The sequence below is a fragment of the Passer montanus genome, unplaced genomic scaffold (assembly GCF_014805655.1).
Source record: "Passer montanus isolate IOZ18808 unplaced genomic scaffold, ASM1480565v1 scaffold115, whole genome shotgun sequence".
NCBI classification, from domain to species: domain Eukaryota; kingdom Metazoa; phylum Chordata; class Aves; order Passeriformes; family Passeridae; genus Passer; species Passer montanus.
This window is the reverse complement of record NW_024358167.1, coordinates 1665866-1734393: the sequence shown is the minus strand read 5'-3', so window position 1 is coordinate 1734393 and position 68528 is coordinate 1665866. Positions and strand designations below refer to the sequence as shown.

Genomic DNA, 68528 nt, shown 5'->3' with positions numbered 1-68528 from the left:
CTGATGGCTTATTTGGTGTAAAGCTCTCCCTTGGGAAGCTATTCGCTGCTGTGCTCTGAAAATCTGTGCTGGCATCCCTCATGGTAGACAAGGAAGAACACACAGGTTGGTGGTTCCAACTTCCCCAGAGCCTGCTGTCATTACACAAGGCTGATGACCTTGATTAAAGGCCCGGTCTTTTTTCGGGGATTTCCCACCTCAGAGAATGTGCAAAAGGAACAAAAATATTGTTTGTAATAGGATCTCCACAAAGCTTTTCCTGCTGTTTGTTCATGTTTGTCTCCATGGCATGTTTATGAGGGGGGTGTTGATGTCAGCATGGGGCTGTGGGACTCCTGTGAGAGCCAGGACTTGGTAGAAATGTTTGGTTTGATGGAAAAATCTCACTGCTGCATATAAGAAACTATTGCTCAGGATAAAGTGGGATTTTAAATGGATTGAGGTACGGGATCAAAGCCCTGCAAAGAGTTGGGATCTTATTTCCCATTCCTTGGTCTAACCAGGGGAGAGCTTTGTGTTCTTGCCTGCATGCCAGGATACCACAAGGGCTGATTGCTCCCAAAGGAATGGGGACCCCAGGATGATCCCTGTCCCCTACAGTCTCCACCCAAAGTGATCAGATGGGCCCTGGAGAGCAGCGGGACTCAGCCCAGAGTCCAGATCTCCTGGGATCTGTTGGTGACAAGGAAGGTCTGAGCCTAGGATCAGATCTGGGGACAGTGGCAGGGTTGGAGACATCCTGGGGACCACCAGGTAGGTCCAAGGTCTGGCTGAGGAGTCTGGGCTGGGGTCAGGACCAAGAGGGCAGGGGCAGAGCTGAGGTGGAGCTGGGGATCAGTGCTTCTCCAGCATTGCTCAGGCAGGGAAGGATCAGCTGAGCATGAACAGACTCCTGGAAGATCTTAGTGGAGGTCCCCAGTGAGGCTGGAAAGGAGGGAGGATGGGGTTGTGGGAGCAGGTGATGCCTTTGGAAAGGGCTGTCTCTTGCACAGTGTTTCTCCAAGGCTTGTTCCCTCTCTCTCTGCCCCCAGCATGTGGCCCTGGCCCTCTCTGGCTGTGGTGTCCCTCCAGGTTCCACCTGGCAGAGGTGTGGCAGCACCTGCTGCCTGCAGTGAATGACAGGAGGAGGATGTTGGTGGCCAGAGAGGTGCAGGTGGAAGGGCAGGACCTCTGGTGAAGGGGGGAGCAACAGATCTCAGATCAGGTCCTGCAAGGCTGTGGACACAGCCATGCTGAGACCCTCAGTCCCTGGCAGTGAGCAGGCTCCCCAAAAGGAGTTCATTTTCCTTTCCCACTGCAATTAAAAGGGAATTGCAGTGGAATAAAGTGATTTCTCCCCATACCTTGCCTAGAACATAACTGATCTTTACTGATCAATCTCCATTGTACAACAGCAATGGTCATTGTTGCCCAGAGAGGTTCTGGACCCCCCATCTCTGGAAGTGTCCAAGGCCAGGTTGGATAAGGCTTGGAGCAACCTGGGATACTGGAAGCTCCTGGGGGACTGGAAAATCCCTGTTAATGGCAGGAGGGCTGGATTAGATGAACTTTGAGGTCCCTTCCAACCCCAACCATTCTGGGATTTTGTGATTACACCTACAGAGTGCAGCCACGTCCCTCCACCTTATGCAACTTTTAACAAAACATCTGAAGCAAGAATTTTTCTGGTTCCTTCCTTATTCTTGCAACAGTTTTCAGGAGCTGTTAGAGCTGTCACACTCTAGCTGGGCTTTGCCATCACATTCCCCAGTGCCACAGCACCCACATGAGCAGAGGGTGACATGGACAAGGACCCAGTGGACGATGCTGGGGGCTCTGGGAGGGTGCTGCTGCATCCTGATGTCCACCCCAGCCCAGAGCTCCCTCACTGAGACCAGCCCCAGCTGGTCACAGCCAGACCTGTGTCCTGAAGCCCCCTCATCTCTGCTTATGTTTTCTGCTCCTTTATCCCTGCAGCTGGAAATGCAATGAGGATTAAAATGCCATGGGAGTCTAAAAGCCCTCAGGAGGGGGTTTGAAATCTGCTCAGCTGGGGCTTTTGCTCCCCCCTCTCTTCTCCTTCCAGAGCTCTTAACAGTCCCAAGGCTTTTATTATTTTCCACATTGCAAAACAGTAATTACTGGAAAGGACGAGGTTGTTTGAGAGCCAGGGTCCAGTGGTGCCTCGAGGCTGTGCCAGCCCCGGGTGGCCCGGGGGTGAGGACGGGAGGAGCCATTCCCCTCGGATTTTATCTTGATGAGAACATCTTGACCAGAGAGCAGGAAACAAATTCCTCTGACACTTAGGAGTGAGAGGAGGCACCAGGAGGTCAAGCCTACCCTGAGCAGGGCAGGTGTTTCACTGGTGGAGTGGTGGTCACCAGGGCTGGGCTGGCAGGGAGGAGATGCCCTCCCAGGTCCTGGGGCCAGTATTTGCTCACTGGTGTCAAACTCAGCTCTTGACCTCCAAAGGGTGAGATGTTTGCATGGCTCGTGACAGATCTGTCTTTGAAAATCTCAAGAGCAGGAGGGAAATTAATTTAACTAGAGTTCAAAGGGTCTCCAAAAAAAACTAAGCCTTGCTGTTATTCTAAAGTGTTATTTCCATTAATTCCCTTTTAATGCTGCTTTAAAATTACAGAGTGGAAGGGAATGTTGGCCAACAGATTTTTTGGTGGTTTCAAAACAACCACCATTAATCAGCAGGGAATTATATTGGCTGTAAGACTGTTGAAATGGGAAGGTGGCTTCAACCAGGACACATGTAGCAGCATGCAGCTGTGGTGACAGATTAAAAATTAGCTATTGTGAAGCTTCCCGCATGGACAGGGGCTTGGAATTAATGATTACCATAAATTAACTAACTGGAAAGGGGTTGAACAGCAAGTGGTGGAGTTCAGCTTGACCCACTGGTGAGCTGAGCCTTTCCCGTTCATTTAATGCCCAAATCTCATTTCTGGCCAGAGCAGCCCTTGGGTGCAGCTCTGGGTGGCTGTGCCAGCCCAGCTGGGCTGCCTGGGCACTGTGGAGGATGAGAAGAGGTTCTGTCCCTGCTCCCTGGGTCAGATCTAGCAGAGGGAGCTGCTGCAGCAGATGGACAATGCTCCAGCCCCAGGTCTGGTACTGCTGGCACTGCTCTGGGAAGCTGGTTCCCTAGTTCTGGGTGTCTCCCCTTGCCTTCTCCTTTGTGTCCTTTTGGCTGCCAGCCTCTCCTGCCTGCTCTGCCTGTCACTCCATGCCCACAGCAAAGTCAGTTGCAAATTTGGTCCAGCAAAATTCCAGCATCACTCTGCAACAGGCTCAGAGCTGCTCCCCTGGCTGCATCTGCCAGGACCTGCTTCAATGATGTCCCCCTGCTCCCTTTGGTGGTGGCTCACCCCCAGGGTCACGTTGTGCTCCTCCACCGTTCCTCCCCTCTCACTACAAGGTCTTCTTGACCATCTCTGCCCCCACCCCAGAGTCCTGGGCTCTGCCACTGCAGGAGAACATCCCTGGATGTGTGCATGGTCACACAAGAGCCACAGGTCCCTCCTCCTGGAGATAAGCCACTTTTTCTCCTGTTCTCATCCAGCCACATCTCCGGGATGGTCCAGCATCTCTTTGTGGGGACATGTCCCCGTGGAAACTGTCTGGCAAGTCCCAGGGAGCTGGACACGGCCACTTTGTGGACAGAAGAGTTGTGCAACTGCCTGGTGCCTGCCCTGCCGTGGGACCTGGGGTCCTGCAGGACAGGAGCAGAGGGTGCTGAGGCCACACAGGGCAGCTGGCACTCCTGCCATTTCTTTCCCAGATAGCAGTGTTTACTCGTTTGTTCCCACAGATCTTTGGAAAATATACACGAGGCAAGGCTGAGCGTTATCAGGCTCCAGCCGCTCTCCTTGCAAGAGTGTCTTCAGCAGGAATTCACCACCTTCCCTTCCAAAATCCTTTCAGGAACATCACAGCTCCTGGTGTTGCACAGAGTTGCTGGTAATCCTGTTAACCTTTGGGTTAATTAAGCAAACAGAGACCCTTCATTAGGAGGAATGGCACTAATTGCATGTCTGAGAGGGTGAGTTTTGCACGGACTGCTGGCTGGGGGAGCAGAAGCCACTGCTGACTTCAGCAAGGGGGCTGGGAGTTAATGGGGGCCTGCTTGGGAAAGGAGGTCAGGAAAACCTGTTTCCTCAGCACTGCTGGCCCAGCTGGTGTTTGCTGGAGCGGGGGATGTGCACGGGAGGACATGGGACAGTGGCACCGTCCTGCAGACCTCCCATGCAAGGCACAGAGGGTCGAGCTGCTGGCACCTGGCTGTCGAGCTGCCATTAGTTTCCAATCTAAAAATGCAAATCTGTATTGGTATGACCTGGTAAGCAGCTCTGCACAAGAGGCCTCAGTCTGCAGCTGAGCTTAGCACTCCAAGCTGGGAAGAGCAGCTTAAAATCGACAGAGAGCTCTTTGTTTGCCCTGTGCAGTTTAGAAATTAGGCAATACTTAGAAGCAATACTTAGAAGCAAATATTGGTTCAAACAACACCAGCTCCAACTCTCCAGTGGGCAGTTTGGCTCATCCCAGGCAGAAAACAACATTTTGCAACACAGTCAAAACCTGACACCGAATATTTCTCTTAACCAGCAGGGAAACAGGTTTGTGGCATTTCCTGAAAAATAAACTAAGCACAGTGACTCTGCAGTTGGAGCGTGGCCCCAAAATTGACACATGGGTCCGAACATGGCCAGCAAGCCCATTTCTGGAAAGCCAGCCACAGCTCTCCAGGTATTGGTCAGGCCTTGGGAGCCATGGGGAATGCCAAGCTGGTCCCAGTCCATCATCAGCCAAGGCCATGCTCTCAGAGCTGGCACTCCCACAGTGGCTTACAGCTGCTGCAAACCCCATGCTGACCTGGGCCCCAGGGCAGGAGGGACTTCCTCTCCCAGGAGAGGTTTGGCATCAGGCAAGAGGCTGGGATTTCCCCCAGGTTCTTACACAGGTGAGGTAAACCAGTTCTGCAGAAGCCCCCTGACTTCTTCCTGCCCCTCCTGGGTACCTGAACGCTGAATCCCAGAATGGTTTGGGTTTGAAATGACTGTTAAAGACCATCCTGCCATGGGCAGGCACACCTTTCACTACACCAGTTTGCTCCAAGCCCTGTCCAGCTTGGTCTTGAAGACTTTGGGGATGGAGCAGCCACAGCTTCTCTGGGTACCCTGTGCTAGTGCCTCACCTCCCTCACAGGGAAGGATTCCTTCCCAATATCCCATCTAACCCTGCCCTCTGGCAGTGGGAAGACATTCCTGCTTGCCTTGTCGCTTCATGCCCTTGTCCAAAATTCTTCTCCAGTTTTTTTGGAGTCCCTTAAGGCACTGGCAGGGCTTTAAGGTCTCCCCAGAGCCCTCTCTAGTCCTGCTGCTCACACTGCTTTGGATGTGGCCCTGCAGACACTTGGCTGCCACTGCACAGTGCCACCTCATGTCCTGTTTATCACCCATCAGCTCCCCAAATCCTCCTCCACAGGGATGTTCCCCATCCATTCACAACCCACGGTCACCATCGCCCATCTCTTGAGACAGGCACCTTTGCTGTTTGAGTGCCAGGCTCAGCTTCTGTCCCACCCAGGCTATTGACAGAAGGTGATCTGGGAAAATGTGTTCCTATCACCTGCTCTTCCTGCCTTCACCTGCCTCCCCATGCAGGCCCAGGACAGGACAAGAACTTGAGCCCAGCTTTTGTGGTTGACTGTGCTGACATCCTTGTCAGGGGGCACTCCAGCCTTCTCCAAGCCACAACGTGGAAATTCCTATTTCCTGAGGGAAACAAGTTAACTCTGGAGAAGCCGTGACTCCTGGTGAGTGTAAATTTTGCCCTCTTCCTTCAGCACACCCCACCTTGAGGTTCAGTAAATTCCCCTTTGGTTTTTTCTTCCATTTTCAGGGCATTTTCTCCTTAGTCACTGAAGATGAGCTGGGTTTTCATCACAACTCACAACTGCCAGCCTGGTGACCCCTGGGAACACCAACCTTAGCTCCAAAGGCTTCCACAGCTGCCTGGGAGCACCTCTATGGAAATAAGAATTGGGTGAGATACCTGTGATGGTGTGGTGCAGCTTTCCCTATTTCCCTCTTTGTTTTGGTGTGTTTTCCACAGGCCCACACACAACCAGAGCTCAGCTACAGCGCCGTTCAGCTGTGGGATGAGCTGTGCCATGGGCAGCAGCCAGCTCTGTGGCAAAGCCAAGCCTTCTCCCACACAGCCATGCCAGCTCTAACTTTATCCCAAAGTCCTTTGGATAAAGGACAAACATCCTTTCCTTAGGACACCACCAAAACTCCAGTGCAGCCTCATCTCAACCACAAACCACAGGGCACACACATGACCTTGCAGTAATGAGGGAGATGTGAAAATAAACAATATTACTTTACCTTCTCTTTCACTTGGCATTGTTCTTTCCCCAGGGTTCAGCTGTGTTTATACATCACCAGTGATCCGTGGTTGGGCAGAGGGTGTGTTCATTTGTATTTCTTCATCATTCATGTAATTTTTAGCAGCAGCATCCTCTTTTGGAAAACACAACGGCCGGGATGTGCGGTGTTGCAATGCAACGAACTTGGGACGTGTGACAATAATTCAGGTCATTCCATGAAGATGGGCACTACAGAAGGGTGGCTGTTTCTGGGTGACTGGGACAAAGCCTGAGGGGCTCTGACTTAGCTCTGTCCTTTCTGGTAAAGCTGCTCCTGCTGACATGAGCCAGAGCATGGAGCTCTTGCCTTGAAGGGCAACAAGAGTTTCCAGTGTTACTAAAAATTGGCCTTTGCTGTTCAGTCTCAGCTGAGTCAGCCAGACATGGGCATTGGGAATGGGACCAACCAGGCAGCCAGGTGTGAGTCAGACAGAACTGTAGAGGGAGGTGAGTGTACTTAGCGAGAGACAGGATTCACCATGTGACTAAATGTGCATTTTCTAACACAAAATTTGGCAAAGCAGGTGTCTGATGGATGTTCAGGGGAAAGAATTGATTTTATCATGCAGTTCATCCCTCCTGGACTCCAAAACTAATGACATTTTGCAGCTGAAGGCCACTCAGGTCACTTTCCTTTTCCTTCTAAGGCTTCCCATGGTGGGCTGTACTCCTCAGAAAGAATGACCTCGTTGGGTCCTTTGGAGAGCAAGGCCTGAGCCCTTGGGCCAGGTGCTCTAGAGGACACAGCCCTGGCTGCTGTGCTTCTGCCATGGGGTGCCTCCAAGGAAAGCTGTGTGTTGGAAGAGTTTCCTCTCCACAGGCTTGGCCACAGGGGTCAAAGCTGTCAAAGGAGCATCCACAGGAAGGATGCACACCAGGACGAGAGTGGAATCATCATGGAGAAAGGTAGGGTTTGCTAGCACCAAAAGGAAAAGCACCTCTGCATGTGGCTGGTAATGTTCCAGATGCCTTGTGGCTGGAGATCTGGAAATGCAGGTGGTGGCTGCAGTACAAGAGGTATTGCAATCCAAGCCTCTTCCCTCACCTTTGGATTTGCCCTGATGCCATCTGGGAGAGCAAGAGAAAGAGATGTGAAGTGAACACGCACCCATCCCATCAGCACATCACAGCCATCCCCTTGGCAGGTAGAGAAAGCATTGAGATGCAAGCATAATGTGAGAAGGGAGAGAGGAGCAGTGAGTTGTCCATGGAAAAAGATCTGGGAACCATAGGCAGAAGGCAAAGATAGTTTGGGCTCTTCCAGCAACTGCTCTTCTGTTATTTGAGTGGATCCTTTATGTTTTCCAAGCTCTCTTCCGCATCTTTCCCCTTCATCTGTCCCGTGGTAAAACAATCTTTATCTGGGCAGTGCTGTAACTACTTGTGGAGTCAATATGCCCAAGTGTTTCCCCCAATATTTAGGTGCTCAGGTGTCTTTGTTGTTTCAGCTGCAACTACAGTTTCTCAATTTGTCTGTTAGAAGAGGCATTTTGGAACAAATCAGTAAAAGGCTCTGGGAGAACCATGTGGGACAGTCTCCTGCAAGCCCTTGTGCTTCTTCTTCCCATGGATGGGGATGCTGCTAAGGCTGCATGAGTGAGGCAGGGATCAGTGAGACCTGCAGGAAGCTGGGGATGGACTTCAGAGACATTTACCTGTCTTGGTGGAAAAAAGACCTTGGAAGGTTACAGCTTGCTGGAGTAAATATGGATGAGAGATCTTTTAAAAGGAGAGGCTTGAGGTGGGGGAAAGTCAGTCATCCTACAGCTGCAGTGTGTTTGGAGACACTCTGGACACAAGAAATTCTGCTCTTCTGGGAAAGCAGGGGATGAGAAACAGGAACCAGCCATGCTGAAGGAAGTGCTACAGATGATGCTGAAATAACCAGTGTGGCCAGGAGTGCCTCTCACTCAGCCACAGTGGAGGTGGTCATTGCCTGAGGGCCTCCACCCTCCCTGGGTCACTGTGTAGAGCCAAATCCTTGGCCTGGCACTGGGCTCCCCCCTGTACTGAAGCCACCACCACCTGCAGGTCACTTTGCCCTGGGCCTGCTGGGAGAAGGGACAAGAGCCAACCCAGGTGCTTCCAGTCAACCTCCAGCTGTGTAGAGAGTGAAGGCTGTAGGAGAAGAAGGACCTGTGCAGGGGATCAGGAGATCCTCCCTCCAAGGGAGGCTCGTGCTGTGAAAGCAAGCCTGGGAGCTGGACCTCCTGGCTGGGCTTCCAACAGCAAAGCTGTAGCTTCTGAGGGGTGGACATGGTGAGTGGACCAGCCCCAGCAGTGGTCCAGGGATGCTGTTTGGGCTCAAGGGCTGGCTGAGGTGGTCCAGGGAATTCTCAGTTTGTGTGCATGTGCCAAAGGCTGAGGCTGGTTCTGTACCTAGCAGCAAAGATGGGGACATGACTGAAGGCTGGGACAGCATCACAAGGGCTGCCCTTCATAAACCAAGCCATGCCCTCTGGCCCCAGGGGGACAGGCCAGGGGTGACACAATCAGATGGAGAAGCTTTGCAGAGGAAGTGGGAGGAGACTGACTGCTAACCTCAGTATTTCTTCCCATGTTCATCCCAAACATTTACCAAAAGTGCAGTGTGATGCTTCCTTCTCTCTGCAGGGTGCTTATGGAGCTGTCTGGTCACTGCTGTTGGCTTTTTTTGCCAGATCATGTGCAAGAATCATTTACTACCTTTCAACCCTTCTGCCGTTGCCAGGAGCACTCAAGGGAGCGGGCAGGCACTCGGTGCTGCAAGCCAAGGGACAACAGGCACCTCAGCAGCAGTTACTGGCAAACACACAAAACTCAGCTCTGGATCCAGCAGGGACTTTCTGAGATTAGTTCTGGGCAAGGCAGGGGGTGGGCAGCACAAAGAAAATCGCCTCTCCTGCCGCGTTTCAGCCCGCAGGAGAATTCAAATGTCACAACTTGGGAATTTTCCATCTGAAGCCCCTTGTAAAATGCAGAGCGCTTTGCCCTGTTCTGACTCCTGCCTGCGGAAGGGTTCAGTGCCAAAGTGAAAGGCTTCCTAAAAATGGGCTGATCCAGGGAGGGGGGCGATTTAGGAGCTATTGAGAAACAAGGAAGGACAAACAGTGTTAGGTCATTGCTTCTGCAAACACAGCCAAGGCTGTTGCTCTATAAAAGGGGCAGCAAGCGGTTCCAGAGCCATCACAGACTTGGAGGGGACGGTCTGTGACCAAGGCTGCTGCACCCCTCCCACGGCATCCAAACCCCTGCTCAAGCATGAAACTCGCCCTCTTCACTGTGCTATCCTTCGGGATAGTGGGTAAGTGTCTGCTGAAAGCAGCCTTTGGGGGAAGGAAGTGAAAACCTCCGTGGACCCCAGGCTTCCCCCAGGCAAGGCTGGTTCGGAGCTGTGGCCAGCCCAGGCAGCTGTTAAGGAAAAGCTGGGACACAAAGAGGTGCTTGCTTTGGCAGCCGTGGATCTGTCAAGGAGAACGGTGTTTTGATGTTACTGACAGCAGCTTTGGCCAGGCTGGGATGGAGGGAGGGTTGCAGTGCCCACCCTGCAAGGAGGAGGGATGCTCTGCTCCCACTAGCACGGAGGAGAATGCCTGGGACAGGCTCTGCACTCGGGTGAAGGGAAAAATCATCCTCCAGCCAGTGCTGTGCTGGGAGAGGAGCACGGGCTCAGCTAGGGGGGAGAAATTATTGCAAGACCTGCCTGTCAAGTTTGTACATGTGTTTGGCTGAATCTGAGGGCAGTGACAGTAAAACAGAGCTTGAATAATGAAAGATGCTGTGTGCTTCCCACTCTGCTCCTGTGCTGCTCTGTGCTGCTGCTGCAGCTGCACTTTGCTCTGGCTCCTGCCTGTTTTATGCCAAATTTGTGCTGCTGCAGGGCTGGCTCTGCTTGGAGCGATTCTTTCCTCTTTCTCTGCTCACAGCTGTAGCAGGCAATGAGCAGGCAGCTGTGGCAAGGAGACTGTTGGCTGCACCTGGCCTGGGGACTGATGCCTGGGCAGGGAAAGAGGGATCTCCTTCCTGGAGCAGGCAGCAGGTCTCTTCTGATCCCCCATAAAGTGTGGTGGTGATTTATGTCCTCTGTTAGGAAGTGCTCCCTGTGCCTCTGGCATCTGGAAGTCCTTCAGCACCTCTGCTGAATATTGACATGCAAAGATGTTTTTTTAATGGCTCCTTCTCCTCCCCTGCAGAGAAAGAGACAAGAGGTCACCCAAAAGGTCTGTGACAGTGGCCGGGGCACTCAGGCTGCCGTTACCTTTCCAGGTTGACTCCCTCAGGAGGTCCCCACCCAGCCTCTGCCCCAGGCAGGGTGCTTGCCAGCATTAGGTTAAGGTGACCATGGCTTTGTGCAGCCAAGACTTGAAAAATGTATGAGGAACTTGAAAAACATATGAAAAAAGAGGTGGTGGCCATATGAATTGAGGCTAAGGGTTCTCCCTGTGGCCAAATTCAGCACCTCCACTGGGAGCTCAGGAATCAGGGAAAGAGAGGCTCTTTCTGAGATGAAGGAGTACATGGAAATGACACAGGTTAATCTGGAGGTGCCTGGAGGAAATGTGCCATCGAGGTTTGGAGGGAGAAGGGGGTGCAAGTGGCCTCTTGGTCTGCACAGCCCTGCCCAGGAGGAGCAGAGTGAAGGTGAATTGTCAGTACAGGCTGGCCACATCCTTGAACTGCAAATTTCCAGCATTGCTGGGTTCAGGTTTCTGGAGGAGACATGAACCTGCATCCACTGGAGGCTTTGGCTTTGTTCTGGTTCCTCAGAGCAGCATGGGGTGCAGTGGAGGAGGAGACATAGACAGTTCAATAGGTCAGATCATTGAGCTGCCAAGGAGGTGAGAGTGGCAGTGAGTGCACTCAGCCTGGCCAGGTCAGAGCTGCTCCCCCTCTGGGGTAATTGGAGCACTGCTTCAGTGCTCCAGCTTCTCTCTCCATTTTTGCAAAGGGTTGAGCTTGATTTCTATTGAAGTGTGTGGATTTGTTCTCCTAATCCTGTGGATGCTGCTGTGAGTCCAGACTGCTTGAATCACAATAGTCCAGGGACAGGAATGATCATCCCAGATGTTCCTGATGGGGCACAAGTCAGGCAAGAAAGAAAGGAAGGACCTTTCTGCACAGCTTGGGAGATCCTGCACATGGCCATCACCCAAGGCCATGACCACAGAGAAGCAGTGATCTTGTGCTCACGGGGAGCCATTGACCTTGTGCTCCCAGAGATGCTGTTTCTCTCCAATCAATGACTTTCTACCTCTCTGAGACTATTTATTTCTGCTTCTTTCTACAGCTCTGTGTTTTGCTGCTCCCCAAAAGCCAAGTGTCAGGTGGTGCACAATATCCTCAGCAGAAGAGAAAAAATGCAATAGCCTGAAGGACCACATGCAACAGGAGAACTTTGCTTTCAGTTGCCTGCAGAAAGCATCGTACCTCGACTGCATCAAAGCCATTTCGGTGAGTGGGCAGCAAACTCCTCTGCTGGGGTGTTTCAGCAGCCTGTTACACCTGGAGATGGAGTTTCAGTCACTGGTTGTTACCTGTGGTCCCACTGTTATACACAAGGATCCAGGAGAGACTCTGGGAAGTGCTTTTCCTGCTCTTTGTAAATTGGTGAAATCTCTTTGTTGTTTAGAATAGCGAAGCAGATGCCATTAGCCTGGATGGAGGTCAAATTTTTGAGGCAGGCCTTGCTCCCTACAAGCTGAAGCCCATCGCTGCTGAGGTCTACGAACACAGCGAAGGTACATTTCCATGCAATATTTTTAAGTTGAGTGGTGGTAACAAACTGAGAGTGCAGAGTCCTTTCCATGCAGTGTTCCCAACTATTTTGGTTGGGGGTCCAAGATATTGCCCCTGGTATCCAGGTCCCAGAGGGGAAGGCATGGGGGGCAGGTCAGCAAAATGTGAATCATCACCCATGGTCACAGGATCCAGTGCCCCATTTCTTGTCATCTGCTGCAGTGCAGGTCTCTGATCCCATGAGCAGAAATCATGGTCCTCCTGAATCATGGCATAAAAATGGTGCTGGTCCCAGAAATCTGCTTTCAGTGAACTCTGTGGGTAAAACACGGAGCTGGGAGGCACAGATAAGTTCTGTGATTTCCTGTGCAGTCATCAAGACAGCAAAAAACATGATTGAAGAGGCAACAACATTACTAGTGGTTGGGTGGGACACCCAGTTGAGATCACTGAGGCAAGAAACGCAGGCAATCCCCAGGAAAAAAGGAGAAGCATAAAAAAGGCTCTGCAACAATCCCTTCTGATCAGAGTGAGATCCATGGCTCCATCCCTATTCACACATTATACCATCCTTCATCTCTCCCTCTTTTTCCTGGGAGCCAAACAGATGCCATTTCTCTGCCACATCCACAGCTGCAGTTCCTTTTGACCTCTTCCCTGGGGTTCAGCCTGTTTCAGGTCAAAGCAATGCAGCAGAGTCATTCCCAACGTGGTAGTTAAGAAAAAGGTCTTAAACCTTAAAGGTTGAGGTCTGTACCACCGCCAAAACTCAGTCATTGTATCCATATATAACATGTGACAAACTGGGTAAAATTCTAAAGACTAAATATGGATTTTCAGTCTCACAAGGTGTTCATGGGCAATGGCATTTGAGAAGAGATTTGCCAGTGGAGACTTGCAAAAAGATTTGTTGAAGTTCCTTACAAAACTATGGCTCCTTTGTTCTAGTCCCCCAGAGCAGCCATTCAGCTGCTTTTACTGGTTGGGGCACTCATGGAGGGACTGTGGTGGTGCTGTGGCATCTCTCATGGGGGGATGACATTGACCTTGTGCCTTCAGAGATGCTGTTTCTCTCCAATCAGTGACTTTCTACCTCTCTGAGACTATTTATTTCTGCTTCTTTCTACAGCTCTGTGTTTTGCTGCTCCCCCAAAGCCAAGTGGCAGGTGGTGCACAATATCCTCAGCAGAAGAGAAAATGCTGATAGCATTTACAACTGGAAGTTGTAATGTGCAGCATTAGTTCAATATGGGCAGCATTAGCTCACCCCCAGGAAAATGAGAAAACCACAAGTGTTCAGCCAAATTAGCTGATTGTTTAGAAGCGCAGCACTTTGTTCCCAAAACTGGGGGTTTAGCAGGATTTGAAATGTCCCTAAATCCTCTTCTCCCATTGCTTCATCCCTTTTTCCTGCACTGCAGGCTCCACTACCAGCTACTACGCCGTGGCCGTTGTGAAGAAAGGAACAGGCTTCTCCATAGACGAGCTGCAGGGCAAGACCTCGTGCCACACGGGGCTGGGCAGGTCGGCTGGCTGGGTCATCCCCATCGGGACACTCATCCACCGCAGCGCCATCGAGTGGGACGGCAAAGACTCGGGCTCCATCGAGCAAGGTGGGACTGCTCTGGGCACTGACATTTCCTGTGGGTCCCCTCCCTTCCCAGTCCTCCTAAAAGTGAATTTTTGACCAACTGTCGCTTCCTTCTCATCCGTAGCTGTGGCCAATTTCTTCTCTGCCAGCTGTGTTCCTGGTGTCACCACTGAAGCCAAACTGTACCGTCAGTGCAAGGGGGATGCCAAGACCAAAATGTCCCGCACGGGACCTTATTCTGGATATTCTGGAGCTTTTCAGTGAGTGAGAGTTATTTTTCCTTTGGGGGAACATTCTAGCCCTGACACATGCAAGTTTTTATTATACCAAGGAGGGCTGTGTTGGAATCGTGGGTTGTTACTATAGGACACAAAACAACACCACATGGACTCGCTGTTCTTTTCAAGGTAAAAAGGGGAAGTTTTTTTTTGTCTCTACCATTTATAGATTTCTAAAAGTGACAGTGGATTGGAGGGTGAAAGTGTCACCTCTCCAATGACACTGGACAAACTAACAGTCTATTAAATGTTTTTCTTCCATAAAAGAATGCAAAACAGTAAGTTATTTACATAAAGTGTGTGAGAAAGTTCGTTACATGAATGTAAACATCAGAAGGCTTAGAAAATCTTAAAAAATCAGAGTGACAGTGGGTCCTAAGGAGACTGAATTACTTCTCAGCCATTACAATTTCTTCCCTTCCAGCATAGCTTTTTTGGGGAAGGCCATTGCTCTGTGGTTGCAGTTTATGCCAAAAATAATTTGTTGAAATGGGAGATAGGGAGTAACAATGTCTGTTTTTCTAACTGCTGTTTCTTCCACCCGCAGCTGTCTGAAAGATGGCAAAGGAGACGTGGCTTTTGTGAAACACACAACTGTTCAAGGTACACCTGCAAGATCCCTCATTTCTCCTCTTTCTGGTCCCACCTCTCACTGCCACTCCATCCTGCAATTTGTCTACATTGTGCAGCTTTCATTCCTCTCCAGGCTAAAATGCCTCTTTCATCTCTTGAAAAAAGTTTTGCACATTGTGAACTGAATCATCCTTGTTAAATGAGAAATGGGATTATGGTGGATCCACTTCTTCCTCTCTGAGGTTCTTCTTTGTAGTTGGAAAACTTGCTTGGTGCCGTATCTCAGAGCCAGCTGTAACGTGAGCAATTGAGCAATTGAGCAATTGAGCAGGTCACCCATCCCTCTGGAAGGCATTTTGGAGGGAATTCAGCCCACAGCAAGAGTTCACTAAGTCTGTGGAGACCAAGGGTGGCCTGGCACACCCAGGACCTGCAGTGAGCTCAGTGGAGGGTCACCAAGGTGGTCATGGGGCAGGGATAACTGTCCTGCAAGCAGGGATAACTTATCCCTGCTCTGTGGGATAGGCTTGGTCAGCCTGGGCACCTGATACAAGGGGAATTTTTTTTCTCCTTGAGGACAGTGAGGTACTGGGACAGGTTGTCCAGGACAGCTGTGCACTCTCCATCCTTGAAGGGTTTCAAGATGTACCTGGAACATCCTGCTCTGTCTCTGCCTTGACCAGGGATCTTCAAAAGTCTTGAATTCTCATGTAGCCTTGTGATCTCAGTCCTGGGCTTTGTCTGCAGCCTTGACATTAGTCACCTGCTGGCCTTCACTGACCATGTGCAGCTCCTGACCTGCTCAATCCATTTGTATGGGATTTGTAAACCTATCTGAATCCCTTTGTGCATAAATCCTGATACTGTTGGGTTAGTTATGGCAGAGGCTGAGGTGATCTCTCTTCCAAAGGCATTGCCTTTATATGCCCAAGATGACCCCATTGTAAGGGGGGTGCCTTCAACCTGTCTTCTGCAAAGAATTCCCTCCAGAGCTTCAACAGAAATCAATTAATCACAAAGCTTCCCAAACTGGCCTTTCTGTCTATTTTCATGGTGGTGCAACTCATGGTTTCACTTTCCTTCAGAAAATGCCCCAGCTGAGAAGGACGAGTACGAGCTCCTGTGTCTGGATGGCACCCGCCAGCCCGTGGACAACTACAAGGCCTGTCACTGGGCCAGGGTTCCTGCTCACGCCGTGGTGGCTCGAGATGACAGCAAGGTCAATGACATCTGGAACTTCCTCTCCAAAGCACAGGTACCACCAATCTCTCCTCTCCTTCCTCTAACATCCCCTATCCTCTGGTTTTGATTGCTCTCTCCAGCTTTCCAAGAGTTTTGGTGTGGTTCTTTGCTGATTATTTTTCCCTTCTGGCAGGAGAAATTTGGCGTGGGCACAACCAGCACCTTCCACCTCTTTGGGCCACCTGGCAAGAAGGACCCAAGCCTCAAAGACTTGCTTTTCAAAGACTCTGCAGTACAGCTGAAGCAAATCCCACCACTGATGGATTCTCAGCTCTACCTGGGCTTTGAGTATTACAGTGCTGTCCAGAGCCTCCAGCAAGGTAGGCAGGACATCAAACCCCAGTGTCATGTCAGCATGGGCTGTGTGGAAGAGTTGGCATTGGCAAACACAGCCAGGCCAAAGGAACATGATCTTTTCAGACACAGACTGTATTATCTGCAAAATATTTCACGTGAAATCACAGAACCTTCACAAACTTCACTTACATCAACAAAGGAATTTGTTGTAGCCAAACCCAAATTACCACACTGACAAATATGGAAAAATCTACACAAACTCTACACCAGTTATTCAGCTGGTGGTAGAGATTGGGCATGGTCAAAACTGCTGCTTAGAAAAACCATTTCTGGGTTGTAAAAAGAAGGAACATCCCAGGACACCAGGTTCAGACACTTGAGGGAAACAATGTCCTTGATTTTCATCTAGACTCATCAAGCATTTTGTGATAGCTTTCTGTGAGTCAAACATCCCACAAATGATCTCTGAAACCCACTTAGAATTCATAAAGCACTTTTGTTAAGTGATATTTATGGAAGGGGTGAATGGACTTCACATAGCATTAAACCAGATTATTCAAATTCTGTTCTACAGAAACATAATTAGGTTTCCAGTTCAGTGTGGTTTTAGTCTCATGGGCTGTGAGGGCTGTCTGGGCTGTGAGGAGTGCAGAAATGTGGGACATTATTACAGGCAGTAATTCCATGGGCTTTTAGTGGTTGTGCTGTTTTAGCTAACAGAAATCTGCCTGAATGGCTTGTGTTATGCAGCAATTCACCTTTCTGACCTGTAAGTTGATTTTTCAGCTCAAGAATCACTTTTTCTATTCTTGCCAGCCCAGGGCTCAAGTAACAAGAACTCCTTGCCCTGAGCAGCAGCGGGTTGGTGTGCAGAGGTGGTTTGTGGCTGAGTCCCTCACACCAGGACGTGGCTCTGCAGAGCTCACCCTGTTTTCCCTGTGCTGCCTGCAGACCGCCTGACCCCCAGCCGCAGGGACAACAAGATCCAGTGGTGTGCCATTGGCAGGGATGAGAAGAAGAAGTGTGATGTCTGGAGCGTGATGAGCAACGGGGATGTGGAGTGTGTTGTGGCAGAGGACACCAAGGAATGCATCACAAAGATCATGGTACAGCTTTTTTTCCCCCTTTGCTTCTCACTGTGAACTTCTCAGGTGCTTCTTTTACCATCTGAGCTCTGGAAGGTGCTGGTCTGGGGATGTGCAGCGTTTCATTTCTGTACCTTTCCCTTGCAGAAAGGTGAAGCAGATGCCATCAGCTTGGACGGAGGCTTTGTCTACACTGCTGGCATGTGTGGCTTGGTGCCAGTGATGGCAGAGAGCTATGAGGGTAAGCACAGCTCTCTCTCAGGTCCAGCTGGTGGGAAATGGGCTGGTGCCAAAGTGCTGGTTCTGTTCTGGAATCCTACAAAGCAGCTGCAGTGCTGCATCCTGCACAAATCACAGAATATCCTGGGTTGGAAGGGACCCACCAGGATCATCAATCCAACTCATGGCACTGCACAGCCACCCTGACAATCCCAGCCTGTGTCTGGGAGCGTTGTCCAAAGGCTCCTGGAGCTCTGGCAGCCTTGGGGCTGTGCCCATTCCCTGGGGAGCCTGGGCAGTGCCCCAGCACCCCACTGCTCTGGGGGTGGAACCTTTTCCTGATACCCAACCTAACACACGGTGCTCTGAGGCAACTCTGCTCACCATTGCATGCCTTGTCTTTCCATGAAAGCTGAACAGCCCTGGTGGAGCAGGCATGGATAGTCAGGAGCTCTGTGTTAATTAGGATGCCCTAGTCCTTTAGCACCAGCCTTGCTAAAACTGCTTGTTTTAGCTGAGGGGAGCAGCTGGGGGCAGTGCTTTGTTCTGCTGATGCACAAAGTGTTACTTGAAATGGTCACTTTTACAACAGAGTTTATCCAGAAATTAGTGAGCTTGATTGTTCTTTTGGATTTGAGGTGTATTTAACTTAAAATCTTCTTGTTCTCCCCTCCCACAGACAATCACTGCGAATCACAACAAGAACCAGGTAATTACTGCCAACAGAGGGACAGAAAACAGTCCAGAGGGATATAAGTAGAAAAGTAGATGTGAGTCATGAGTGGAGAACAAATGGGCAGTCTCCACCCAAAGAGTGTCCAGTGTAGATATTAGAATTTTGGGAGATAGGTTTAGTAGTTGGAGAGAAAATGAGGGGCTGCAATAAGATCAAGGTGAAGCATTTGGTAGTGGCAGAGACTGGTGTGGTCACACTGTAACAGTGTCAGGGGTCAGGGCTGTGAACAGTGAAAGAGGGTCTGGGCTGCAGTCTTAGGAAATTGTTCTTTCTAGAAATGGAAAAGAGGGGGAGGTTTTGTGCTTTGCTAAGGAGAGAATAAGAAATCAGGAATGGATATTAAATCCTCACATGTGCTTTGCCTTCTCATAGCCTTCTCCTGTACCCATGTATCAGAGCTTTGGGGGGCAGGGAATTGTCAGGGATAATAATTTCCCAGGAGTGTGGTGGAAGTAGATCCATCACATCTACAAACTCTTCCATTGTTGCTGCCTGGCCAAGTACTTTTAAGCACAAAGTGATTCTGTGCTGTTCATAGGTGCCCTTTCCCAAGTGAAGCCAGTGCTCTCTCCTAAGGAATCCCAGTGGGATCCTTGGGCCAGGCCTCAATTCTTCTCTATTTTATCTTCTAAAAGCAACCTACTTTGCTGTGGCTGTTGTGAAGAAGTCTAACAAGGACATCAGCTGGAACAACCTGCAGGGTAAGAAGTCATGCCACACCGCCGTGGGGAGAACTGCTGGCTGGAACATCCCCATGGGCCTGATCCACAACAGGACAGGCAACTGCAACTTCGGTGAGTCCAGTTCGGAATCCATTTCTTGGAGGTGGGAATCAGCTCACAAAAAATCTTTTACTGTCCTTCATCGGGTTTTGAAATCCTCAAAGATTCCCTCCTGGAGGGAGGAAATGCTGTTATTTAAGGTTTCACTGAGCAAAAGTCTAGGCTTTTGGCATCTGCTTCAGAGTAGGATACAGCACATCAGCTGCTTTGGGGGGTCTTTGCTTTTTTCCCCCACACCTTTCCCCTTCCTTTTGCAGCAGCCCAGGAAGTATTCCCAAAAAGGGAATGTGGGCTGCCCCACATGGGCCTGGTGCTTGTACAGGGTGTGGAGTGGGGATAAAGGATGAAACTCAAAGGGAGGGGAAGGGCTGAGAACAGGGAACAGAGGCTGATCTTCAAGAAACTTAATCTGTCTGGGACTTCATTGAGAGTTATGGTCCAACAAAAATAATTTGGAAACATTATCAATGTTAACAACCAAGACAAAGTAAGCATATAATTATTAAAAGATTGAAGAGATTAGTTAGCAAGTTTTATTCTTGGTTTCTCTATCCTCCTGTCTTTCTACCCCAAGAGCTCTGACACTGCTGCCAAATGCACCTCTGCTGACCCATAAAGGCTGTGGAGGCTCGGGCTGGCTCTGTGGGAGCTGGGAATGGTCGCAGGGAAAACATTCCTCTTTTTATGCCAAGTTAGTGCCTATTGCACTTGAGCCTTAGGTCCTGCTTCATCACAGAATCACAGAATCCTGGAATGGTTTGGGTGGGAAGGGACCTAAAGCTCATCTCCTTCCACCCCTGCCATGGGCAGGGACACCTTCCACTGTCCCAGGTTGCTCCAAGCCCCTGGCTTTGGACACTCCCAGGGATCCAGAGGCAGCCACAGCTTCTCTGGGCAACAATAGCAATAATTAGCAATAATAACAGGACCCGAGTTCCATGGTCAAAGCTGGGTGCATGTGATTTGCTTCCCACTACACCATGCTCCTTCTCCCAGCCCCCTGTGAGCAAGAACGTGTTATCACAATAAAACCCGACTTCTCAGGGCAGGAAAAGTGAATTTCTCCTCTCCCTGCCTCCAGATGAATACTTCAGCCAGGGCTGTGCTCCCGGCTCTCCTCCCAACTCCCGCCTCTGCCAGCTGTGCAAGGGCTCAGGGGGTGTCCCTCCGGAGAAGTGTGTTGCCAGCAGCCACGAGCAGTACTACGGATACACCGGAGCCTTACGGTACGTGCTGGGGACAGCCTTGCTGCCTCCGTGTCCTGGGGCTGCTCACAGAGGGCAGGGCACAGCTGAAGTGCAGCCTCATGTCCACACTAACTCTTTTTCTCCAGCACATCACTGAAAGGGCATATCTCTGTAAGACTATACATGTGTCACGTGCTTTTGCTTTGCTTTCTCAAAATTGATGTGAAATATCCCCATTCTGTAAAACTCATATCCTGGTGCCTCCAGGCAAACCCAGAGAGGCACAAGCCCTGCCACAATGGCAGAAGTGCTCCTCTTTTAGCATAAATAAGGAGTGTAAAGGCTGTGTTTCAGATATATTTAAAATATTTGTGGCAGGACTCCTAAACCTGGATGTCCTTGGAGATTAATTTCAGAATAAGACTCAAGTCCAAATGAAATCTGTGGGAAAGGGACAGGATTCAAGCACTGACATCACTGGCCTCTCTTTCTTCTTCCCAGGTGTCTGGTTGAGCAGGGGGATGTGGCCTTTATCAAGCATTCCATCGTTGAGGAGAACACTGATGGTGCGTGCTCAGGGCTGCCTTCCCCATCTGCATGATTGCCTAGGTGGTGTTGAGGCTGATGTTCTGCTATGCAAGTCCTCTGAATCTCCAAACCCATTCTCTTTAAAGGCAAAAATACAGAAAGCTGGGCCAAAGATCTGAAAATGGACCAATTTGAGTTGCTGTGCACCGATGGGCAGCGGGCAAATGTCATGGATTACAGAAGATGCAACCTGGCCAAAGTCCCTACCCACGCTGTGATGGCACGTCCTGAGAAAGCAACACAAGTCCGTGAGATGCTGGAGAACCAAGAGGTTTGTAGTGCTGAGAGTAGGAAAAATATTCTGGGGTTGCTCTGATTTTCCCCAAGTCAGCATGGGTGGAAGTTTTTACCTCACTGCTGTGGGGTGACAGCCTTGTCCCTTGGCCTCCCCCTTCCTCCATCCCTTCCCAAGTGCTCTTTCTCCTCCTCCACCTTAGCAAACACACCTTTAGGTAGCAGTGGGATTGCAGCTGTTGCTGCTGTCACACTGTACTTTTGTGACAAGAGTTTATCACCTCCTTTCTGGCCTCAGCTTCTGCTGGGGTGTTTCAGAAGCTCCTTTGTGGTGCCTGCTCTGTGCCACAGCTGGGTCAGGCTGAGCCCCAACAGCAGGCTCCCTGCACACACACAGCTGACCAGAGCCAGGCTGAACCATCTCTGTTTCTCCCTGCAAACCTTAATATTGGCTCCACCATCAGGGTCTGGTCAGAGGCAGCTGGGGCCTTTTTCTTCTACTCATGGTTAAGTTACAGGCCTGCTGGCAGCATCTCTGCACACTGGGACATGTTAAAATGGGAAAAAAAATGTGCCTGCCAGTGAGCAATGTCTCCTCTAAGCATACAGACAGAAGGTTCAATCCTAAATTTCTGGAGTCTGGCTTGGGGCTTCCCGGGCTGATGGTGAAGAACCAGGAAGAAGTAGGCCAGCTTTCTACTTCTCTCCTCTTTGTGTTTCAGAGGCTGTTTGGACCAAAAGGAACCAGGAAAGATGATTTCAATATGTTTGCATATGAATCCAAGGATCTTCTGTTTAAAGACCGGACAAAGTGCCTGATCAAGCTCCGTGAAGGACTATCGTACAAGGAATTCCTTGGAGATAAATATTATGCTTCACTTGCCAGCCTCAACACCTGCAATCCATCAGGTAACTGGAACAGCCCCAGAGGAAGTCCTGAATTGCAGTTCTTACCTTTCAGGCATGAGTAGTTTCCTCTGGAACTGTCCATTCAATGACTTTAAAGAAAGAAATTGCCAATATTCTTTCTCAAAGTTCCTTGGGTGAACTGAGAACACACTTAAAATCTGCTGCTCTGGCAGCAACGTGAATGAAAGACTTTTCCTCACCTCTAGAAAATAAGGACTTTGAGAAACAGCACAGAGAGCCCCCCAGGACCCAGCAGTGTGGGATTTGTGGATAAAGCTCTTTTTTTGTGGCACACTGTGGATTTTCCATGGTGTGACATTGGCACGGCTGGGTGTGTGCTGCTGGGACAGGAGTGTTTAAAAGCAGGATCTGAACTTCTCCCTGTCCTTTCCCTTTCCAGATCTTCTCCAGGTGTGCACCTTCCTTGCAGACAAGTCGTGAGGTGGGAAGGATCCTCGAGGTGGGGGAGAAAACCTCAAGCCATGACTCCTCTCGTGCCCTCAGCAGCGAACACTGACCCACGGAGGGCCCTCTGCCTTCCCTGCTTCCTCTGCCCTCCCTCCTCACTCTGAACGTAGCTCTTTGACACTTTACAACTCTCTGCTGCCAGCACAGCAAAAAATAAAATTTAAAATCTAAACGGGTGTCCTGAGATTTTTCCAAATGGTCCTGAAGCCCATTCCTTCCTCAGTGCCTCTCACTGTGGGACAGTGACAGACACCAGCACGGCTCTTGTCACTTACTGCTGCCCCTTAAGGAAATTTCTTGCAGCACTTGCCAAAGCAAAATAGATTAAATACACCCTGGATCTTAATTAACAGATGCTTTGTCCTCTCTGTGCTTTTGCTCTGCCCAGATTATCCCATTGTCTCCCAGGCAGGTGAGGGTTCCCCAGTGAGGCTGGGACACAGGAAGAGGGAGAGTATTTGTGTCAGGGAAGCTGAAGAAGGAATAAAAACCACTCCAAACCAAAATAATACAGTGGGAGTAAGATGGGAGATGTGAACAGAAGCTGCTGTGTCTCAGATCTCAGCTGGCAGGCCCTGAGGCCCTTCCAGCAGGCAGGACTCATTAAGCACATACATGTATTGATGGGGAGAGTCCAGGCTTGGGTTTTCTTTCTGGAAAAATCTAGGATTTGCTCAGAAACATGTTTGTTTTGGCAGCCTGTCTGATTTTGTGCTGCTGACCTGAAAACAAACATGTAGTTTGTTTTGCCTGACTCTGAGCCACTGTGAAAATAAAAAGACAAGATAAAAAGGGCTGATGAAGCTCTGTGCTCCAGAGGAACAGCCTGGGCTCATCCAGGGTGTCCCAATCCTGGAATAACCTGGGCTCATCCAGGGTGTCCAATCCTGGGGTCAAGGCAGGTGTGGAGGAGCTGCTGAGAGCACAGAGCTCCTGGCTTTGAGGGAATGAATATTTTGATGTTTTTTGGGTGCATATGGTAAGTGTGGTGACAAGTGCAGCAGCCTGGCTGAAAATGCCCCTGAATGGCAGAAATGCAGAGTGTGACAGGAAAGGATGAAATGTAGTCCCTCAGTTTATGCAGGATGAATACACTGGACAGGTGTTTTTTTAACCCATTCTTAAAAAGTAGCAAAGAAAGAGAATCAGTGCCTCTAACAGGCTGTTTCTACAAGTCAGTATGGCTACAGATAGAGAACTTTCCCCCCAAAAAGCTGCACCATCTGCATTTCACGTGAGGTGCAAGCCCTTGACCCATTAGTAGAAGGCATTAAAGGATAAAAGGAACCTCACTGGAGGTTCACTCAAGCTGGAGGGACCTCTGGGGGTCTCCAGTTCAATCTCCTGCTCAAGGACAGGGATCAGCCAGCGTGTTCAGGGCTTGACCCCCAATGATGGCAACCAACTTCCACAACTTCCCTGGGCAGGCTGTCCTGCTCCTGGCAGCCCCCAAAGGAGAACATTCCTCTCACATCCACTTGGAACCTGTCTCCTTTCCATCTATTCCTGTTACTCCTCACCCTGCACCACTGTGGGAAGCCTGGCTCAGCTTCCTGACGCCTGGTACAAACAGCTTGGGACAAAACGGCCCCATGAAATGCTCCAGGCTGGAGACAGAGTGGCTGGAAAGCTGGGACAGGCCCTGGAGGTGCTGGTGACAGCAGCTGGACACGAGCCCAGGTGTGCCCAGGTGTGCCAGAGGCCAATGGCCCTGGGCTGGCCCTGCCATGGTGGGTCCAGCAGCCCAGGCAGTGACTGCCCCTCTGCGCTGGCACCTGGGAGGCACCTCCAGCCCTGGGGACAGCTCCGGGCCCAGCCATTCAGGAAGGACATGGAGGGGCTGGAGAGTGTCCAGGGAAGGGAACGGAGCTGGGGAAGGGAATGGGGCACCAGGAGGGGATGAGGGAGCTGGGCAAGGGGCTCAGCCGGGAGCAAAGGAGGCTCAGGGGGAACCTTCTGGCTCTGCACAACTCCTGACAGGAGGGGACAGCCGGGGGTGGTCAGGCTCGGCTCCCATGGAACAGGGACAGGAGGAGAGGGAACAGCCTCAGGCTGGGCTAGGGGAGGTTCAGGCTGGACATCGGAAAATGTCTTTGCAGAATGAGCTGTCCAGCCCTGCACATCTGCCTGGCATTTAAAAGCCCTTTATAGGTGGCACTTGGGGACATGGCCCTGGCAGCGCTGGGGTCAGAGAACTTTTCCATCCTAAACCATTCCACGTTTCTCCAGGCTCCTGAGGGGAGAACTACAGCTCCCATGAGCCCCCGCGCGCCGCCCTTCCCGGCGTGCCGCGCGGCCGGAAGCGGGAGCGCGGCGTGGCCACGTGTGCGGGCCATGGCGGGCGGGCTGGAGCCGCACCTGGCGGCGCTGCGGCGGGAGCTGGGCGGCCCCGCCGCGCTCTCCGTGCTCGTCGCGCTCATCGCCGTCGCCGTCACCTTCTGTGAGCTGCGGGAACCTCCCTTTCCCCCCGCCCCGCGGCTTGCTGCGGGCGGGCTCGGGTGTCCCCTCCTCACCCTCACGCTGTGCTCCTCTCTCCCGCAGTGATCTGGCGGTTCGTGCAGGGCAGGAAGAGCAGCCGCAAGGCCGTGCTGCTGCTGGGCCTCTGCGACGCGGGGAAGACGCTGCTTTTCGCGCGGGTGAGCCTGTACGGGGGTGGAGGAGTTCCCCTCAGTTCGGTTTTTAATCTTTTAATGAAGCTTGAAAGGCGGGGGTTATAGCTGTAAGGAGGGATGGAGGGCGAGCTTTGTCCACCACGGAGCGTCCAAAGAAACTGGTCTTGGTTTGAGTTTGTTGTAGTAAAAGTTTTGGGGATTCTTGACCTCACTGCAGCTCCAGTCTCAGGGAGCGGGGACAGCACCCCAGGGAGCGGCTGGAGCTGAGCTTGGAGAGCAGGGGGAGATTCCTCCCCCAGAGGGTGCTGGGCACTGCCCCGAGGCTGCCAGAGCTGCGGGAGAGTTTGCACAGTGCTCTCAGGGTGGGATTGTTGGGGTGCCTGTGCAGGGCCAGGGGTTGGGCTGATGATTCTGTGGCTCCCTTCCAGCCCTGGCTATTCTGTTACTGCTAAGTCTGAGAAGGAAAGGGGCACAGCCATGCTTGCCCTGCTCCCAGCTGGAAACTGAAGGATTTGCAGGCACGCTCTCTTCCTTCTTGTTCAGTGTCAATTCACAATACAAATAGACACTTCCATCCCTAATGACCATTTATTAATTAACTGGGCAAAGTGTGGTTTCCCACAGGAAACTGCCATCAGCTCCCTGCTGCCATTGCCCCAGTGAGCCCGTTTGTGTTTGTGAGGGGCTGGGGGGGGCTGGGGCTCCTGGGGGCGCTGCTCTGACGCTGTCCTGTCCCCAGCTGCTGTCGGGGCGCTACCGCGACACGCAGACCTCCATCACCGACAGCTCTGCCACCTACAGGCTCAGCCAGGACAAGGTGAGTGCCCTGCCCCGCCTGGGACAGCCTTTCCTGCCTAACCTGGGCATTCTTGTGCTGCTCAGGCCCCAGTTTGAATTCAGGATTTGTCCAGGCAGTGCATACTGAGATAATGTATGTACAGGTTCTTTTTCACTTTGCTTGTGAAATAGTTGTTATGTTTGTTTGTCTTGGGCCAGGTCTCATAAGGCCTGAAAAGAAATACAGTGCACCCAAGGATAGCTCAGCTGTTACTTTGGGGGTATAAAATGAGCAGGATGGCTTTTGTTGCAGTGGTGGAAACAAAAAGAGTTTAATAAAAGGCAAAATAACAAACAGAAAAATTCAGGCCAGGTGCAGAGGTCTGCTCCTGGTATAAACACCTCACAAAAGCCCTTTTTGCTCTTTTCTTTTTCTGCCTGATGGGCCAGGCAGGACTTTTTGCCTTCTATCCAGTTAGATGTCCCCAGGTTTTTGGTGAAGTCCCCATGGTCCTGTGAGGTGGCTTTTCACCTAATCCTTGAGAGAAACTTCTGGGTTTCTTTCATTTTTGGGGGATAAAGGTTAATTTTGCCACTCTGTCATTAGGGGGCACACTCCTACAAAGAGTGAAACATTTCTGGCTGAAAACCACACCTCTGGGTTGGGAGATCTGGGGGTTTCACTGTCCTGTTGCTATTTCCTCGACAATAATTTCTGTTCCTGCCAAGAAAACCTGAAATTAAAAGCTTCATCAGGATTAAGCAGAGGCTCCAGCTGGGCTTTGTATGGTCCCAGAAAGGATTTTGTTATTTTTAGCTCCTGTTATTTTTAGGTCCACAGATCTGGTAGTTCTCAGTTTTTGGCAATTCTTTCACTCTGCAAATCTCCTGTGCTGGATGCACACGTGGCAGGGAGAGCAGAATGCTGGCAGCACCTTAACTGCTGGTGAATTGTGAAAGTAGGGGGAGGTTTTGTGGCTTCACCTTCTCAGTCGTTCTTAACATCAGAGATAATAAGGTTAAAAACTTTGTAAAAGAGCGTGCAGGATTTTTAAAACATTTTTCCAATTTTTGTGTCTCTTTAATTGAGCGGACAAATATTTGCAAGGCAGTTTGCTTTTTGGTTCTTTTTTTTTAATGCTAGCCAAGGTTTCCAGTGAGCTCCAAGGAAGGGGCTCCTGCAGCCTTATCTGGGAGCAGTGACGTGGCCCTGCTCAGCCGTGTGTTCTCTCCCCTGTCCTGCCTTTGGCTGCTTCCTTTCCTGGGAAGGGAAACCTTTGCAGCCCCCAGTTAAAAAAGGCTCTTGCAAAGGCACTTCTGTGTTATTCCCACCAAGGTTTGGTGTGTGTGATAGGCGAGGCTGTTGTGTTCTGTGTCAGGGCAGATGGGGTTTGCCTTCAGGACACAAATCCAGGGTCAGACTGCTTTTCCCCAGTCCCTGATCACAGGAATCCCTGGATCAGGTGTTGTTCATTCCTTCTTGCCTGTGTTCCAGAGCACCAATGTGACCCTGATCGACCTTCCAGGCCATGAGAGCCTGAGGCTGCAGTTCCTGGAGAGGTTCAAGGCTGCAGCCAGGTAACCTGGAGGGGCTCAGCAGGGCAGGAGGGGGCAGGTGATCCTTTGGAAAGGGATAAACCAGGTGATGGTGCTGGGAATGCTGAGAGATGGGCTGGTGGTGCCCCCAGAGTCAGAGCTCTGCTATGGGGTGCTGCTGCTTAATTTTTGCTTTGCCTTCCTAGAATATCCTGATTGGGAAGGGGCCCACAGGGATGATTGAGTCCAGCTCCTGACCCTGCACAGGACAATCCCAAAATCCCACCACAAATTCCTGCTTACCTGTGCTTGTGGTGCACCAGGAGGCAAAGCCTCTGCAGGAGGGAGGTCTGGGGGGTGTGGGATGTCCTGGGGCAGACAGGGGAAGAATTCCTGCTAGAGCTGGCCATGGGCTGCATTCCATGGGCTGCATTTCATGGGATGTATTCCATCCATGCTTTCAGCCTGTGCTTGGGCTGGGCGAGACCAGATGTGAAAATCTCAGCCTGGGCTGGAATACTTGCAGGGTTAGGTGAGTGCAGAGCTTCATCCCCATCCCCTGTGGTTCCCTCTTGCCCCAGAGCCATCGTGTTTGTGGTGGACAGCGTGGCCTTCCAGCGGGAGGTGAAGGATGTGGCAGAGTTCCTGTACCAGGTGCTGGTGGACAGCACCGTGCTCCGCAACGCGCCCGCGCTGCTCATCGCCTGCAACAAGCAAGGTACCCTGGCCTGGGCCTGGCCCCTGCTGCAGGGCTCTCTGCCACACCTCTGAGCTTGGGGTTGCAGCAAAAGGAAGGCTGGCGTTTAGGTTTGAGCTCTGACTGCTCAGCTAGAGTGTTTGGAGGATTGCTTGGGAGAGGTGCAGCTCTTTGGGTGGGTGTAGGTGATGCAGGTGGGTTTTGTGTGGATTTTTGTTTCTGCTGGCTTCGTGCAGAGCTGTTCCTCAGTCTCCTTCCAGGCAGCAGGAAATAGCATCAGCTGGAGCATAATTAACTATCCCTACACACTCAGCAGTTCAAAGTTGTTCAACTGCCAGGGTTCCATGTTTTCTCTGGAGTAACCACAATACCCAGCTACTGGAAAAGACTCAATTTTCAGATCCCTACAAGTTCTACAGTGAAAGTGTGGGTCCCTGTGCAACAGTTGGGTGTTTTGGGGCAGTATCAGATCTGGGTTTTGTAGTTATTTCCTGCCCTAGGTCAGGAATTGCCTGAGGCCTTCATGGCTCTGTGTGCCACGGGTGGAAAGCACAGGACAGGAGGGAGTGCTGGTGCATCAAACCCCTTCTCTGCAGTATCTCCTTGCCCAGCAAGAATTTAATTCCCTGCATTGTACCAGACTGTTGGGTTGTTCCCATTCATGCCCGTGATCCCAAAGCTGCAGCATCCCTCATCCCACTGCAGGCACAGCTGTCCTTGTCCTGGTAGTTCCAGTGAATGCACAGTATGAACTGCCCTTACTTTAGGGGGAGGAACCAGGTTCTGAATTTTGACAACCAAAGAGCTGATTTCCTTATTTTCTCTCCAGATGTCACAATGGCAAAATCGGCAAAACTCATCCAGCAACAGCTGGAGAAAGAGCTGTAAGTATGGAATGGGATCTCAACCCCTCTGAGCTTTTCCTCTTGTCCTTTTTCTCTAACCTCAGTGCTCAGTGAGCTCCCTTGAGCCGTGTCTGAGTTCCCTGTGGAGCTGGGAGCAGTGTGAGGCTTGGCAGTGCTGGGTTTGCAGTTGGACTCCATGGTCTTGGAGGGCTTTTCCAAGCTAAATGATTCCCTGGATCTATGAGCCCTTTGGCCAGCAGATGGCAGCAGGGGCGTTTGTGCTGTGCCTCCTCCAGGCTGAATACCCAGCCTGCTGGTTTTTAGCAGAGGAGTTAGTTGCCACACATTCACATTCTCCTGGAAAATAAGGGCTGCTTGTTCTGATGCAGAGCATTTGCCAACTGCCTGTGTGTAGGTGTTGGATTTCCATGTAGTTGTTGTGCCCTGTTAGGCACTGTTATTCCAGTGTTTACCATGGACAAATTGGGATAAGAACATCATCATCATCATCATCTGACTTCTGCTGTCCTTTATTACAAAACTAAACCTGTTTGAACACCTCTCCTTATACTCCCTTGAGCCTTTGCCCTTGTGCCTTCCAGCAGTGGCCAAAGGCCCTGGCTGAGCCTCACAGGGCAGAGCTGGCCTTTGTGTCCTTGGTGTAGCTGGCATGCTGCTGACACCCCAGAGCCCTGGTGCTGCAGTTCCTGACCCTTTCCCTTCTCTCCCTGCAGCAATACCCTGCGGGTGACACGCTCTGCAGCCCCCACCAGCCTGGATGGCTCAGCCACAGGGGGCCCTGCCCAGCTGGGGAAGAAGGGCAAGGACTTCGACTTCTCCCAGCTGCCCATGAAGGTGGAGTTTGTGGAGTGCAGTGCTCGGGGCAGCAAGGGAGAGGAGGGAGAGGCTGACTTGGAGGGCCTCGAGAAGTGGCTGGTGAAGGTGGCCTGAAGAGAGATGCACAGGGCTGGGGGGCTGAAGGGAAAAAGATGGCTTGGAGCACTCAAATCTCATCTTGGTGTGAAAAGAAGGAACTTCAGCTGGAAGTCAGCACTGTGGTGTGTTCTTCTGCTGCTCATGAGCTTGGGAGAGATGACAATTGCTGGTGTGATGCCCTCTGGCTGTCCCTTCATGCTGCAATGTTTTTATCCTCTCCCCTCTTCCCTTGCCCTCCTCTGGGCTGCTGAACCTCTGGGCTTTCCTTTTTCTTTAATCTTTAGGCTTTTCATCTGCTAGTTGCCAAGCAAATTAGGAAGGAGTGCACTGGCAGGTGAGTTTTAGAGGCTGGAGTGAGCCTGTCCTTTCCTGCCATGGTTTACACCCCTGTTTCCTCTCAGAGACACTGACCATCTTATGGTTGGGGCTGCTGGGGAGCACTGCACAGGCTCCCTAAGTTGGGCAGGCATTGAGAGAGTCTAAAAAGCTGGTTTCCTCTTTGTGTCTGCCTTCCCATTGTTCCAAACTGGTGCAGCCCCATTTCTGTGGGGCAGGAGGAGTGTGAAATGCCCAAACCTGACTGCCTGCCCTGCTTTACTCCCTGGGGTCAGCTCTGTGCCCATGTCTGGTGATTTCCTCTCTTGATCAGCTCCTGGGAGTTTTTCTTCAGCTGAGGGCTGTGTCCTGGAAGCTTCACTCTGCTTCTCCTTCCAAGCTCTCCTCCCACAGCCAGCAACAAACACTCTGAGAGTGGCAGAGCTACAGGGGGTCATGGCATGAAGCTGTGAGATGGGCACACTTCCAGATCTGGACCTGCCAGGCGTTTGCTGTGCAGACTCCTGCTGCCTCCTGCTGCACTGGCTGCAGGAAGGTCTTGCTCTGTGTGTAATTAATTAGTCAGCACTTATGGCAGAGTGGGAGGGAAAGTCAAGGAGCTGCCAGCACGTGAGTGCTTCCTCCTTGTGGCAGGGCTGCTCAAGGAACAGGGGAAAGAAAGGGGAGATTTTCCCACTGTGTCTCACTGCACATTGCAGAGTTCCAGTGCAGTGGCATTTTCCCTTTGTTTGTGGCTTCCCCTGCTGTTTTAGGGTTGGGGGGTGGCTGGCTCCTGGCAGACCCTTTTTGTAGTTTGTAGCCCACTCTCCCCTGTGGTTTGAGTCCTCCTTCATCACTCAACTCATCCGTTGTGTTCTTTTCCTTCTCTGGGGCTTTTCCTGCCTCCCTGCAGCATTGCCAAGTGTTGGGAAGAGCAGGAACAGCCTGCAGCAAAGCCCTGTGCCTGTAATGAAGCTGGTCCTTGCATTTCCAGCCTCAGGAGCTATCCGTGCAGGAGGTGGGGAGGGTTTTATTTACCAAACATGTTACATTCTTCTGTTTCCTGCAGGCAGAGTCGTGTTGGAACGTGTTTGTCATGCTTTGAACTCCTTTAGCTGGAGGTCTTGGGCTGCCTGCTTCAAATCCATAATGCTGAAATGATTTTGGGCAAAAAAATTGCTGTTTCTTTATGTGATTGTTCTTGCAAAGACACAGAAGCCAAGCACCAGCCTCAGCTTAAGGGGGGGAGGTACCATGAGGCCATGGTGGGTTTTAAGTTATTATTTTTAAAAGTATTCCTTAAGTAAATTCTTTTATGCTTAAATGTTTGTTCTCAAGTTGTGCTTCAGTCTGTGTGTTTGCCTTGGCTCTTCCCAGGGTGTCAGATCCACATGGATGGAGCTCTGCTCCTGCTCAGCACAGTGCTGGGGATCAACCTTCCTGCTCTGTGGCCATGTCTGTGTTGTCAAAAAACTTTGTTTTCTGCACACAGAGGGCTTTGGGGTTGAGGTTTTTTTTTTTTTGTTTTGTATTTCTTGGTGTGACTAATTGAGAAATTGATAATCACATAGCAAAAAACACCCACAAATCATAACTGAGAGGCACTTTGGTGATGTGCACAGGAGAGCTGCAGCCAGCTGTGGTGGCAGAGCAGCCCTGCTCTGCCCTGGAGGTGGCTGTGGCACCCTGTGGCTGTGCTGGATGGAGATGAGATGCCTCAGCTTTCCTGGGCTGGGGAGTGGCTGCACGGCCTCGGCCGAGCTGGGGCTGTGCCTGGAGCCACTCGTGCTGAAGCACACAGCAGAACTCCAGGAGCTTTTTGGGTTTCACTCCATGATTTTTTTAATATTTAAATACTCAGGGCTGGTTTTCCCCAGTGGCTGAGGGAAGAGAGCAGAACTGGAAACTCTGAGTGTTGTTTTCTTGTTTTTCTTGATTCCCCAGTCAGCTCTGTGCTTTGTTCTTTGCTCTCCTGACCTTGTTCCCAGCCCGTGGCTCTGCTGGCTGGGAGTGCTGCTCCTGAGGCTGCAGCTCGGCAGGGCTGTGCTGGGATGGCTTTGGCAGGACAGTGGGATGTGATAAACTCAGGCCCTTGCTGCAGCTGCCTGACCCTGAGTCAGGAACCCTCTGTTCACACATCCCCAGGGGCTGAGGCACTCACTGTGCTAAAGCTCTTTTGGTCAATGTTTTTTGCTATGGATTGTACTCCAAGTTGTTCCCCTGGAAAAGGCAGGTGTTTTTGGAGGAGAATGATGAGCACAGTGATAACTGGGGTAGCAGAAAACCTGAAAGAGGAGGAGAGATTGCTGAAAGGCAAAGAAAAGCAAAATTAACAGTGCCTGGACATCAGCATCCAAGGCTCCTGAATGCAGGTGTTCCAGCTGTGACCTTCCCTGTGCACAGAGCCACCACCCTGGCACCTTAGTGGCCAGGAGCTTCTGCTGGCCCCATCTGGGCCACCTCGTGCCCTTTGTGACCTCCTGGGGTTTGTCCTTCTGGGTGTTACCCCTGGTGTGAAACAAGTGGAGAAGGTTATGGAAGGTCAGGTGGGTGTTCAGGGAAAATCTGCCAGGTAGAGGTGGAACAGGAATAGGGTTAACATGGAGAGAGCTCTTTTTTGTGAAGACTTTGGTGATCCAGAGCAAATCCAGGGCAGGTCTGCTCCTGTTCTCCTTTCCTTCAACCCCCTCTATGAACATGGATGCAGCAGGGCCACGACCACGGGGAAAAGCTATGGGGTAAGGACAGCAGGGCCTGAATGCATCCAACCCATAAAATCCCTGAAAGAAAGCCCCAAACTCACTGCACCCTGCCCAGAGCCCACTGCATTGAAGAAATGACAGGATTTTTAAGAAGCTCAGTGTTTGACATAAGTAGCTGGACTTGTTAGGCTATGGGTTGAACTTGAAATGAACCCTAAGGCTGTGTTGTGTCATGCAGAGATGGATCAGAAGGAAACCAGGAGCTGACAATCTGATCAATAATAATAGTAAAGATTATTAATAATAGTTAGAATAAGCAAAGTTGCTGTTAAAATATTACTTTAAAATGCTGAAGCAGATTGTGGTCTGTGTACTGGAACACAGAATGGGCTTCCATCACAGTGTGGACTAACAGAACCCACCCACCAAACCCTCACCAAAACTCACCTGAGGGGTGTGAAACAACCAAAACAGCAACTCAGGTAAAACCTGCTGTGCCCCTGCCCCTGCCTGTGTCTCCTGCCCACCAGGGAGCTGCAGGCAGGGCAGGGGCCGTGGGACTGCAGGCAGGGCTCCTCGGCCATCCCTGAGCTCCGTGTAGCCCCTGGCAGCCCTCCCCCATGGCCGGTGGAGCTGCAGAAGAATGTCTCACTCTGCCACCATTTTTTCCCCTTTCCCAGCTGGAATGTGCTCAGCATGGGCCAGGCTGTGATCCCAGAGCTTTCCTGGCTGGTGGGGGGAGATCAAGAATGCACCACGGTTGGAAAAGTGACCTTTATTTAAAAAATAAAAAGAGCAACAAACCCCAGATGTTCTGCACTAAACCCCTCGTGCTGTCTTGTCCCAACACGTGTGTGGTGTCCCTGCTGCCCTCCGTGGGGGCTGCGGCCGGGGGGACACCTGGCAGCCACCTCCCCTGCTCCTGTCCCAGCCGGGCAGGCCGGGAATGTCACACCGCAGCGGGACCATCGCCCACAGCCGGCACTTCTCCGGGTCCCTGCGTGCCAGCCCCCTCTGCCTCCTGCCCCTCCCAGGCTGGAGAGCCCGGGCGCTGCCATTCCCAGGACGGGGCTGGCCCGGAGCATCCCTCGCCGGGAGCACCTGGGAGGGGAGCTCGGAGCGGCGGAGTCGCTCCCGTGGGAAGTAAAACAAACCCAAACAAGACAAAGTAGTGGCAGTGGGTGATGGGGGTGCGAGTCAGTCCTCGGGGGCTACACCAGCCCCGCCGCCTTCTCCTGCACGTTGTACTCCTTGCTCCTCTTCACTTTCCAGCTGATGAGGGCCAGCAGCACGGTGCCCACCACCTTGTAGCCCACCTGCAGCCCCAGGTATCTGCCGGGAGAAGAGCAGGGACATGCCAGGGCTGCAGCTGGCACTTGCAGCCGGGCTGGGGCCCCTGCCCTGCCCGGGGCCGGGGCTCAGGGTACCTGTTCCGGAGGAAATCGTTGTTGTAGTAGGCGCAGAAGCGGCCCGGGGCGCACTGCTGCTGCTGCCAGTAGATGCAGGAGGAGTCGATGAGGGCTCCGAACATGGCTGGGGCCGGCAGCCAGGCTGGCGGGAGAGAGGATGGAGTTAGCTGCTGATCCCGAGGAGGTTCAGTGCCTCCTGCAGCCCCCCAGGCTCATTCAGAGATGGGCACTCACCCAGCAGTCTCATCAGTAAGAACTGGACTCCGATGGCAAACGACTTCTCATCCTGGTTCACCACCCTGCGGGGCAGAAACCACGGAAGGTCAGAGCTGCTGGCCCTGGATTTGGCCAAGATTCGGGCTGGTTGCACGTTTATGACATCCTGTTGATCCCAGCATGGGGAACCATCCTATCAGCTCCCCTGGGACTGAGGAGCCCACGCACCACTCACCGTAACACCATCATGTAGAGGGGGTTGTGGGACAGGCAGGCCACCAGGGCAGCAAAGGAGATGAGGAATATGGCAGGAAGGAGCATATGGGAGCAGCTGACTGGACAAGAGCCCGTGTAGGTGGAGAACAGCTCATTCCCATTCAGGGAACAGTTGTGGTAGATCTGTTGGAAACGTTTGGAACAAAACAGACGTCAGACTCCCAGCGCCTGGAGCAGCTTTCTCAGGACGAATCATCCCACATCCCTGTGCAGGACACCCATAACAGCACCAGCTCCAGTTTTAAGGCACAGCCATGGCATCCTGTAATGGGATTTGCCACCATCCCTGTTCCTCCAAGCAGGTTCCCAGAGCCTTACAGCAATTCTCCAGGACACCTTCCCAGAGCTCAGCACACCACATGGAAAAGGTTCTACCCCCTTATTGCATTTTTTGGGCTCCTGCAGCATCACTCCACTATTCCAGCAAGGCTGCTTTGCTAGCCACTTGCTTTACTCACCGTTTGTGTGGGGTTGGAGGGGTTGGTGGTGCTGTTGGTGCAGCCAGCGAAGCAGGGTGAGATGTATTCCGTGGTGTTTTTCCGGCACACGGGGTGGAAGATCTGCTTAGAGCATTGGCACCCAACCCGTGCCTTAACCTGCTGCTGGGAATTGGGTGTGCTGCCAGAAAGGAGGGGGGAGAAATTGGCAAAAAATAAGAAATAGGACAGGAGGAATTAAAAAAAAAAAATTCCTTTTACTAGTTGAGCAGTTTTCCTGTTCCTGTTTGGGCTGGGACACTGCCAGCAGCGGCCTGGCCTTCTGCCAGCCCCTGATCCCTGCAGGTACCTCTGGAAGCGTGCAGTGAATGTCACAGGAATTATGTTATGTCTACAAACAAGTACTGACACACTTCTTTTATATTTTTTTCTTTTTTTTTTTCCTCAGCTGAAAATTAATCGGCCAAAAGCCTGTAGAAATGGACCTGGGCTCCATCCAGAGCTGCACAAACAGATGTGTGAACAGCCACAGCTGGAAACACCACATGGACACAAACTGAAAGTGGGCATGTTCCCAAACAAGCCTGATGGCTGTGGAAGTGAAGAGGACAAACCCAAATCTGCCCCGTCTTCCCTCATTCCTCCATCTGCTGGAGTCACACAGCCTGAATCCTGCAGGAATGTGGCACTGGGGAGCTGCCCGTGGGCAGGGTGGGATGGGGCTGCTCCACCCCATGTGGGAAGATGGCATCAGAAATCTCTTCCTTGCTGGCAGGGCTCTGGGAAATGAGCTCAATGCACTTGACATCAAGCCTTGGTTGTACACAAATGTCATTTTTATCTTAGGAAGTCATGGTAAGAGCCAAAAATATGCACTGAGGTGAGGAGAAAGATGAAGTCCAGCTGGAACACTGGGAGCGTGTGAAGTGATGTGGACACAGTGTTACTAATTTTCCCCTAAAAATCCAGAGTGAAAAATTACACTCTGCTTGTTTGGCCCAGAAAATCATGGATAAACACCCTCCCAAGCTCTCCGGGCTGTGAAGTACCCGGATCTCCTCCATGCAGTGCAGAACAAGGAGCAAGAAGCAGCATGGTGATGTCCTCTGCCTCTCCACCTGCGTGTGTCCCTTGACACAGCTGGAGAAACGAGGAGCTGGGAGCAGCACCTGCATTACCTGGAGTGGTAGATGCCCTCGATGTGCCCCGTGGAGCAGCCCATGAAGAAGATGGGCAGGCAGATGAGGATGGAGAAGACGAGCACCACCACGGCGAAGCGCGGGATGGCGCGCAGGGAGAAGGAGAAGCGCTTCATGATGATCCCTCCCAGCAGCATCCCCAGCGCTGCTGCCGGCAGGTTCACAGCTCCTGCAGAGGAACGGAGCCTTCAGGGGGGTCCTGCCTGCCCAGAACCACCCCCATGGGTGAGGGGCAGCTCTCTGGACCCCACAGGAGTTGGGAGAACCCTCAGATCCAGCTGTTGTCCAAGACAGCCCAAACCCAAGGCAGCTGGGGAACTACAGGTCAGGAATTCACCCATTACCCCAAGGTGAGCCCCAGGTCTCATCCAAAAATAAGCTTTCACTGGCTTCTTCTCCAGGATTTTAAAAGCCTGGAGAATATGGGCATCTGGCTCCCTGCTGATGGATATTTTTTGCCTCCCTCCGTGCTCACCTATGAGGAAGTTGGCCTGGGAGGGGGAGGCACCGTACTGCTTCTCCAGGAATTTGTTGAGGAAGGTGGCCAGACCCGCAATGACGGAGGAGAAGCTGCACTGAGCCAGCACCAGGAGGATGAAGAGGGGGTTGAGCAGCAGCTTGAGGAAGATCTTTGGGAATCCTACAGGGAAACCATAGGAAAATATCTTTTAGCTATGTGATTCTCACACCAGCCATTTGTACTAGGAAAAAACCTCCACCCTTAGCCTCTTCCCAGTCTGTGGGATGATGATGATGATCTGCTGGAGATGTCTGTGGGCATGGGAAAGCAGGAGGGGAGACACCCTAATGTGTCCCAGCAGCTGGCAGCATCATGGATGTGTTTTCCTGATGGGACATTGTGTCCTCTGGCCCCATCAACAGAGGCAGATGGACCCTGGGAGCAACTCTGTTTATTTGGTCTCTTATGAGTTTTCTAATTAGCAGAGAGTCAGCATCCATTAAAGCCCAAAGAGAGGAGAAGAGGGAACTGACAGCTCCAGGATGTGACTGCAGTGGAGGAAGAGGCAAGGAGGGAGGGGCTTTATCTGGGAAGAAATCCTGGAGCTGAAGAGTCATTAATCTGGTCTCTCAGCAGCAACATCCCTCTCAAGCCTCTTTGGCTCCACATAAACAGGGTCAGCTGCAGTGGGGTGACCTCGTCGAGGAGCTGGTGGCGCCGGCAGCCCCATGCCCACTCCTGGAGCTGGGGTTAAACCTCCCAGAGACCCTTTTCTGGCACACTCATACCACTTTAACGCCCTCAACACAAAATTTGGAGACAATTCAGGCCCCACAGAAGAGGGGCCTCAAGAGGTCTGTAGCCAGAGGGAGGCTGTGCCCACGTTCCCTCGGTCCTTAGGCCCTCGTGGTGCCAGAGCTGGTCCACACACGGTGCTGGGCTCCCAACAAGCCCCCTTGGTGTGACCCTGCTGGTGTGGGGGTCCCCACCCGCCCCCCATGGCCCAGCACGGCCCAGCATCCCCACCCACCCTCTCCTGCACCCCCAGGAGTTTACTTTTGATGAACTCCAGCAGGGAGGTGTCTTGAGCAGCCCCTGTCTCCATCTTCCTGAGCATCCCGGCCTCCGTGTTCCGCTCCTGGCAGGGAGAGAGGGGCAGCCTGTGGTGAGAGGGGCTGGCACTGTCCTGGCACAGTGGTCAGTTCCTAGGCAGAGGTCCAAGGCCCCTGGGAGGGTCAGGGTCTGTCCCAGGGGCCTTGGACCCCCAGCCAAGCCTGACAATTGCAGCAAAGCCCTGTCCCACGTGCCCTGAGCACCTCTCCAGGCTGGGAGAGCTGGGAGTGTTCACCTGGAGAAGAGAAGGCTCTGGGGCTCCAAGAGAACTGGAGAGGGATTTGGGACAAGGGCCTGGAGTGCCAGGACAAGGGGGAATGGCTTCCCACTGCCATTAGGGTTAGATGGGATCTTGGTGAGAAATTCTTGTGGTGCTGAGGCCCTGGCACAGGGTGCCCAGAGAAGCTGTGGCTGCCCCATCCCTGGAAGTGCCCAAGGACAGGTTGGACGGGGCTTGGAGCAGCCTGGGACAGTGGAAGATGTCCCTGCCCATGGCAGGGCATGGAACAGGATGAGCTTTAAGGTCCTTCCAACCCAAACCATTCCAGGATTCTGGGATTAAAGGGGTGAAGTATCTCAAATATCACTGCAGCCCCTGAGCAGAGCAGCAAGACAACAGCTTGTTGTTGGGAGGTTTTAAGAACTTGGAAATCTTTCCTCTCCTGAACCCTGACAAAATACCTCCCTTTTAACTCTACAAAAAGTCTGAAAATGAAAGTTAGAGATAGTTCAGCTCAAGTCTGGTGAGTCCTTTAGCCATAACTGTGAAATATTTTGGGTTTAATTTTACCTTTAAAGAATCAGTGAGTAAACAATTTCAAAACAGAACTAAAGTATTTTTGTAACAAAACCAGCGGGGTTTGGCTTTGAAAACACCAAAATGATACATGTTTAATGGGACAGGATTGCTGGACTGCCTTCCTCCCTCCCACCCCTCTCCTCTGAGGACAGGTATTCCTTCCCTGAGCACATCCCTGGCCCCAGGACGTTCCAGCCTCTGGAGATGAGGTCTCACCTCTCCTTTCAGCATGTACCGAGGGAAGAAGAAGTAAGGGATGGAGGTGAGCACCAGGCAGCCCGAGGAGATGAGCAGCCCCAGCCACCAGGCTCCGATCCAGCGCTGGTCGCTCGGCGTCAGCTCCACTGCCATTGCAACACACAAGGACACACTGTAAGAGCTCCAAGGGTGACAGGGACAGATCTCCATGAAAATGTGGGCTGGTGGAGTATGAAGAGTCCCCGTGGGCACAACCCAAGGGTCTCTCCACTGGCATGTAAGAGTAAATAGATGGAGGTGGGACTCCCACCAGTGTTGGCGAGACTGGCCCTGGTTGTGTTTGATCTTTGTTTTCCCTGCCTAGGAAAACAACCACTGCCACTCATCCCAACTGTACTGAGCCTCCCAGGTGACTGCAGGATGGATTTGGTCATCATGGCTCACTCCAAGTCCCGAGCCAGCCAGCAAGGCACAGATTATGGGGGCCTGACTCCATCTTCTGCCTGGAGAACACAGTGGGTTGGACCATGCTGCTGACAAGGATGCTGAGCCAAAACAGGGACTGGGAAAGGCTGTGCTGCTTTCCTGGAAAAAGTTTCTCCCCATTGTTCCAGGCTCGGTCACTTTCTGCTCGCAGGGACCGAGGGAAGGCCCTGTGCTGGCAGAAGCTCCTGCTTTCCAAGTGGACCAAACTCCGGGCGCCTTCTCCGGAAAAAGGAGGAGAAGGTGAGAGCCTCTGTGTCTCCAGCACACACATCCTTTGGCTGGGCCAAGTGATGCTCACGGGAGGCCTGACATTGCCTGGCTTGGCCTGGGGACACGGCTGCCCATGCCGGGATGTGGCGGCTGGGAAGGAACCACGGCCAGCTCCCGTGGGAGCTCCGTGCCAGGGGCTGACAGGAGAGGAGCCCACACCCCCTGAAACAATCAGCCCACTTCCCCAAACAGGACCACTCCACTCTGGAGCTTGGATGTCATCATGGAGCGACCAGGCAGAGGCTGCTAAATCCGTCTGCCGCCGCGGGGAGCGGGCCAAGGCTTTTTGGCATTTCCTGCCCACGTTCATTTATTATTCTTATCAGGCACCGGACAAAAATGTCAGGCAGGCTCTGATCTCTCTAAGGAAACACAGGAAAAGCCACGTTAATGATGGAGCTGGGGAGAATTCTTTAGTGATTAAGTTACCAGAAATAATAAGCACATGTCATGGATAAAGCAAATTATCCCTGTGGTGGCGTCAGCTCAGCCCCTCTCTCTGCAGGTGCTGGTTCTGGGGAGGAGGATGACTACACTCAAGTTCTCTTTTTATCCACAGGGCAGTGATTTCTCTCTGGTTGTCTTCTCCATCCCTGGATTCCTCATATTTCCCTGTTCCTCTCCACCACCACGCTGGGGTTGTGGGACACCTCCTCAGTGTGGTGGCAGTGGGCAGACCCCAGCCATGCCCTCCAGTGCAGCACCATGAGTTGGGCATTGGAATGTCCCTGCCCCAGGGTTCTGCTTCCGTGGTGGTGTCAGGACCACCTCTGTCCTTATGGGGTGATAAAGTGGAGGAGTATGCTGGGGGTGCTTTTCCAGGTCAGATCTTTCCAGGGCAGTGGGTTTTATGGGTCACAGGACTGGTGGCTTCTGTCACCTTTCATCTCAGAGTGACCTGACCCACAGAGGGTCTGTAGGACCTCTGCTGTCTGAGCAATACTCACCAGTGTGAACCCTCCCGATGTCCACGAAGAGCCGCAGCACCACGGACCCCAGCAAGTACCCAAAGGCAGGGCCAAACACAGCAATGGCAAACAGGATGGCTGGGAAAAGGGAGCAGAGAGAGCCCCTGTGAGCAGGGAAATGCAGTTTCCATGCAGAGATGGCTTCTGTCTTCCCAGGAAATGCAGGAGGGGAGAAACCACCCCTCATCACCATTCAGATGGTGAGAAGGTCCCCACTGCCCCGACACTGAAGGTGGTGTTTATCTGACAGGAACAGAGGGGGAAGGCAGCTGTCTGTGGACTTTAAAGTCCCCCTGCTCTGCTGCCATCAAGGCTTTGCTGCCACAATACAAATTGTCAGCTACACCATGAATATCCATGATATTCATGACCCTCAGGGAGCAGCAGGGCGCTGACATCCAGGGCTCACACAGGTGATTGAGACCTTTATGTCCTCTAGGATGCCAAGGAAACAAACACATCCTAATCCTCAGATCCAAGGAGAAATACTTGGTTCAAACATCAGGTGAGGTGAAAGATTCTGAGGGCAAAAAGGCCACCAGACCACCCTGGGTGTAGCTGAACCCTCCCATTCCAAAATAGATAACCCATAAGGTCAGAACATTTTATTTTCATTTGTTTGCAATGACAGGAGCCAAGTTCCCTCCTCGAGAGAAACTCTTTACACAACTTTCAAGATGTTTAAAAGGAGTCAGTGAGCTTGAGCTGCATCAGACATAAAATGAAATGGGACTTGGGGAGATGGAATTTCTGCTATATTGAGGCACCCTGACAGACATTTCCACCTCCCTAAAGGGAGCACCTGTATTAAAAACAACACACCAGACCCACTTTCCTTCCTCTTCAGAACCTTTCAGGTTCCTTCAGTCTTCTTTCCTTCAATTGCCTTGCAGATTTGAGAATTCTAAGGGATCAGTGGGACAATTCATGGGAACAGTGATCCCTCACTGCAGAGGGAAGACAAGGATGAAGGAACTTGGAGCAGCTTGGTCTAGTGGGAGGTATCCCTGCCCATGGCAGGGGGTGGAACTGGATGAGCTTTCAGGTCCCTTCCAACCCAAACCACCCTGGGATTCTGTGAAACAAACCAATGTGCAGCACTGGCCCCACTTACCAACATAGAGTGGGGAATTGTTGGAGTCTGCAAAGTCATCCACGTAGGATATCCCGAAGGGCTGGATGGGCACGGTGCCGATCCCGGCCAGCAGCTGGGCAATGACCATCATGGCCCACACACTGCTGGCCTCCTTCTCGGGGTCCCGGGTGGTGTTTGAGCACACAAATCTACTCTCTGCATAGCACAGCTCAACCTGCCCCTGGCTCTTGTTACCTGGAAGGGGAAAAAATGAGCATTTCAACACTGAGTACATCCCCTGCCTCCTCCCACACTAAATCCCCAAATAGCAGGAATCTCCCAAACTCACTGAGTAAGCACAAAATGCTGGATTTTGGATGGATTGCTCATTTTATTCAGCAGTTCTCATCATCCTGCACTTCCTTTGGAGTATTATACTGAGGTCAGCAAACAACCAGGCTGTGATTTTAATCACACTTTTAAAGAGTTCATGCCATGGAGTGAGGGTGCTCTGGGTTTAACGAGGGCAGACCTAACCCATGGCTGGTTTTTGCAGTCTGTGGTCTCTGCTCCCTTGTGGTACCCGGGCAGGAACAGAGTGTGATGCCCTCTGGGGTCAGCTGGCTGCCCTAAGAGGACACCCTGCCCTGAATCCCTGCAGCACCCACAGCTCAGGAGTAGCCCAGCTCCTTCCAAAACATGGCCCTTGCCCTTTCATACAACCCAGACACTGAGGGTGTTCATCCTGCTCCAGGCTGCCATGGAAACTCCAGCCAGGACCGAAGTACCTTCAGGGGCTGTTCACAGACTGAATGTGCTCTTTGCCATCAGGCAGTCCTCCTAATGTCAATATCTCTGCCCTGTCCGTCTGTTTTTGCAGTCCATCTCTAATCCTGTTCAGTTTAGCAAAGGTGCTCTGCAAGAATTGTGTTCTGTGCAGAACTTTTGGGTCATTTCCATTCCTAATGGAAAATAGAGCTGCCATTATTCACATGAGCTTGTTCCCAAAGCCTTCCCAGTTAAAGCAGCAGATTTCCTTGGACTGGATCAGATCAGGATCTTGGCCAGAGCAGGCCCTGGGGACAGGGGGGCTTTGCTACATCACAAAATTCCAGAATGGTTTGGGTTGGAAGGGACCTTAAAGCCCATCTCATTCTCCCCCTGCCACAGGCAGGAAAACCTTCCACTAGCCCAGGTTGCTCCAAGCCCTGTCCAACCTGGCCTTGGACACTTCCAGGGATCCAGGGGCAGCCACAGTTTCTCTGGGCATCCTGTGCCAGGGCCTCAGCACCCTCACAGAGAAGAATTTCTCCCTAATGTTTAATCTAAACTACTCTCAGAGAAACTGTGGCTACCTCATCCCTGGAAGTGTTCAAAGACAGACTTGGAGAAACCTGAACAGTGGAAGGTGTCCCTGCCCGTGGCAGGGGGTGGAATGAGATGGGCTTTAAGGTCCTTTCAAACTCAAACCATTCTGGAATTCTGTAACAACAGCTGGAATAACATGTGCAGGAGAAGCAGAAAAAACCCCACACATAATTTTTGCATTCAGAAAGGGTTCCAAAGCTATAACAATGTCAGGTTTAACCAGCAACTGCCCACCTTAAGGCTCTGCCTTCACTGTTTGAATCACGTGTGCCCTGGAAACACCCCCTTTTTTGGTGGGCAGTCACACACCACCCATCTGGAGCAGCTGGATCTGGGTTTGTGGGGCACAGCTGGTGGCACTCACCCGTGCTGAGGGCAGTGTACTCGTAGGGGCCCGAGAGGAAGTGGGGCAGGGTCACCAGGAAGGCCCCCAGGGCCAGCAGCAGCCCCCCGAGGCCGATCACGCGCGGGCGGTGCACGCGGCTGCCAAAGTAGCTGACAAAGATGATGAGCACCACGTTGCCAATCTGGAAAAGGCACAGAGAAGAGGGAGGAATGTGAGGAGACATCACAGAGGATGTCCAGACCCTGTGGCTGTGTCTGGGTGGGTGGACAGGGCTGTCATCAGGAGGTGTTTGATGCTCACAGGAGCAGGAGCATCCCCTGGCCCTGGGTGTTCACAGCACATCAGTGCTCCCTTCTCATCTCCAGCCACTCCCTGGCCTCAGCCTCCTCTGGGCATCCCTTGTTGGCATGAATGACATCACAACCTCCCTGGGATTTGTCTGGGGCTCTTTAGCATCCACACCTGCCCCCCACCCCACAGGCATCACTGAATCATTTATGTTAGAAAAACCCTCCAAGACCATCAAGTCCAGCTGCTCCCCCAGTGCTGCCAAAGCCACCACTGCCCTACGTCCCCAAGTGCCACATCCACACATCTGTTAAACCCCTCCAAGAATGGGGACTCCACCACTGCCCTGGGCAGCTGTGCCAGGGCTGGACAGCCCTTCCAGTGAAGAAATTTTCTCTCACACACAAGCTGAACCCCTCTGGCACAGCTTGAGGCCATTTCCTCTTGTCCTGTCCTTTGTTCCCTGGGAGAAGAGATTGACTGATGTGCATAAACTGACAATTCCTGCAAAACCAGCAAGGAACGAAACAGATTGCCTCCATTCCCGTGACTCAAACAGACATGAGCCCTGCTACAAAGTCCAGCTCACTGCAAATATTTATGACCCTGGGCATTTGCAACTGCAGACAGCATCAACTAGAAAGCCATGAAACCACACAGCTTGCTCAGGCAAGTGGGTGAACACCACAAAATTCCCATTACATGGGCTTTAACAGCTCTGGACAACCTAAACATCATTTTAACTTTGGCATGTTGATGTTGTCCCTGCTCATTGCAGGGGGTTGAGCAAGATGGCCTTTAAAGGTCTCTTCCAACCCAAACCATTCTGTGATTCTATGTATGGCTAAGAAAACTTTGTATTTGTCTTTGCGTGGGCTCCATTGTTTGTCTCTTTGTGGGTTTTGTTCTTGGAATTGCTGTAGGCACCAACGCACTAAGATTCTTGTCCTGGACAGGCAGGGCACCTCACACAGACACAGACAGCCAGAAGACTCAGTGAGCCCTGAGACATCTTTTTAATCCCAAATGTCCATGCTGGTTGAGGTAAGACTTGGGCATCCACTTCCCCAGGGATCCAGGAAGATTCCCAGTGTCCATCTTCTTGAGCATCCCATGTGCTCACCAGGGAGCTCATGAACAAGTGTGCAGCCACTTGGTGCCAGCAAAAAAGTCTGTGCCAGCAGATCTTTTCCTGGCCTTTGCCAGGCCTTGAAGAGCTGCTAGGAAGGACAGAATTCCTAAAAATGTGAATTATTCCAAGGGATTTCTTGATAAGAAAGTGTGTGAAAATCCTCGGCCAGCTCAGCAATATGCCTTAAATTGCCAGAGGGCAGGATTAGATGGGATATTGGGGAGTAATTGTTCCCTGTGAGGGGGGTGAGGACCTGGCACAGGGTGCCCAGAGAAGCTGTGGCTGTCCCTGGATCCCTGGAAGTGTCCAAGGCCAGGTTGGACAGGGCTTGGAGCAACCTGGGCTAGTGGAAGGTGGCCCTGCCCATGGCAGGGGGTGGAATGAGATGGGATGAACTTTAAGGACCCTTTCAACCCAAACCATTCTGGAATTCCATCCAGTGGAAGTTGCTCTTGTCCAAGGGCCATCCCCACAGGACCACCCTGTCCCCCCCCCGGAGGTGGCAGAGCAGAATGAGGTGTGACGAGGTGTGACAAGGTGTGATGAGGTGTGACGAAGTGTGACAAGGTGTCCCAGAGCACAGCACAGCTGCTCCTCCCAGCACAGGGAGGCTGAGGAAGCCCTGGGTGTGAACAGCCCTGTGACCCTGTTTTGGGAAGATGCCCCCCGGGTGCTGCCCACCCTTTGGGTGCTCCTCTCCCAGTTACCTCGTGCAAGCTGGAGATGAAACCTGAGGAGAGGCTGGAGAGCCCAAAGCGCTTCTCGATGGTGGTGAGGCTGCTCTTGAAGTTGGCACTGTAGAGGAGCTGGGAGAGCTGGAGGAGCCCATGGCACAGCACAAACACCTGTGGGCAAACAGAGAGTGCCACCCAGTGAGGACCCAGTTGGAATCACAGATTCATTAAGGTTGAAAGGACCTCCAAGGTCATCAGGTCCAACCTTTGACCAGGTACTGCCATGCCCACTGAACCATATTGAGAAGTGCCACACCTACTCACTGCTTGGACACTTCCAGGGATGGTGACCCCACCACCTCCCTGGACAACCTGTTCCAATGATTAACTACATTTTCAGTGAAGAATTTTCCCTGAGATCCAATGTAAGCCTCTCCATGCACCCTTTGAGGCCATATGAGCCCAGAGTGCCCTGCTGGTGACCACATCCTGCACGAGTGTACTCCAGCTGGCTCTGGCCAATGGCTGCACCTCTGGCACGGAGCATCCTGGGATTCACTCAGCTGGAAAGTCAATTAACTGAACCTGCTCCAAGGGGTGTTGCTAGAAAAAGTCAAAAAAGGGCGTTAAAAGCCCCAGAGGGAGAGGATGAAATATGCACAGCGTGGTCTCACTGCTGGAAGATTCCAAAATAGTATTCCAAACCCAGCATCTTCCCTTGAGCTGGGCAGTGAGCTGAGCCAGGAGCCAAGCTGAGCAGAGGCAGAGGAGGGAATACAGAGAGTTTGGGAGAAATCTGGCTGAAAGAGCCCGGGTGGGCTGCGAGAGGAGAGTGCTCTCAGCCAGGGATGCAAGAGGCAGCTCATAAGTGTCTTTTGATCTATATTTAGTCATAACAGTTTTCCTTTATTTTTCTTGGAATGGAATGCATCCACACGGTGCCAAAAGCGTTTTAGAATCAATTTTTTTAAATCCCAACAAATAAATAAAAATAATTAAAAAACAAATGAGGGAAGGTCTTTTAATTTAGATTCACAGGAAATCAAATATTTGCTGAATACAGGAAGAGTGTCCCTCAATGATAACGTCGGGAAGTGCGAGGACAGATTCCTGGTGTTTTTGGCCAGAACAGCAGCAATAGTCCTTATGAGTATTTATCTGGAAGGGCGGTAGCACCCCGTAGCCCTGACCCATTAAATGATTTTAAAAAATCAAAAAAGACCAGCTTGGAGGATGCAAATTCCATCATGGGTGGAGTTGTGTTTAGGGAGCAGAGGATGAGGCATGGCCAAGCCCAGCAATTGTAGCAGAATTTGGGTAGAAGATGAGCAAGAAAATGGTTTCTTGGGAGTCTTCTCCTCTGAAGGAAGAGAGATCCAGCCAAAAGATGTGGCTGGGAATCTAAAAGCATAAGGGATGGGAGAGATGCTGACAGACAGAAAAAGAGAAGAGGATGGAGATGAAGGAGAAGGAGAAAATGGAGCCCTGGCAGTGTGAGGGCAAGCTTGGAAAAACCTGGAGACTATGGGGAAGATGAAGGAGAAAGACAAACACCCAAAAAATGAGGAAAGAAGGATCACAGGCACAAGCTGCCATCACAGAGTCCCCAGCCACATCTGGGAGGGGTGAGAGCAGACAGGCTGGCATCAGGCTGGCATTGCCATTGCAATAACCAGGAAAGGACAAGCTCCCAAGCCGGGACTTTGCCCTGACAAAAAGCTGCAGAACAGGAATTTGGGGTGTAACGTGGGAAATCCTCTCAGACAGGGCCAAAGTGGAAGTAAATATCTGCCAGTAAACTCTTGGAGCTGAATGACCTCTCCATCCTCCCACTATCAGCTCCCACACTTGAAATGCCATCCCAGGACAGAACCCTGTGGATAGAAGCTGGATCCACCACCTTCCCCAGTCCTGACCTGGAATCACTGTGGGCTGATCTGGAGCAGAGGGGTGGCTCCTGTGAGGATGGCTACTGGAGAGGGGATCTTGTTGCCAGAAAACAACAATTAGAGTCTCTGGCCAGACTCTACAGAAGCCACAGGAGCAAGGAAGTGCTGGCTGAGGAGCAGTGCTGCGGGAGCTCCTGAGCTGCAGAGCAGCTGAACACGGAGCTCTCCCGGAGCCAGGCGTCAGCCGGAGAAGCAAAGCTGTTTACCAACAGGGAGGGAAGAGGGTGGATCGCCGAGGCCCAATTTAGCACAGCAAAAGTCAGCCTGACCCAGGGCAGATGGGGACATGGAGCGTCGAGGACAGAGGGGATGCTGGCACGGAGGGAGGATGAGGAGGAGAGGAAGGCTGGCTCCCCAGAATGCTGGGGATGGGTTGGAGGCATGGAAGGATGATGGGGACCACAGCAGGAGAAGAGAGGGACAAGCCATGGGTGGAGAGGGCAGGGAGGAACAGGCAGAGCTGCCAGGAGAGGGTCCAAGATGTGTCTGTGCCTTCGTGATAACCTGGGATGGCCAAGACAGAGCCCTGGATCCAGAGATCCTGGGGATGAGCTGGGGCTGCCTGCCATCAGCAGGAGAAGAGAGGGACAAGCCATGGGTGGAGAGGGCAGGGAGGAACAGGCAGAGCTGCCAGGAGAGGGTCCAAGATGTGTTTGTGCCTCAGTGATAACCTGGGATGGCCAAGACGGAGCCCTGGATCCAGAGATGCCTGGGGATGAGCTGGGGCTGCCTGCCAGGAGGGAAGATGAGGTGGGAAAAATGCAGCTGGAGAGCAGCAGCAAAGGGAGAGGAAAACCTCAGGGTGTGACTGCTTCCCCCTGCCCGTGGGTCCTTCTAACCCAGCTCTTGTCTGCAGGATGAACCGGAAAGGCGGCAAGGCCGGATGGATCCTCCAGGGATGTGATCCCACCCTGAGACCACACAGCAGCCTCAGCCCTCGGATGTGCAGAGCCCAGAGAATGGGAGGGGAAGGGCAGGGGTGAGTTTTTTTTCCTTGGGAAGAACCTGCCACCCAAAACAGCCAGAGAAAGGCAAAACAACCTTTGCTCCAGGACTTGTGCGGCTGGAGCACGGATTTTCCAGACACAAGTGTCCAAGTGTCTGGAGGGGAGATGAGGCCTGATTCAAGACTTCCCTTGAATTCAGCAGACTGTTTAAATTATAATAAGGACATCCCAAACGTTGAAGGCTGAGTGCAAAAAACTGGGAGAGGGCCTTACTTGGAGGGCTCCCCAAAAGGAGTCCATGCACCCCCTGAGGCTGGTGGACGTGAGGGGCACCACTCTCCTGTGTCCCCTCACAAGTCTCTCCCATCCCTGTCTCTCTTCCCATGCATTCCCATCCCCACACATTCACGCTGACCACCCACAACCTGCTGGTGCATGGCAACCAGCCCCGGCCTGGCCCTTCCAGCTGCGCCAGATGTGCTGTGCTGCCCCACGCTCCCGCCGAGCAGCCCCAGCAGGGGAGGGAGCTGCCGTAATCCATCTTCCCTGCTGACAAGAAGGGGCTCTTAAGGAAGAGGCGAGCTCGCTCGCAGGGAGGTTTGGCTGACGCAAAGCCGACGCGAGGGCGAAGGCGCGGTGGGAGGCTGAGGAGCCGGGGGCACTCCCAAGTGCTGACCCTCCGGAGCACGGGCTCCCACGGGAGCCTGGGGTATTTTTGGGGAGTGATTGCAGACAGGCAGGGAGCAGCACGGGCAGGCCAAAGGCGTGCACCCACGTGGAACCCCCCCAAAATCCCGTCGTAATCATCCCCGCGCTTCCTTCGGAGCAATCCTGACTCCAGGCTGTTTATACAAGGCACTTGACTCCTTTCCAAAAGGAGCTGCATTTAGAAGGGAAGCAAACTCCTGGGGGAGACAGGCTGCTGCCCCCACCCAGCTCGTGGGGACCAGCACCTCCCAGGGCAGCGCTTTTTCCAAAGGAAGAGAAACCCACCCCATGGCAGGGAAGGGGAAGGATTCGTCCTTCCATGCTCTGGACAATGGGGAACTGGCAAGGATTCGGCCAATCCCAGACTAAACTTCCACCTGAGATGTGTCCATCACTCAGGTTTCATTTCATAGGCATGAACCACCTCTATGGAGCCTCCATGGATCTCCAGGAGTCAGGATAAGGCTATTCCAGGCGGGAGCCTAACTCTGCTCTGCAGGGACCACAGCTTTGGGAGGATCCTGCTACATGTGGCATGGCCATTGCTCCACCTGGAGGAGTGAGTTAAGGGTTAATTCCCTGCTGTGCTTCCACAGTTCATGTCCAAAGTCATCCCTCACCTCATTTTTCAGTGTCTTCCCCTTGGCAGCCCTGGTTGGAGATAAAGAGGGTGGAAAAGTTGACGGCACTTGTGCTAATCTCTGTACCCAGCATCTTTCCCACAGCAGTGGGGATGGAAAGACCCAGGGCTTTGTTCATTAGGTGAACACAAGGATTGCCTGGAGAGCTGCAGACCCTCACAGAATCTATCCAAGTGCTCCCAGGTGATGGATGACACCAAAGTAGGATGTAGCCAAGAGCAAAATTAATCTGGCTGGAGTAAACCTTTGGAAAGGACTAGGAGAAAGGATGCTCCATTTGTTTTTCCCTCTGCAGAGTACAACTGGAGTTGAGTCCAAAGCAAAATAGTTTGATCCAAGTGGAAAGTCAGAAGACTTTCCTCCCAAAATCAGGGAACATTCTTCCCAAAGCAGGAGACTCCAATTGCCCACCTCTGGAGTCTCCCTCCACTTTAATCTCCTGAGCTTGCAAGAGAAAAAAAGGAAAAGTACAGGGGGAACTGAAGGAATTAATAAGAATATCCCCAAAATTTTAATAGGAAGAAGACAGAATCTTTATTTTAGAGTAGTAAGATAACTCTTACTACACTGGGAGATCCTCCTGCAGTAGGACAGCTGAGGTCACTCAGTCCAAAAGAAATAAATCAGCTGGACAGGGAAATTGTAGGGATGTGTGTGGAAATACATCCCTCCTTGGCATCACTTTCCTATGGACAGCTGCCTGGATTTGTAGATCAAAAAGTACCATGAAAGATGAAAAAAGCACAGCATTTCCAGAAAGGGAACCAAACACCCTGCACAGAGCCCATCCTTTAGCACAAAACCTCTGAGTGTGGTCTAGTGGCAGAAGCTGGCTTCTAAGTGGGATTTCTATTGCAAACAATAAAATAATAAGAAAAGTAACCTGATCAGGGATTGCCTGAAGCACGCTGGAATGACGACTGTCTCCTGCCAAGCCACGCACGTTTCACACCCCCCGGCTGTCACGTGCAAAGACAATATTTGCTCTTTTTTGCAACAAACACGCACACGGGATTTCCTGGCACTGTACCCCTTTGCAAGGCCCAGGTGAGCCCAGCTTTGCCCAGAAAGGAGGTTTTTAGCTGCAGAGGATTGCTGAGGCAGACCCTCAGTGTGGGATGCTTCCCAAGAAAATACCGCAGGGCATCCCTCAGCCTTTCCTCCCTCTGGCAGGTTGGGTGGTTGGTCTTCCTTCATTCCTCCCTGAAGGTCTCTTTTCATTCTGGGGCATCAGGACCCGATGAGGGTTTCCTGGAGGGCAGGTCCAGGCTGGCTGTGTTTTGCCTGACCCAGAAGTGTGTGCAAACACTCGTTCCGCCCGGCCGGCCTCGTGCTCCCTATCAGCGTCACTCCTCTCCCGTCCTGCTCCCCATAATCTTATCTATACTGACCACTCCTTGCTTCTGTTTGGGCACCCAACCACCTCGCCCCTCATAAAATTACCTTGTCTCAGGTCTCCTAGACCTTGATCCCACTAAACTTTCCAACCCATCTTTTTCCTTATCCCACTGCTGGTGAGGACCAGGTGGTTCTTTCCTCCTGGAGCCTGATCCCACCAAAAGCAGACGTGACCACAGTCCTGGACCATCCAAACCCAGCCTGTGCTGTCTGGTGCCAGCACCATCACCACAAATGCTGGAAGATCCTGGCCCTTCTTCTCATGTCACTAGGGACCCTCCTTGTGTCTTTGCCACAAACACCCATCCAGCCCGCCGTGCCTGCCTGCACAGTGCCCAGAATTGCAATATTGCTTTGATTTTCCTGCTTAAATCAATGGCTCTAATCAGCCATGACTTTCTCCTTTCCGTGTTTCCCTCTCCAAACCTACAGCCACGCTGCCTCCAGATCTGTGACTTGATAAATCTCCTGTTCTGGCTAAACAAAGCAATTAATAATCTTTTCCAACAGGATATGAGAGCACAACTGGTACATCTCCAGGCTTCTAGAATACACTCCTCAGCAAATTCCTTTAGTCCCTTGGAAGGAAGGGACAAAAACTTGCCCTGCTGCTGTTGGGAGCTCAGACCCCAAGGCCAGGCTCCGTTTCCTCTGCAGGAGACATCCAGCCTGCCCAGGGAGGAGAGCTCCCTGCTCCTGCTCACTGCTCCCTGTGTGCTCCCAGCACCTTCACCCTGGATGCTTCCAAGCCTTATCACACTCTGAGAGCCCACAGTCTCCTCCTGACCTTGTTGTCCCCTCTCCTACCCTCCTCCATTCCCTCCCTCTCCTTGCCCCAGTACAACACCCAATTTAAACCTATCCTAAGGCTTTTAAATCTCTCTCTGGATCACCTCCGGCTGACATAAGTGAGAATAATTCTCTGTTGTCCTCCTGTTTCCTTTTCCATGCCAGGCATGGAAAAAAAAGCCTCTCCCTGCCTGCACTCTCAACACTTTCACACTGCTCCTCTGTGCTCTCCAGCTTCCAGCTGAAACCAGTCCAGCTCCTCTAAATCAAAAGATATTTATAAAGCTCTCCTCCTTGTCATCTTTCTGGGGATCCCAAAATCAATTAAAATAGTTCAAAACCACGAATGAGACAGTAAAGGCGAAGAAGCCAAAATATCTGAGGCTCTGTAAACAGAGAATTCCTGTGAACTAATCCTTCTCCAGTGGTTGTCTGGGAGCAGAAAATGGACATAGAATCATAGCCTCATTAAGGCTGGAAAAGACCTCCAAAGTCATCAAGCCCAAGATGAGCTCAAATCACATGGTTGGGGCTCTGGACTGGGCGACACTGATGGGGTCCCTGGCCATGTGTGGGTGTCAAAAGGACCAACCTTTTAAACCTGTTTCAATCCTTTAGGCTGTGAGTTTCTCAGTGTCCCCGGTGCCACCAGGTGCTGGCATCCACCTGAAGGTTGGGCTCATCCTGCACTTGCAGAGCAGCACAGCTACAAGTCCCCAAACCCTGGTGCCAGTCAGCACAACCCTGGCAGCTCTGGTGAGCATCCAAGCAGGGGGATGTCCCTGCTCATCAGAGAAATCATGGAATGGTTTGGGTGGGAAGGGAGCTTGGAGCCCATCCTGTTCCACCCTGCCATGGGCAGGGACAATTCCACTAGCCCAGGTTGCTCCAAGCCCTGTCCAACCTGTCCTTGGACACTTCCAGGGATTCAGGGGCAGCCACAGGTGCTCTGGACAACCTGTGCCAGGGCCTCAGCATCCTCACAGGGAAGAATTTCTCCCCAATGTCTAAATGTCTCATCATCACCCCCATCTCCACCAGTGCTGTGGGGTTACCGGGATGCTCCAGGTTTCTGGCCGAGGTCAGAGCTCAGCAAAACCTCCCAGCCCCAGAACCTGGAGGAGTTTTGTGTTCTGCTTTGTCTCCTCGGGGGGATGAGGGTGGGAGCAGTGGGCAGAGGGCTCGGCAGCCCTGCACCCAGACCAGGAGCAGTGGCTGGGCTGGTTCCAGCTGCGAGGCCGGGCTCGGGCCGGGCCAGGCGGAGCCCGGCGGTATCAGCAGGGACCGAGCCCGCTGTGTGTCACTGCCCCAGCCCGCTGTGTGTCACTGCCCCAGCCCGCTGTGTGTCACTGCCCCAGCAGCACAAACCCACGTGGGGCCGGCAGTGACTGCAGCTCCACACGGAACCGTCACAACCAGACTCCACAGGGAATGGCGAGCAGCTGGAGCCGCGCCTGTGCAAGCCCACGGCCACATCCACAGGGAACTGCTTCCTGAAGGGCAGCTGCACCCCCAGCTGTGTCCCCAGGACTCCAACCCCATCCCTCAAACTGCCCCTTTCCACCAGGACTTCTCCCTCCACATTGTGTTCCCACACCTCCAAAGGTCAGCGGCGATGGCTCCAGTTCTGGAGAACACCCTGACAGGGATGGGGTCTGGTGCAGGGGGTGGTGCTCCCTGTCACAGGGAATCAAGATGGTTTACATTGAAAAATAATTTGTTCTTTCGGCCCCAGCCCTGCAAAAGACACCCTGGATATGATCCCATCACATGGGTTTTGGGGATTAAATATGAGCTTTGTGATTAACTCATCCAAGTCTTAATTGTGTCCTTCCAAGCCTGTTAAAATGTAGGGAATTTTGTTGTGTTGGGAATACTGTCCCCATCAGAAGCTGTCATTGCCTGTGTGAGGATGTTGTGTCTGATGGCTCTGGGGAGGGTGATGCCCGCAGCTTCCCATGAAATTTGGGGCTGGATGAGGCTTTTTTATAATCCATCACTCATAGCACCAGTGGCTTCTTGTACAAATGAGAGCTACAAACCCTTTCAAAGCCAGATGTTGACCACGCCTTGCCCTCTGATGACCATTCACTCCAAAACTCCCCAAACCTGGGAATTCCACTGGGACCCTTTGACATGCTACTCATTTTTGGGGACTGAGGAGACTGACACTGCACACAGGTGAATCCTTTCTGACCCTGAAGCAGTTCTTTTGTTAATGTCTATGTTTCTAATGCAGATGTCACAGGACAGGAAGAGTGAATAGGTCAGGAAAGGGTGGGGGATTTTGTTGCCTGTCAATTTATATATTTTTTTCTTGAAAGCATTAATATTTCTCTGAGAGATGGGTGTCCTGAGTGCCCACCATCCCAGATGGAGCACATCATCCCCTGATGCTAACGAGCTTTTTTGGGTAGAGCTCAAACTGTTCCTTGATGCCCTTGCATGGTGCCACTGCCAGACTGCTGACTTTTTAAAGCAGGAGCAATCCTGAGCTACAAGTTTTGAAATAAAAACTTTAAAAAGCAGTGTTAAAGCTTTTCTTCAGGCAATGGTTTTCCTGCCACTAGCAAAGTGACACTCCCGAGTCATCTGCCCCTAAAAGGTCCCATCCAAGTGCCCTGGGGCATGTGGGGTGCTGAGCACCCAGCCTGACTCTGGGGCACCCACAGCCTGCACCCTGTGGCTGCCTGTGGGGTGTACAGATGGACTAGCATTTATTTGTTGGGGCTTTTGTTCTTTAATCTGAAAGTTTGACATCCTGCAAGAGGGTTTGGCAATGTTTTTTCACTCCAGGCTGTTTTTGCTTGCTGCCAGTTTCCAGAATAGAGCATGAACTGCAGGAAGGGCTCTGGTTTTGGGTGACTTTACCCACCCCAACTCAGGGTTATTACTGCAGCAGCCTGGAGGGGGCTGGGGACAAATTTTGCACCTCCAGCAGAGCAGACAGGTCAGCAGTCCCCTCCAGAGGAACATCACCAGAAATCACCCAGGGTAATCTCTCCTGGAGCCCACAGCCAAAAAATGTCATCAATTCACCTGCTGGAATAGCCCAGCCTGGGCAGTGGGGACATTCAGGGGTCTGGGACTGGGAGGCATCATCTGGGATCATGGCTCCAGCCCTGGGAGCTGTGAGGAGGAGCAGCCCCGTGGTCTCCTACAGCATTCCCGCAGCTCTCCAGCACAGCCCAGGGAGCGCCGTCCTGCAGGCAGGGTGATGGCAAACAAACCCCAAACCCATCCCGGCCGCCACAAACCTCCTCCACGGCCGCACATCCCGAAAACGCCGGGCTGGGAGGCACAGCAGGGCAGGAGCAGCGGTGGGAAAGCACAGCCCGGCCCGGGCAGCACCGGCAGCCCCGGCACGGAGGGTCCTGCCCGCCCCTGGCCCCGGACACATCCCCGGGCACATCCCCGGAGCCGTTCCCAAGCACCGCACCCGGCTGCTCCCGTGCCCCTGCGAGGAGCTGCTGCAAGTGAGGCACGGGAATCCCCCCTTCCAGGGACATCCAGGATGGACAGGACATCCAGGGACATCCAGACGGACAGGACATCCAGGGACATCCAGGATGGACAGGAACCGGCACGTGCAGCAGCCTCGGTGCGCATCCAAAAACCAAAGAGCAGGGAGCGGGGAAAACCAGGTGGTGTGAAGGCAGGATGGGACAGGTGACACACGGCCGGGCTGAGCCGTGTGCCCTCCCGCAGGCTCGGGAGCCTGGAGCTCAGGCAGGTGAGGAACTGGGCAGGCAGCACCTGGAAACCACCTCAGCCCACCGAGCTCTTGTTTCTGTCGCTCAAAACCTCTGCTCACCCAAGTTTGTTAAAGCAAGCGCGTGCTATTCTAAGGCAGCGCTTTCTTTCCGCACCAGGATGTGGTTAATCATTCCCCAGGCAGCAGCACACCGTGTACGGGACGCCGTGGGGAAGCTCACGGAGAGCTGCCCCATGGGGTGAAACACCCCCGTGCCAACCCGCAGAGCCCCCCGGCCCTGCCCAGGCAGGCTTCCCCAGGAGCTAATATTAAATTCTGCATCATCTTTCACCCGAGGAGCGTACGAGGAACACGGGGATGCCCGGGGCGGGCTGGGGTCCCTCTCCGGGCAGGAACCCCCCTCCCTCCCCGCCAGCATCCCTGCCCCATCCTTACTTTGATGTTGCAGAAAAAACTCCTGGAGCAGGTGCTGGAGCTCCTGGGAATGTCCACCGGGGATTTGCCAACTTCGGGGCGGACTCCCATGGCGAGGGCTTCCCGGGGAGCCCGGGGTTTTTGGGCTGTGCGTGTCCGGCCCGGCCCGCACGGATTGTGCCGAATCCCTCCGAGCTGCGAGTGAGCCCGGCAGCGGCAGCGCCAAGTTCTTATAAGTCGGCTCTCGGGAGCGATGATGAAACGCTTTCTCCTCCCTCTTTCGCTTTGTGCACCGAGGGAACTTTAAAGTCGCAGGGGACAAAGGCAGCGCGCTCGGAGCGGCGAGCCCGGACGCTGCGGAGGGAGCCGGGCTGCGCTGGGTGACAGTGACACCCACCCTGGGGACACCCAGCGCCCCGAGCCGCCTCCGGGCCCGTGTGCCAGCCTGGACAAGGAAACGGCGCCGGCAGGGGAGCCTTGCCGCAAGGAAATCGCCTGGGATTTTATTCCAAGGTCCCCTGGAGGGGCGAGGGGAAGCACATTTCAGCATCTGAGATTTGGCTCCCAGGTGCTGGGAGGGGGAAACTGGGTGGACAGATGGAGAAATACTTCCCCGGGCCGTGGGGTTTTGGAGGGAAAAAAAGCCACTTCAGTGTTTGTTTTTATAGAAAAAGCTGCATTTATGAAGCTCATCAGCGCTGTTTTTTTCACCAACACCTCTCGGGGCTTTGTTTATGCAAAGCACTGATTTATTTTGCAAGCTCCTGTCGGGGGAAACGCGTCAGAAGGAGAAGGGCAGGTTGATCCAGCCGGAGGAGAAACCAGCTTCAGGTGTTGTGTCCTTCTGTCCTCTTATCGCTTCCCTGCAGAGGGGAGAGCAGGGGACCCCACGCCAAACAGGGGGCCCACCCTGCGCTGTCCCGAGGCTGCAGAAATACATCCCAGCTCCCGGGAGGGTTTCCCGGGAGGGCTGGCGGGTTCCTGCGCGGTGCCAAGGACGAGCCCCTCGGTGGCACCCGGCCCTGGGCGCTCACCACGAGAGGGTGCCCGGAGCCCGTGGGAAGCGGCTTCCCGGGCGCTGCCGTCCTCCCTGCGCCGCCCGACCCCCGGGTGGGGACCCCCGGGATGCCACCCGCCTGTGGCAGTGTGACAGTCAGCGCTGCTAAGGTAAAGGGAGCTCAGCTGGGCTGCCAGCTTCACAGTTTCTGAAGCCCGTCCCAGGATGGGTTTGGGGTGGCAAAAGAAGCATCCTTGTTTTCCAGCTTTCTTTTTCTGTTTCCATCCCTGAATTTGCCAGATCTGGGGCCAGGACATGGCGTGAAGAGACCCTTTATTCCCTGTCAGAGTTAGCCAAGCCCTTTTACCCAACATTCTGTGGCAAGACCTGGAAGTTTCAGCCTCACCAAGAGAAAAGCTCAAGCAAACCAACATCTCTGCTCCTCTCCCACCCTCCCCGGGAGCCCAGCGTGCCACTGACCTAATTTTTGAGGCAGTGCCTGACCTGCTCCCCATTCGGTTTATTTTGCAGCAGCTGTGAGGCTCACTTTGTCATAACAAGCCCCTCACGTCACAGCTGTTCTGGCCACTGGCTCCAGCTTTTCCCTACAAATTTGTCTCCACAAAGCAAAACAGAGTGGGGAAGATGCCTGACAAGTCTGAGTCCGGCCTGGCAGCAGGGAAACATCCCTGCCCTGATGGCCCATGACATGGAAGGGGTTGGACACCCCATGGAGGGGGGGTAGTGACCCCCACAAGGGGAGGCAAAAGGCTCTGGTGGGTCAAAAAGGCATCAGGACCCTCTGGATCTGCCTCTGGTGAATACCTCTGGGGGCTGGATGTTGCTGCCCCACTGGAATTGTTTAGATTGGAAAAGCCTTCTAAGACCATGGAGTCCAGCTGTTCCCCCAGCGCTGCCAAGTCCAGAACTAGCCCACGTCTTCAAGTGCCACATCCACACCTCTGTAAATCCCATCAGGAATGGGGACTCCACCACTGCCCTGAGCAGCCCCCTTCCGATGCCTGGCCACCCTTTCTGGGAAGGAATTTTCCCAATATCCAATCTAAACCTCCCTTGTCCCTGTTCCCTGGGAGCAGAGCCTGACCACCCCCGGCTGTCCCCTCCTGTCAGGAGTTGTGCAGAGCCACAATGTTCTCCCTGAGCCTCCTTTTCTCCAGGCTGAGCCCCTTTCCACGTTCCATCAGTCACTCCTTGTTCTTCAGACCCTTCATAGAAGCAGGTCCTTGGTGGGAACTGACCACACACCCCGTCGGTGGCTGGAGCAGCCTCAGATGTGCTGGGCAGCACAGGACCTGTCCCCAGGCACCACTGTCCTGCCCGGCTCTGGGCACCCCCAGCAAGCCCCTGAGGGGTCTCAGACAAGGGGAGGTGCCCCAGCGGGGCCAGTTTGCTGTTGGGCAGGGAGAAATGATGCTGGCAAAGCACGCTGCTGTTGTATTTCTCAATGTGCAGCTCTTGCAATAAGTAAGGCAGGAAAACAGCTGGCTCATGCCCAGCCATGAGACACAGACTGCACTGGGACCCCTCAGGGGCTGCATGCCCTGCTGACCCACCTGGTCTGTGCTCCAGGAAGAGCTCCCAGACCATCCCAGTCTGTGCTCCAGAAAGAGCTCCCAGACCATCCCAGTCTGTGCTCCAGAAAGAGCTCCATGACCATCCTGGTCTGTGCTCCGGGAAGAGCTCCATGACCATCCAGCTCTGTGCTCCAGGAAGAGCTCCATGACCATCCTGGTCTGTGCTCCAGGAAGAGCTCCATGACCATCCAGCTCTGTGCTCCAGGAAGAGCTCCCAGACCATCCAGCTCTGTGCTCCAGGAAGAGCTCCCAGTTTTTCCCAAGCAGGGCGCACTGCCCAAGCCATGGCAGCTTAAATTGCCACAGTGACACAATAAAAGCTGACGGTCTGAGTTTAAAGTCCAGTCATCTTGGAGAGCACTGCTGACATCTCCCAAACTTTTATCCTGCTGGAAGAGAAACTCCAGCCCTTGGACACACGTTCATCTCCAGCTTTCCTGCACCAACACTGCTTTTAAATCACGGGCTTGAGATTGTGCAATAGGAGTTAACAAAATTAGCTGCATGTGAGAAAATGGGGGTATCTTGCCTCTTTTTGAGGACTCTCTACTGAATTTCACTTTCTTGGCAAGGAGTGGCTCATCCTGAAGATGAGGGCACAGGAGGGAAGGGATTCATGGTTGGGTTTCACATTCTTCTCATGGTGCTTGGTCAGGGCGATAGGGCTGATGTTAAAGTGCCTGGCAGGAGAGATCCCACATGGCAGGGCTTGGTTTGTTTTACAGGGTTTGGTTTGTTTTACAGGGTGCCTGGGCTGTGCTTCATGCTCCTCCTCTAGTGGTCACGCTCCCCTGGCAAGGAATCAGGGGAAGGAGAACCCCTCGTGCTGCTGACTGACTGGGAATCAGCTCATTCAGACCACAGCTCTCACAGCTCTTCCCTCATCCAGAACAAGTGGAATGGTTTGTCTCCATGTGAAACACGCCCCCCCTTGCACGCGCTCCCCTGGCAAGGAATCAGGGGAAGGAGAACCCCTCGTGCTGCTGACTGACAGGGAATCAGCCAATTCAGACCACAGCTCTCCACGTACCCAGTAGCTCACGCTCCAACCCAGCCCCTTCCCTCATCCAGAACAAGTGGAATGGTTTGTCTCCATGTGAAACATGCCCCCTTGCACATTTCCAATGGCCAGAGTGAACTTTCACTGGTGCAGCAGTGCAGGAACTAAGACAAGTCCCTCTGTGGGGTGCTCACCTTATTCACAGAACATCAGAACCCCCTAAAGCCACTTTCCTTCTGCTGGGGAGGTGATTGGGTCAAACTGCTTCTACATGAGTGAGGAGAAGACTCTTTTCCCTCATCCCCCTCCTCATTTCCACCGAGTGCTGGGCTGATCCTTGTTTGAGGATGAGGCTCACTCTGCTTCACCACCCACCTTCAGTCTGGCAGGGACTGAAGCACCTCACTTTTCCTCTGTGGTATCTCCAACCTGTCCTGCTCAATTATTTGTTGCCAACTGGGCTTTAAAAACAGAAATCATGGAAAGGTTTGGGTTGGAAGGACCTTAAAACTCATCCTGTTCCATCCCCTGCCGTGGACAGGGACACCTTCCACTGCACCAGGCTGCTCCAAGCCCCATCCAACCTGGACTTGGACACTTCCAGGGATGGGGCAGCCACTGCTGCTCTGAACTTTAAACTTGGAAATTATTTTCTTTAGCTGTTCTGCTGCCTCTAGAAGACCTCAGAGTGCTCTGACAGGTGCCATTGAATGAAAATTAATTTGCTGGGGAAGCAAATACAGAGCCCCTGGGCTTCCAGGAGGTTTCACAATTGCAAGTACAAACATTGTGCTGGGAATGTGCATTTAGAACTCCCTCCATGTCACCAGAGCCAGCCCCTGGGGGTGCAGAGCAGCACATAACCCCCCCTGGAGCCCTCATTTATTCTCCAGGGCTGGTGGTGTGGCACAGGGGGGAACAAGGACCGGAGTGGCATCAGTGGTTCCTGCCACTGCCCGTGGCTGGGAATGACAGGGCTGGATTTGGTCTGGCAGCAGCGTGTGTTTGGAGCAGGAATACTGCTCAGGGGAAGAGCAGAGCTGCACCTGAAGAACAGGCTTGGCTGGCTCACAGCCCGACTGTCCTGGGCATGGAGAGTGAGGGGCAGGTGATTCACCAGCACCCCGGGGTGTCCACCCCTGGGGAGGGGACACTGCTGTCCCCACGCTGGAGCGGCCATAAGGGATTTGCATTTCGGACAAGCAACAGCTGAGCCCCAGAGCAGGAGGTGACACTGCCTGTCCTCCATCCGAGGCCACCACCAGCCCTGCAGGGCAGCCAGAGCTACGCCCAGGACTGGGAGAGAGGCCCAGGTGGGATGGAGCAGGGAGCTCTTCGGGAGCTGAGGGCAGAGCTGCGTGTCAGGGTTAGACCTTCCCTCCCGCGGGGCTGACTAATGAACACGTCAGGCAGCTCCAGCCCAAATCCAAAGCCAGGCAGGCAAACCTCTTGCAGGGCAGCAGCAGAAGCAAGGTGCATTCTGGAGGAATAAATGGGAAGGCAGGTTTTGCCAGGCTGTGACTGCAGGGTGGCTGTGGAGCCTGGAAACTGGGAGGCTGAGACGTAGGAAGAGCAGAGAGGACAGCAGAAGCTCCTCCGCTTTTAAGAGCCAGCAGGGGAATGGAGGAAATGCTTTTAAATGAGCCCTGGTTGTGCTTTGTTTCTCATAAAACAACCACTTTCTTTTCCTCTGCCTTTTCTGTTTCAAGTAACTCTTGTTTATTCTGAGGCCACTTGAGTTTCACCATCAGTTAGGACAATGCCATGAAGCTCTTCAGTTAAATATTTATAATATAAATATAACAACAACAACAAAAACAACAACAGGGGCTCTTCAATTAAACTGGAGATGACCTGAGGGCTGGATTATTTTGGTGGGAGGGCCAACTCTCCATTCTCCATGACACCTTTCCCACCTCTCCTTTCTCCCCAAGAGCTTTTGGAGATGCCAGCCCCAAGGTGTCACGTGTGGGACCTTCAGCTCAGGGCATTCCAGAGGAGAAACTCTTCTTGCTGGTTGAAGGAGGAGGTGGGAGATTGGAATTAAGATAATTTACCAGAGTTGTGCCACGCGGCAGTTGGAGGGACGGGCGATGACGCGCATCCCTCGGTGCCGTGGGGTGCTGTGAATGCCAGGGGTCACCCAGCACCCACAGGGCACCCACAGGGCCCCCCAGCCCTCACACCCTCCTGGCACTCCCTGAGCACAGGATTTCACATTTCAGATGTCTGTAGCCAAGGCAGAGCCCCGGCCTTCCCTGCAGGATGTGTTCTGCACACCAGAACAAAGAGACAGTCTTTGCCACGGAGGATTTGCAATCTAAAGCATCAGTATCCTGTAGGAAAAGCAATTAAAGGAGGCAGACAAGGATCTAACAGAGCCATTCAAAGCAGGATTGCATTTCCTTGAGATTGCTTCAAGTGATCACGATGAGACAATCTAAATTACTTCTGCCCACTGCCAATAAACTGCACAGTTGGTAAATATTTCAGGAACAGTGCCCCTAAGCAAGGATTCTGCTGCCTGAAAAGGTAGAGTCAAATATTTATGTAAAATTCCCTAACCTCCACACCTCCATGGACTCACACCCTGGAGAGACAGACTTTTCCTCTGCCTCAAAATGGGTTGCAGGGCAAGGCTGGTGCATCCAGCAGCACTGAATCCTGCAGTTGCTTGCAGGAGTGTCCTGAATCCCTGCAGGGCTGCAGAGCTGCGAGGGGTGGGACTGCAAAGGAGGGTCCTATCCTGAGGGACTCCCCATGGCAAGGGGCTCATCCCAGCCCAGGGAAGGAGGTGGTGACGTGTCAGCATCCCCTGCTCCCAGCTGCCTGTGATCCAGCTGCACTGGCCATCCCAGGAGAAGACAGAGAGCTCAGGTGTCAGCCTCCTTCTTCCCTGGGGCAGGCCTGGCAGGTGACACATCTCTGTAAGAGATGTGTCACCGTGTGACACCCTCTAATCCACTGTGGGTGAGGAGTCTCTGCTGTCTGACACACGAGGGACTGACGTGAGCACAGAGTTCCCACAGACACCCCAGGAAGGGCCAGAAGGGTGGGAGGGTCTCTGCGGTTTCGGACATGGGACACCCAAGTGCCCACATTGGTCACATCCCACTGGAAACCTTCACTTCCTCCAAGAGCTGATCCTTGTTGGGGATATCATGGAATTACAGCGTGGTCTGGGTTGGGAGGGGCCTTAAAGCCCACACAGTTCCACCCCCTGCTATGGGCAGGGACACCTTCCACTATCCCAGGGTGCTCCAAGGTCTGTTCAACCTGGCCTTGCAGGGATGGGGCAGCCACAGCTTCTATGGTCCTTAAACTTGGGAATTATTTTCTTTAGCTGCTTTGCCTCCTTTAAAAGTGCTCTGGCAGCCACCACTGAATGGAAATTAAACTATAAAAAGAAAAATATCCAAAAGCTTTAATGGCTCTTACCCCATTACATGACAGAAGCTGGTCCAAGCACTGTGCGAAGATCACAGCTCTGATCTGATCCCTCCTGAAGCCGTTCTGAGGACAGTAAAACCACAAACTTTGGATGCTTGTAGGCTTCCCTCTGGAAAAAAAGGCTAAATTCAATAAAAAGAGGATAAGCGAGAGTGACTTCAGCACATCTCAGTCCTAATATCTCTGGCTCTGCACTCACACTGCTGCAAGTCCTGAAGCTCTGGGTATTGTTAAATATGGAATGAGAGTTATGTGTTTGCAAGGAAAATGCTTCAGTCTCCACTAATAGGCAGCAAAATATTTTTATTATACTATATATTGACTTTTTTAACGATGATGGCAACAGGAGTGCCAACAAAGTTGTGTAATCATCTCTTTTCTTTTTTTTTTTCTTTCCCATTTTGTTTTTCAACTGCTCAGAAGTTTCATAAAAACTCCTTGTTTGGCTTGAAATCTCACAGATCTCCCCGATGCTGTGGGGTGTCACCGCATGGTTTGGCTGTCACCAGGGAAGGGTCACCCCCCTGCACCAGCCAGGCTGGATTTCAGGCAGCAAACTCGTCAGCACACCCCAGGACAAAGCCATTAACCCTGCTCTGCTTGGCTCCGAGCAAGGCGCCGAGGTTTGGCAGCCTCCAAGCCCTGCTGACACGGGTTTAGTAGAGCCCAGCTGGCAATCAGGTTGGACAGACCCATTCCTGAATGCCCAGAGCAGCTGGATCTCTTTATTCCTCCTCTGACGTTTTCCAAAGAGGAAAAACTGACCGCTGCTACGAGGTCTCTACATCCCCACACAAATCACCTTTGGAGGGTGTCTCTTCTCATGGGGTTCCCTCCAGCACTGAGATTTAGCAGCTCAAACACCGAAATTAGGGTGAAGGCTTGGCCATGGCTTGGTGCTGGCAGCTCTGGCTCCATCCCGGGCGTCATTCCGAGAGGAGAGCCGGGCGTTGCCCAGGGCAGGATGGAAAACTGCAATGTCCGCCGTACAAAAGGTGCTGGAAACTTTCAGTTTGGAGAAGCTGGAATCAAAACAGTGAGAAGGTTTTTTGGATCGCAAGAGCCTCTCCAAGCCCTGAGTGCGGGCAGGGAAGAGCTGATTTTGAGCTGCTATCGGCATGAGCCATTGCAAGTGAAATTTGTTTTCCTTGGAACAGGCAAGTCCAACTGGAACAATGGCTGGAATCGACATCTTGCAAGGAAAGATTTTGTTTCATCTTGAAAGGCCGCAACACCTTGAAATATTTTCCAATGGAAATGACATTTTTTTTCTGCTGATAAACACAGGAGTCGTCCCATCACAGTTTCCATCCTTCTCTGGTCCTTCCCACTTCAGCAGGAGGGATCCATGGATCCACATGCAGGAGCAGAGGAGAGCCATCCAACCATCCCATCCAGGGGGATGGAGAGCCATCCAAGCAGTCCCCATGGGCACAGCTCATGGAGACACCTATTTTAATAGGTGGAAAATGGAGGGGAAGACAGTGGGATGTGTTCTGGACTGAGGAGCCATAAGACCTTGGGGGAAGGCAAATAAATTAGGAGAAAAACAGTTTTGAAATGTGACATATCACAGAATAAGTAACCTGGGGATGGTTTTTATAGCTCTTGGTTTCTACCTGGCAGGAGGAGGAGGCCTCTTTGCATCTCCCCTGTGGGCTGGGTGGGAGCAAATCCCTGTGCACCCACGTCCAGGGCACAGGAGGAGCCCTGGAGAGAAGCCAAAACCCCTGTCAGTTTTCCATAGAGAAATGGAAGGAAAACAGGTAAGAGCTGAGAAATCTGAGTGCTGCTTTGTTGTAGTCTCAGGTTTCTCATACCTGGAGAACTCAAGGAACCTCCCACCCCTCTCGTCTCCAATCCGGACAAAAACTCTGTTCTTGAAAAGCTTCATCAGCAGAAGAAAGCTGCAGTCTCAGGTTGGCTGCAGCGTTACCCTTTCACAATTTCAAAACATTTCCTTTAGATCATGCCTTTTTTAGCACTATGTGATTAGCTCACATTCCTAAACAATCATTTCTGAGCAAAATAATCTGCTGCTGTTTCCTCTCAAAAATGGGCTGAGGACTCTGAAACATCTTCCTCCCCTCATCCCCCCCCACATTCTAAATGATTGTGAAAAGCTTTGGGTTTGAAACAAAAGGTGTCCCTTTTTTCCTTCCTCTTTTGAAACACTTTTTAACACAAACGGAAAAAAAATCAAAGTATTCCAGTCAAACGTGTTGGAAAGAGGATCCTTTCTTTCCTCTTCTCCTTCAGGAGATGGGACAAGCGGGAACAGCTTGGAACTGAGAGAGGGCAGGGCTGGATGAGGTACTGGGGAGAAATCCTTCCCTGTGAGGGTGCTGAGGCTCCTGCACAGATTTCCCAGAGCTGCTGTGGCTGCCCCATCCCTGGAAGTGTCCAAGGCCAGGCTGGATGGGGCTTGGAGCAGTCTGGGATAGTGGAAGGTGTCCCTGCCTATGGCAGGGAGTGGGACTGGATGGCTTTAATGTCCCTTCCCAAACCATTGTGTGATTCCATGATCCACCATCCTGATGGAGATGGTGCTTCAGCTCCCAGACCACCCCACACCTCATGTCCCCCTGACTGTGCTGGGCTGGTGGAAGGAGCCACATCCTGGGACCAACCCCAGCCCACAGTCCCTGCTCGGGGTGCCAGCACTGCAGTGCCAGCAGGGGATCCTGACTGTTCCCAGCTGCTCCGAGGACAGCACGGACCCGGGTCACACCAGGAGGGAGCCTGGAGCAAGGAGCAGGTGTGGCGAGGAGCTGCCAGCTCCCATGACACACATCTTGCCTTCACACTCCACCTGAGCCACTTCAGAGCCACCCGCCAGGTGACTGAGAGGGTGACTGAGTGACTCCTCAGCCTCTGCCACGGCTGCTCAGCCTCACCCTAAAAAATGAGGCAGATGTTTATTTCTGCAGGAAAATCAGCAAATTGTTCTGACACCATGATGAAGCACGCCCACCCAGAACTCCTTTGAGCAACCGTCTTCCTGATGGGCTTGACTTGACTTACCTTAGAAGTTGTTTTGAATCAGGAACATTGTGTTCCTCGTCTGTATCTGACAGCTGACAGTCAGATGAAGGATCTGTCATAAGGTTTGAATTCCAGAGCAAAAGGCACGGCTGAGATCCCACCAGCTGGATCCATATTGGGCAGAGACCCCACCCCAGCTCTCTTTGACAGGCCAGCACAGAGCTGTAAGGGGAGATACATCCCTGTGTAAATGGATGTGGTCAATGGTGGTCCCCTGAAGCTCTCCCAAAATCAATCATTTCAAGAGCTGCCAGCTCATGGAGCAAGCTGCCTGTTTTCCCCTGGAAGTGGCATTTTAAAGTTTCCTCACATCCTGAGCAAAAGGAGAGGGACAGGACTTGCTGTTCTTTAGAGAAGAAACTCCCCCGAGCTACTCACCTGAAGGGAGGACCACGCACTGCTGTCATAGGGGTGGGGTGGTAGAGGCCACGGGGGGAGTTTGGGCAGCATTTGGAATTGCACAGTCGTCCTTCAGCTCCCTCCCTTCTTCAGATCTCCCCGTGAGCTGGAGTTAAGGAGAATTGGCTTCACTTGGCAGGGGTAGGCACTCTCTAGCCAGAACAATGGGAAGCTGCAAGGACACGACCACACTTTTTGGGGCCAGTTGAGCTCTTTACAAACAGCCTGTGGGGTGATTTCAGTGGGGCTGCCCAGCCATCCCATCCCAAGCACTGCCCTTCTTTTGGTGAGGAACCACCAAAGTCCTCACTCCATTCACCCAGACTCCAGCATCCCAGGCACCCAGGGGCACCAGGAACCCCACAGCCCAGTGCCCCCCTCAGCACCATGTTGGGAAAAACTCTGACTCACACCCAAAGACATCTTCAATGTCTTTTCATCCACACGAGTTCAATAATTTCAGCAAGAAATCATTTCCTCAATTCCCATTCCTGTATTTGACCTCTGGCTTTGCTTTTGCTTCTTCTGCAATTCACCCCTCAGCCCAGGTCACACCAGTGAGAAATGTCAGCCCACTTCTGGGAACTGCTTCCTGAAATGTGCCCACCTCTGTTATCTCTGTGCTGACATGCTGCTGAAGGAGCCTCTTGACTGGAAACACTCAACTGGGAAGAGAAATGGGACATCCCATCCTGCCCCTGCCTCCTCCCTGCTCCTTTGGGAAATGTCTGTAGGAAACACAACCCTGTCCCTCACAGGACACTCAGTGGCAAGGCTGGGCTGTCCCAGCCCGAAGTCCTCATCACCAAGGCACCAAACATCAGAAAACAAGCTTTCCTCATGTGACTTCTTTATTCCAAATTTAAAACACAATGAGCCTGGAAAGACAAAAATAATGGTTTAAATTTAGGTAGAATAGACTGAGAGGCACCGTCGACACTTCCCCTTCCAGCGACAGCAGTCTGCAGCCAGGAGGAAGCAACAAAACAGGAGGAGAAGCCGCCAGGCCAGCTGTAGGATGCAGTTGTTGAGGAGATAGCCAAGGAAAGATGATAGCATGATGTTTGTCCCCTGGAGACCCTCTGGACAATGCCTGACTCATCGTTTGTTGCCTGCTCCCCTTCTAGAGCGAGCGGGGCAGGGGGTGGAACATAACTGAAATAGGTGGAGCACAGCAGCAGTTCCTCTCTCTCATGACTCAGGCTGTACCTCCTCCCATCCCCAGAGGCTCTGGTTTTTGGGGTCTTCCAGGGATCCAAGCTGCCCTCTCTGTGGGCTCTTGATGTCAACAGAAGGCTGTAGGCACCTGGAGACTCATCTCCTTTTCCAGTCCCACCAGGAGGTTTCCTCTCAGATGAACAATGCCTACTCAAACCTAGTCTGAGCACAAAGAGAGCAGCAGCAGAGGGATGGGAAGATGCCACGGGGAATTAAGACTCAGCCAGTTTCCCTCTGCTGCCACAAACAGCAGCGCAGATCTTGCCTGGTCCATCCATGCATCAGGAAGCAGGTTCCTTACTCACCCAAATTAAGGAAAATTAACTCCTGCAGAGGTTGCTGGTGCTGCAGTTGCTGCCCCTCCAAAATGCTGGGGAGGACCCAAGGACAGGCACATCAACCTGTCCTGTCAGGCAGGAAAACTCCCAGAAGAGATGCCAAGGATATGATGCAAACCTGGGGCTAGGAGGAACCTAGAGGGGAAAGATCAGAGCCTGGTGTGGTGAGAACCCATCAGAGAGGTGGGGACAAGCTAGCATCTCTCTGGCACTTGAATGCAGTTGGTGCCATCCAGATGGACAAAGTTTCTGGGTTTTCATGGAGCAGTGCCCTGCCATGGTCTAGAGACAGATCCTTGGGGAAATAACTATTGATGTAGGACACGGGGCATCCTCCTCGCAGGTCACGGGCACAGAGGGGTTGAAAGAGCAGGATTTGGTGCTGTCTTTGCTCCCCAGGCAACCAGCCTTTCCCTGCCTCCAGCCTCAGAGCCAGCCCTGATCCCTGATACAGCCAGGACATTTCACA

The 68528-nt window shown here is 52.5% G+C and overlaps 3 protein-coding genes and 1 long non-coding RNA gene across 4 annotated transcripts; 2 read left to right on the top strand and 2 right to left on the bottom strand.

Annotated features, from left to right (window-relative positions):
- The first annotated feature begins 9357 nt into the window (after positions 1-9357).
- Positions 9358-22494, top strand: TF (transferrin). Its single transcript, XM_039696868.1, has 17 exons — positions 9358-9701; positions 11685-11848; positions 12027-12135; positions 13555-13746; positions 13849-13984; positions 14550-14605; positions 15661-15830; positions 15951-16137; positions 17066-17220; positions 17347-17440; positions 18098-18127; positions 18790-18948; positions 20018-20162; positions 20625-20689; positions 20798-20982; positions 21668-21854; positions 22255-22494. Exons 1-17 carry the CDS (start codon positions 9659-9661, stop codon positions 22293-22295), a joined length of 2118 nt encoding a protein of 705 aa, XP_039552802.1. The 5' UTR covers positions 9358-9658; the 3' UTR covers positions 22296-22494.
- Positions 22495-24621: 2127 nt separating this feature from the next.
- Positions 24622-31368, top strand: SRPRB (SRP receptor subunit beta). Its single transcript, XM_039696870.1, has 7 exons — positions 24622-24762; positions 24864-24958; positions 25674-25751; positions 27207-27289; positions 27829-27965; positions 28774-28828; positions 29524-31368. The coding sequence occupies exons 1-7, from the start codon at positions 24657-24659 to the stop codon at positions 29738-29740; spliced, it is 771 nt and encodes a 256-aa protein (XP_039552804.1). The 5' UTR covers positions 24622-24656; the 3' UTR covers positions 29741-31368.
- A 140-nt stretch (positions 31369-31508) lies between these two features.
- SLCO2A1 (solute carrier organic anion transporter family member 2A1) lies at positions 31509-56423 on the bottom strand. Its single transcript, XM_039696869.1, has 14 exons — positions 56039-56423; positions 45490-45627; positions 43381-43543; positions 41688-41903; positions 40553-40651; positions 38868-38995; positions 37796-37877; positions 36755-36919; positions 36259-36448; positions 35102-35261; positions 34603-34766; positions 34386-34450; positions 34170-34293; positions 31509-34074 (listed from the first exon to the last, which is right to left on the bottom strand). Exons 1-14 carry the CDS (start codon positions 56126-56128, stop codon positions 33954-33956), a joined length of 1905 nt encoding a protein of 634 aa, XP_039552803.1. The 5' UTR covers positions 56129-56423; the 3' UTR covers positions 31509-33953.
- Positions 56424-63033: 6610 nt separating this feature from the next.
- LOC120496463 lies at positions 63034-66573 on the bottom strand. Its single transcript, XR_005626305.1, has 4 exons — positions 66483-66573; positions 66084-66266; positions 63862-64081; positions 63034-63168 (listed from the first exon to the last, which is right to left on the bottom strand). It is a non-coding gene; the product is annotated as an uncharacterized LOC120496463 (long non-coding RNA).
- Between the last annotated feature and the right edge of the window lie 1955 nt (positions 66574-68528).

Bases quoted from the DNA above. Each gene is read 5' to 3' on its own strand.
- TF (XM_039696868.1), top strand. From the start codon at position 9,659: ATGAAACTCGCCCTCTTCACTGTGCTATCCTTCGGGATAGTGG. The intron at 15,831-15,950 runs GTACCACCAATC...CCCTTCTGGCAG, and splicing joins ACTTCCTCTCCAAAGCACAG to GAGAAATTTGGCGTGGGCAC. The intron at 17,221-17,346 runs GTACAGCTTTTT...TTTCCCTTGCAG, and splicing joins AATGCATCACAAAGATCATG to AAAGGTGAAGCAGATGCCAT.
- SRPRB (XM_039696870.1), top strand. From the start codon at position 24,657: ATGGCGGGCGGGCTGGAGCCGCACCTGGCGGCGCTGCGGCGGGAGCTG. The intron at 25,752-27,206 runs GTGAGTGCCCTG...CCTGTGTTCCAG, and splicing joins ACAGGCTCAGCCAGGACAAG to AGCACCAATGTGACCCTGAT. The intron at 28,829-29,523 runs GTAAGTATGGAA...CTCTCCCTGCAG, and splicing joins CAACAGCTGGAGAAAGAGCT to CAATACCCTGCGGGTGACAC.
- SLCO2A1 (XM_039696869.1), bottom strand. From the start codon at position 56,128: ATGGGAGTCCGCCCCGAAGTTGGCAAATCCCCGGTGGACATTCCCAGG. The intron at 36,920-37,795 runs GTAAACTCCTGG...GTTTCCCTGTAG, and splicing joins CCTGCTGGAGTTCATCAAAA to GATTCCCAAAGATCTTCCTC. The intron at 34,075-34,169 runs GTACCCTGAGCC...TTCTCCCGGCAG, and splicing joins AACGATTTCCTCCGGAACAG to ATACCTGGGGCTGCAGGTGG.